A 72,089-nucleotide genomic window follows, 5' to 3' on the forward strand; every position below is an offset into this window, starting at 1 on the left:
AGTGCAAATAGAACTACAAACACATTCTGCTACGTTGTCTTTGACAAAAGAGCCAAATAGGTTCAGTGGAAGAGAGATAGCCTCTTCAATAAATTGTGCTGAAGAAAATGACTTTCCTCATATTAAAGACTTAAACTGTACACGTCTATCATCATGAAATAAATATAAGTCAAAGTAGATGAAAGATCTAAATATTAAAACAGAAACACTAATGAGACTTCGTGAACAAAATACACATTTTAAAGAATCAACCGGCCCCAATGGCTCCATCTTATTAATCACTGATGCCATCTTATTAAAAATATTTGTACATCAAAAGAAATCACTAACAGAGTGAAAACACCATGCACAGAATGGGCAAGGGATATTTTTCTATTTTCTGATAATCTCTTCAATATCCTTTTCCAATGTACTATAAATTTTCATATGTAAGTCCTTTACTTTCTTTGTTAGGTTCTTTCCAAGTATTTCATTTTCTTGGAGGCTATTGCAATGGGTCTGGTTTGTGTAACTTCTCTCCTGGTGAGTTTGCTGACTGTATACAGAAATGCTATTGATTTTTGATTGTCAACTTTGTCTCCAGCTACATTACTGAATTTGGTTATTAATTCTAGGACTGTTTTGGTGGAGTTTTTGGCATCTTCTATTTAGAATATCATATCATCTGTAAATAATGATGATTTAACTAATTTCTATTATATACTTATTCTTATTTCTCTCTTTTGTCTAATTGTTCTGCCTAATGTTTCCAGAGCTATATTGAATAGGAGTGGTCATAGTAGTCATCCATGTGCTTTTCATAACTGTAGAATGAAAGTTTTCAGTTATTCTCCATTTAGTATGATCTGGATTTTCGTTGTCATTGTCTGATTTTTTTTTTCTTTTTTATCGGTACTGGTGATCCTACTCATGACCACACAATTGCAAAGCAGGTGCTTATGCCACTGAGCTAAATACCCAACCCTATCATTTTTTGATTTTATCAGTTTGAGATAAAGATCATTTGTTGTTATTTAGTGTAGGGTTTTTATCACAAATCAGTGCTTGACTTTATCAAAAGCTTATTGTGCATTTATTGAGATGATCACCATGTGACTTTTGTTTTTGCCTGTGTTGATATGACATTTAAATTTGTTGATTTGCATGTACTGAAACATCCCTGCCTTCCTGGGATGAATCCAAGTTGTTCAGGTTTTAAAATCTTCTTGATGATTTGCTACATTCACTTTGCTAGTATCTTGTTAAGGATTTTTGCATCTATGTTCATTAGGAAAACTGTCCTATAAGTTTTCTTTTTCTGGTTGGGTCTTTCTCTGGTGTTAGTATCAGAGTAATACTTGCCTCCAGGAATGTGTTAGGGAGAACAGCTTCTCTTTTAAAATCATTAAACAGCAGTGGCCTTAAATTTTTTTCGACATTTATTGTAGAATTCAGCAGTAAATCCATCAGGAACTAGACTTTTCTTATGTTGCTCATTTGCTTTTCAGTTGACATTGTTTTCCTTTTTTTTAAATGTGCTCATGAGACAGGCTCTCATTATTCAGGTCAGGCTGGCCTTGAGCTCACTTTGTAGCCTTGTTTAGTCTCAAACTCACAACAATCCTTGTACTTCAGCCTCCCAAGTTCAGGGATTATAGGAATGCACCACCATGCCCAGCAGCTGATACATTATTAATTAGATCTTCATTCTCATTAACTGCTACTGTGTTTTCTCAAATTTTTATATCTTCTAGAATCATATTTGGCATTTCATATGTATCAAGGAGTCAGTGCATTTCTATATTTTCTAACCTATGAAAGTATAAGCTTTTCAAGTAGATATTGATGCTCTTCTGAATTTTCACAGGATCTGTAGTTATTTTATTCTTCTGATTCCTCAATTCATGGTTTTCAATCTTTATTTTTTTCTTTTATGATATGGTTGTCCAAGGGTTTATCAATTTTGTTTATTCTTTCAGTGAACCACTTCTTTGATTCATTAATTCTTTGAATTGTTTTCTTTGCATGAATTTCTTGCCTGTTCTTATAATTTCCTCGCTTGTATGGGATATGTACTTGTCTTGCCATTCTTCTGGAAGATTGATGTGCAACATTTCATTATTTGTTTGTGTTCTATTTCCTGATGTGAGATTTGACTACTATAAATTTCCCTACTTGGACTGCTTTCATTGAATCCCATAAGGTACAGGATTTTGCATCTATATTATTGTTAGGTTGTAGGTATTTTTAAGTTTCTTCCTTTATTCCACCTGTCACTCATTGGTTAGGATAGTTTTATTTAATTTCCATATTGTTATGAAATTTTTGCAACTTCTTTTACCATTATTTCCCAATTTAAATACATGCTTAAGAATACTAGCCTTAGGCTGCAAAGTCAATCAAGTAATACAAGGATTAAGTTGTTTTTATACCTCCATTGCTATCAACTCAGCATGTCCTCTAAGCCAGTCTGATGTTTGGTGGTGGGAGGAGGTGATTGTGGTGCTCCTCTCTCAGCCAGTGCAGTGATTAGCTCACAGGAAGTGTAAGTTATTTTCTTGCTTTTCTTCTGAGAACCAGAATAGCTTCCACAGAATCACAACATGGACACATTGGGTAGTTCCCCATACTATTCCCAACATGACTTCCACAAGCTCACAGGAAGGGCAGATTAGATTTCTATTTCTCCTCTCAGGCCTGGAATGGGTCAGGATTGCTAATTTTGTCATCAGCATGACTTAGTGGAGACATATCATAAAACCTGCATATTTATGTGTGTGTCCTACAGAAAATAATTCATATGTAGGTCATTGATTGGAGTAGAAATGTCTTGAGGAAAGTTGTGTCATGTAAGAGGATTTGGCATTGGTAAACCAAAAAAACATGGTGGAATAGAACAGTGTCTGTATACTTAAATTGTCTTAAACAGGTTTGATACTTGGTCTTGTCATCATCCAACAATACCATATTTCAGTGCTGAGTCTTTAAAACAGATACATTTTACGTTTCATGTTGGGGTCTTTTCCGAGAAACCAAGACACCAAAATGGTGTACCAAAAAGGCTCTAAGAAATGAGAAACACAGCATGGTCTTCAGGGTTGCAGGAGGAGAGTGATCCTTGGCAGAGCTCATCACTCTGCTAGCCAGCTGGCCAACTCATGCTGGCAGGAGTTGAGTGGACAATGGAGGATACCTGATCAGGATCTTGAGAGAGGTTCAAGGCCCTCTCAGAGCAACAGATGATCCCAACTGCAGAGAACTGTCCCACAGAAAGTGTCTAAGTGGCCTCAGCTGTGGCCTATCTTGCCCCCTGAGGCATCTCTTCATTCTCAGTTCAGTCATGCCTGTGCCACGTCACAGCCCTGCATGAGTATTCAGCTTCAATGGCTCCAACATATCCCTCCTTTTTGTTTTGTTGATACAAAGATGGGTGACCAACAGAAGATGGAGAGTCTGTGTTAGAGCTCCCACCACTGCACAGTCAATACATTCATAATGGTAGTCAGTTACCAGCATAGCCAGCAATTGACAGAGGATGTGGGTGATCTGAGATTCACCCACAAACAATATTTTACATTGCACTGTACCTCCAGAGGCCAGACTTTTCTGCAGAAGGTTCAAGACCAAGCTAACATAAGGACTGCACTAAGGACAATTGGTTCATTACTTCCTATCAAGGCCAATTAGGTCTACTCAAGAACAATCTTATAACCATGCATAGCTCCTCATATCTCTTCTGTCAGTGTCAGCCACCTGGAAGAGTTAGGGCCATTGCTTAACCACGTTGATTTCTGGGAAAGCTTAGGAGATTTTTCTGGTGACTCATGACTCTCCTTAGGCACACCTTGCATCAAAGTTCACTTTCCTCTGTGGTCTCATCATCTTCCTGATCAGAATACTAGGTACTCACTGAGTATCTTTTGATAGGGCAAGGAGGGCAAGCAGAATTTATTTTACATCTTGGGTCTCCTCCAAGCTTTAAGTGCTGGGGCCTAAATATTGGCTATCCATTTAGCCCATCTGTGTCTCTTATTTTGGTCTCTAAACCTTAACTGTTGGACATCCAGAAGAAAATATCAATAACAATACAGTATATTAGAGGCAGTAAGCTTATTTGAAAATATAATGAGCTTGTTCAATGATTGCTTGTCCTGGGGCATTATAGGGGATACAAGTTACATGAGAAACATTCCATGTGGAACAAAAGGAAGCCAAAGCCCGTGAGGTATACACTGGACCACTGTCAGTTTTAAGGAAGGAAGATACACCCATTGCTGCAAATGTCCTCAGGAGGTGTTGAACTACATGTCAGGCATATTCACCGTGCAGTGGTGAAGCCCAAATAAAACCAGAAATTGTATCAACAGAAACATGAAGAAAGGAAAAAGAAATCAAGGAACAGTGTGTGGCATGTTTACCAAGGGTTATTGGAACAGACAGAAGCCATGAGAGTTGACAGCATCTCAGGGAAAATGGTGAGGCATGGCAGCACAATGGAAACCAGTGGAAATAAAAGCTTTAGCCTCAGAAGTTGAAATTTGAAACAATTTATGCAAGGAACAAGCTTATTGTTGAAAAAAGGCATGGCTTTGCTTAGTGTTATCAAAAAGAGGGTAGACTACAGAATAAGCCCAAGGCCAGACTGAACTGCATAGGGAGAACCCGCCTCAAAAAGGCCAAAAAAAAAGGAGTGAGGGTTGTAGAGTATATGCAATCCTTGATCAGAAATAGCATTATCTTGTAAAAAGCCAGGTAGGTGTAAATGACTACATATATGTAAAGGAAAAAGAGCAGCATTGTGAGGGCAAAGAAGAATCTGTAGATGTAAAAGAAAGATACTAAGTGAGAATCCATTGCCACAGGAGAGATAAAAACAGAAGATATCTTAGATAAAAACAGAAGAAATAAAACAGAAGAAAACTAGCTCACTTCTTACACTCTGTGCTGCCAGTGCTGGAACACCTGTTCACCTCCAGTACTCCATGCCCTCAGGACATTTCCCAGATGTTCTGTGCACCTTGAGCACTCCTGTATGGGCAGTTTTGCTTTCTACTTTAAGATGTATGAACAATCACAAGCTCAGCAACTTTCAGCACCTTCTTACAAGCTGACTGGACAAACAGGCAACTGATATGTGGACAGACTGACAAATATAAAATCAGAGTAAACTTGGGCATATCACTTAATCAAGCCAAATTATAATACCTTCTTACAAATTTAGAATTTACAGCTACAAATAAACCAGTTGGATTTGTTATACACCAACTAGCAAAGATCTGGTATAAAAGGATCCAAGGCTTGATTCAGGGAGAGGTGAAATGGTGGAATTATGTTGAGCAGCCTGTGGTACCAACTCATTCCATGCAGGGAAATCACAAGCAGAAATACACACAAGGCAATAACATAGAAGCATCCCATCTTACCCAGTTCAGTAGGGGCACCTGACCCTGCCTATGTGGCTCTTGGGGTGTTTTATATAATATAAAATGCTTTGTTAGAGGTATACCCTTGTGAAAATGTATTTGCATCAGAGAAGAAGAAAGCCTTGTAGGGAAAGACAAGTAACTGAAAGTAAACAGCACCATGGACAGAATAGTAAAACTTGTGCAGGAAGAGCATTTTTCTCCTTTAATTGTTTCAAGAGAAGAGATTTGAGTGAATAAGGGGCTTGCTCAATGATAGTGTGGCCACTGGGATTAGAGGGGATACAAGTTACATAACGAATTTCCTATGTGGAACAACAGGAAGCAAAAGACTGTGAGGTGTAGGCTGGACCATTGTCACTTTAAAAAAGGAAGATACACCCTTGACAGCTAATGCAGCCAGGAGATGTTGAATTACATGCCGGGCAGATTCACCAAGCAGTGTTGAAGCACAAATAAAAACAGAAAATGTATCAACAAAAACTTGAAGTAATGAAAAAGTTTTAAGGAAGAACACTGTGTGTAGCATGTTACCATGAGTCATTAGAGCAGAGGCCACGAGAGTTGACAGCATCACAGGGAAAAGGGTGAGGCATGGCAGCACAATGGAAACCAGTGGAAATAAAAGCTCTAGCTGCAAAAGGTGGAATGTGAAAAAAATTTGTGCAAGGAACATGCTGATTGGTGAAAAAAGGCAAGGCTCTCTTTAGTGTTATCAAATGAGGGTAGACTACAAATTAATCTCAACAGCAGCCTGAACTGAATATAGAGACACTGTGTCAAAAAGACTTTGCCCAAAAAAAGAGGTAACAGAATATTCAGTACTTGATAATAAGTAATAGCATTATCATATCAAAAAACAGGTAGGGCTTAATGACTACCTATATGTCAAAGAAAAAGAGGGGCATGGGGAAGGCAAAGGGGAGCCTGTAGATGCAAAAATGAGACATTAAGTCTGAGTCTATTGCTACAGGAGAGATAACAAGAGAAGATCAGTGTGGGATAGCATTATGTACACAAAAAGAGGCAGTAACTAAGTTAAGGACTTGGTATGAAAAAAATTTGCAAAGCAAGGATAACACAGAGAGCTCACTGCATTGACAAGAGATTTGTGGTAGTAAACACAGGTGTTTCAAAGTATTATAAAAACATATGTTACAGCTTCATGATGGAGGGTCCTATCAGTGAAGACAGTGAGGGCACTATTTAAAGTGGTGCTAACCAAAAAAGTTTGAAGAGAAAAGGGAAGAAGGGTAAATAGAGACAAAAAGTGATCATGGGTCATATCAATAAAAATGGAACCAACATAGACAGCCAAAGCCACTTGCAGAGGATTTTTTTTTTTTTTTTGGTCCCAGGGATCAAACTCATGACATTGCATTGTAAGGCAGGCACTCATGCCACTGACCTAAATTCCCAGGCCTGCATCTTGCCGAGTAAACAGCAGAGGACAGCAAAATGGAAAATTCAGCTTTGGTAAGTGGTAAGACAGTATTGATTAAATCAATTCCAAGGACTCTAGGCGTCCCAGTATATCCTCAACAGATGAAAGGGAATAGCATTGGCAATGAGAAATAAAGTATTGCTAGGTGAGTGTAGTAAAACAAAACCATCATCTCCAGTGTGTAACAAACCTGAAAAGGAAAGGTTGTCAATAGTTACAGAGAGGCTTCAGCATTCATCTACCAGGGGAATAGCAGTAGCCACCACAGTAGAGCCAAATGCTTGATTTCCATGAATAGCATCACAAGTTTTAGAGGAGACAAGGCAAGACAATTAGTTGGGCTACAGATTCAAAAAAAAATTAGTTGAATGGGTAAGACAGATCACAATTGAAGCAACAATATGCCCATACAACCAGCATCAATGAGGCCAAGTATAACAAAAGTGCCTCTTTTTTGATGCAGGTGAACAGGAAAGAACTGGCCAGCTTTCCCAGGAGGTAAAGGACCAGGAAAAGTAGTAGGAAGCTTCTAAAACATACCAGGGAATTCCAAGCTAGTGTCAGGTATCATAGAAACATCTTTTAAAGCATTTTGTAGCCTTGGTTTGCATTTTTGTATGTTAATTGCTTAAACAAGGTAGAGGCTACTGGGGCTAGGGATTTAGCTCAGCAGCATAAACACCTGCCTTGCAAGCAGGGAGTCATGAGTTCAATCCCTGGTATTGATAAAAAGGCAAAAGACAAAAAAATAAAATAAAATAAAAAGATAGAGGCTACTGTCTTGCTCTCCATCTGGCATTCAATAGCTTTATTTAAACTTCTATAAAGGCAAGGCAAGGTTCAGTGTCCTCCTGTTTGATAGTACTAAAAACCTTGTGTGTCCACTGCTTCAGGGATTCTTTTTCAAGCTTTTAAAGCAATTTGTGGATAATAGCTGAGGGTGGCAATGAACTTGTTGATAAATGTTTGAAAAATCTTTCTCCCCTCATAATTCAGCAGCTCCTATATTAATATTATAGCAATCAAAATTAATTATTTATTAATATTATAGCAATCAAATTATTATAGCAATTAAAATTAATAAGAGCTTGCATGTCATCAGCACCAGTATGTTCTTAAGCCACACCTGATGTTGGGCTGGAGTGATAACAGTACGCACTGAGACTTTCAAATCCAAAGGTGTCATTTCACAACCATGAACAATACCTTCAATAATGTAAATTACAAAAGTACTTTTAAATCCATATTCCATGACAGTCATTTTAAACTCTTGATCTTTCTTGTTTTTTTTTTTTTTTTTTTTTGAAACATGGGATTGAACTCACAAACTTGAGTGTGTCAGGCAGCTACTTAGGCCACTGAGATTACCCCCTGCTCCTTTTAACTCTTTAAAATAGAGTACTGCAAACTTTCAAAGTGGGGCTGTTTTCCTATTGATACAAGACAGGTCAAGCAATTAATTTGCCATGTTGTTTTCCTTCTTGTGCAATCTTTTCCTGGGAGGTCCAAGAGGTGAAGAGTTGCCCAGATGTTTTACAGGGTTTGCATATTTTGGAGGCAGCAGCAAGAGGAAGTGAGAAGCAGCACAAGTGAGGCATCCAGGAAAACTGGGAAGTCAACCGTGTGTTGTTCCATGTGCCTGCCTGCCAAATGTCACCGCATCCCAGCAAAGATACCAACAGTGCAAGACAGAGAACAGAGCTCAAGGTTCCTCAGTGCAGCAGTTTATGTATGTTTCTCCCAATCTGCCACAGTGACCACACCATCCTCAGAATAACAAGGAGAATGTTCATGAATTTCCCACAAGAGGTGCACCAAACTATCCTTGCAAGTAACATGGCCCGCCGTCCTAAGGAAATGCACTTCTGCATTTTGTTTCTGTTGCACTTCATACACAGAATTCTCCATGATTTAATGGGTGAAGTGATTTTTTCAAATAAAAGAATTTTCCAAAGAAAGTGAAATAGACATGCTCTGGGGGCTGTATTCCACTCCCGAAATTCAGCAAAAGTAAGTTACACTCTTCATCAGACTTCTCCACTCTAGAGTCCCTGTTGAGGCACCAAGATTTTGGGTTCCATTCCTGGATCCCCAGCTCCTCAAAAAGGTTCATGGCAAAGGCCCAAAACAATGAAACAAGTGACACAATCTTTAGGGCTGCAGGAGAAGTAAAATTCTTGGCAGAGCTCATAAATCTGCTAGCCACCTGGCTGAATGATGCTGGGTAGCAAGTATTTAATGAGAACCAGAAAGAAGTTTAGTGGACAATGGAGGAAACCTGAGCAGGATCTTGGGAGAGGTTCAAGGATCCCTCAGAGCAACAAATGATGGTAATTTAGGTGAACTATCTTGCCCTTTCTGTCCCCCTGTGATGTCTCCTCACTCTCAGTTCAGTCATGCCCAGGCCATGCCACAGGCTTGCATATGTATTCAGCTTCAATGGCTCCAACATTTTCCATATAATTACATCAATCACAAGTGCAAATCACTCAGGTCTCATTAATTAATCACTGCCACTTTCTCTCACTCACAGATGTGGCCTTTCAGTTTTACTGCATACTGATAGACATTTGCCCTATCTCATCACATTTATGCTTAGTCACCATGCTCAACAGGAGAGAATTTGTCAGTCTGAGCCATGAGATGCTGAGGACAGAGACTTTTTTTGATCAATACTATTTCTCAGCGTGCATAATACTTTTAGACCTAGTGAGTATGAAACTCACAGTGGTGATAATAAGGAAAAATAAAAATGCAAGATGCTGTAAGAAAATGAGAAAAAGCAGTGTGAAACTCACCAGTGCAAATGAAGAGTAAAATTGCATTTTACCTAGAGTTGCTTGAATAACACAAATAGGTTACCCAGACAATGTAAAAATAGCATTGATGGCAGAAACAGTAGTTCGAAGCAGAGGCGAGGGTCTGCTGACCATAGAGACATGGCATTGTTACACACTGTATAAATGTAAACTAAAACGGAGAAGAGAGCCTCTGAGAGACTTATTCCTCTTGTGTTTGTAAAAGTTAGTAACATGTTGCAGAACCACTTAGGTTCAAGGTTGATTCTAGATGGGATAAGGGGAGCCTATAGTTGAATTTCCACGAGTTCAGATAGGTCTATAGAGTTGTAATAATTGATTTTTGGGAACTCAGATTGTGCATCCTACATTGTTTTTTCCACATCAAGAAAACCAGTAAAAGATATGGGAGACTTCAAATTATATTTTTTTCAGAACAGAACAATTTAAGCAACACAGTATTTCACCACAAGACAACCTGATATATCAGTAGCTACCATAATTTCCCTTTCCTTGAAATAGTTGAGTATACCTTCATATACAATAATATCAAACAGAACAAAATGGTATAAAATAATTAAAGAGAATGAAATTATTACAGGACATTCAAACCAAATAACAGAAAATGGAAAATTGTTACCATATTATTTCTATATTTATAAAATACTTGTTTATACTATCACACATAATAAAATCCAATTAGATAAATCATGATGTAACCAATGGAAACAGAAGAACAAAACATGGTAGCACTTCAAAGCAAGATGATATTAAATTAGCATTTGTTATTATAATGTCTTATGTTCTTAAATATAGCTGTTCATACCATCACAAATAATAAAATCCAACAACCCAGGATAAAATCATTACAACTAATCAATGGAACATTATAAGTGTCCAAAGCAATGTAAATGGGAATCATGATTACCATAAACTCTTATGTACTCTTATCGGTTCTTATGCTAGGGAGAGTATACAGTATTTGTTCATGTGAGTTTGATTTATTTCACGTATGAGTAGGGTTTCAAGTTGCATCCACTTATTTATAAATATCTCAATGTGATCATTCTTTATAGCTGAGCAGTACTCCATTGAATTAAAATACCACAGATTTTTATCCATTCCTCAGTTTACAAACACAGACTGTTTCCAAGATCCAGCTGCTATAAAATTTGTACTGCTATAAAAATGGATGTACATATATCACTGAGGTATGATGCTTTCAGTTCTTCTGGGAATATGCCTAGAAGTGGAATAGCTGGATCAAGTATGACTTCCTGTCTCAGTTTTTTGAGAAATCTCCATACTGACCCAAAATGGTTTCACCAGTTTAAACTCCCATGAACAGTGCAGGAGAGTTCCATTTTCCCCACAGCCTCTCCAGCATTTGTTGTTGGTAATTTTCTTGATCCTGGCCATTCTTTCTGGAGTGAGATGGAATCACAGTGTGGTTTTAATTTGCATTTCCCTAATGAGTAATCATGATGAACATTTTTTCATGTATTTTTTTGCCAATTGTATTTCTTCATCTGAGAATTGTGTATTCATCTCAAATGCTATTTTTGGATTAGATCTTTGAATTTTGGGAGTCTTATTTTTTTAAATTCTTTATATGTTTTAGACAGAAATCCTTTGTCTGAGGGATGGTTCGCTAAGATTTTTTCCCAGTTTGTGGTTTCTTTTTTTTTTTTCACTATGCTGGAGATTTCTTTTGACATGCACAAACTTTTTAATAAGATGTGATCCCAGCTGTTGATTCTGGGAAATATTACCCATGTGGTTTGATTACTGTTCATGAATTCTCTACGAACTCCTATATCTTCAAGAATTGTACCCTATTTATCTTCCAACAGATTTAGTGTTTCTGTTATACTATTCATATCTTGGATCCACTTACATTTTAGTGTAGTACATGGTGATAGGCATGGGTCTATTTTTAGTTTTTGGCCTATGGTGAGCCAGTTTTTCAAGCACAATTGATTAAAGAGACTGTGGTTCTTCCAGTGAACATGTTTGGCCCCTTTATCAAATATAAGATGGTTGACTTTGTTTGTAGTTGTGGTCGTACTATCTAATTTTTTCCATTGATCTTCAGAAATGTTTTTATTCCAAAACCATGTTGATTTTATTATAATTGCCTAGCAGCATAAGTTCTACTCAGGGATTGTGATGCCTCTTGCCTTTACTTTGCTGTTTAGAATTATCTTTGCTATTCTAGGTTTCTTGTGGTTCCAGAATAATTTTAAGATTGATTTCTCTAGATCTGTGAGGTATGTTGATGCTATGTTCTTTGGGATTGCAGTGAATCTCTATAACAGTTTTGAGAGAAAGGCCATTTTCAAAATATGTATTCTTAACATGCATTGAACAAGCAATGTCTTTCCATTTTCTGAGATTCTCTTCGATGTATTTTTCAGGATATTAATTTTCCTTATATAGATTTTTTTTACTTCTTTCATGAGATTAATTCCGAGGTATTTCATTTTTTGGAGTGGTAGTGTGAAGGGTGTGGCTTCTCCTATTTCTCTCTCAATAATTTTCTTGTTAGTGTATACGAATGCTATGGATTTTTGAGTATTGAGTTTGTATCCAGCTACTTCGCTGAATTTATTGTATCTAGGAGACTTCCAATGGAATTTTGAGGGTCTTCTATGTAGAGTATCATGTCATCTGCAAACAATAATAATTTATCTTCCTCTTTTCCTGTCTTGACCCTTTAATTTCTGTCTATTATCTCACTGCTCTGGTTCATATTTCCAGTACTATTTTGAATAGGGTCAGTAATGAGGGCCATCCTTGTGTTGTGCCTTATTTTAAGGTAAAGGCCTTCAGCTTTTGACCATTTAATATGATGCTGACTGTTGGTTTGTCATAGATGACCTTTATCATATTGAGGTAAGGATCATCTATTCCAATTTTCTCTAAAGTTCTTTTCATGAATGGACATTGCACCTTATGAAAAGCTTCTTCTGCATCAATAGAAATGCTCATGTGATTCTTACCTTTGGTTTTGTTGATATGGTGGATTACATTGATTGATTACATATGGTGAAACATCCCAGCATGCCGTGATGAATCACACTTGGTTGTGGTATATCATCTTGATGATTTGCGGCATCCTGTTTGCCAATATTTTATTGAGGATTTTTGCCTCTGTGTTCATTAGGGAAGTTGGCATGTAGTTCTCTTTTTTTTGTTGGATCTTTCTCAGGTTTTGCAACTAGAATAATATTTGCTTCCAGGAATGTTTAAGGAAGAATTGCTTTCCTTTCGATTTCATTGAAGTGTTTGAGGAGTGCTGTCATTAAACTTCTTTGTATTTTTTATAGAATTCCAAAGTGAATCCAGCTGGGCCTGGCCTCTTCTTTGTACCTAAGGAGAATTATTATATTTTCAATTTCGTCAACAGAGATTGAGTTATTTACATCTTTTTGATCAAGCTTTGGTACTTCATATGTTTCTAGCAATCTCTCCATTGCTTCTGTATTATTAAACCAATGAAAATAGACATTTTAAAGATAGGTGTTGATGATCTTCTGTATTTCACAAGAGTCTGTTGTGATTTTGTCATTTGCATTCCTTATTTCATGAATTTGAGCTTTTTCTTTCCTTTTTTAAATAGGGTAGGTGAGGTGCTTATCAATTTTATTTATTCTTTCACAGAACCAACTATTTCATTCATTGATTCTTTGGATTGTGGTCTTAGTCTGTATAGCATTAATTTCTGCTCTGATTTTTATAATTTCCTCCCTTCTTTTGACTTTGGGCTTCACTTGCTCTTGTCTTTCTAGATATTTGAGGTGTACCATCAGGTTGTTTATTTGCATTCATTATGTTGTGAGAAGTCAGTGCAATAAATTTTTCTCTGAGGACTGCTTTATTGCATCCCACACATTCCAGTAAGTTGTATCTGTATTTTTGTTTGTTTTTAGGTATTGTTTAATTTGTTCTTTAATTTCCACTGTGACACATGGATTGCTCGAGAGTGTGTTATTCAATTTCCATGTGTTTGTGTGATTTTTGCAGTTTCTTTTATCATTAGTTATTAGATTTATGGCACTATGATCTTATAATATGCATGAGATAATTTCAACATTTTGCATTTTTAAAAAAATGTTCTGTGGCTTAGTATATGATCTGTTTTAGAGAATATCCCATATAATGCTGAGAAGAATATGTATTCTGATATTGTTGTGAGAAACACTCTTGTATATATCCATCAGGTCCATTAGTTTACAGGTGTGATTCAGTTCTGTCATTTCTTTGCTGACTTATGTCTGGTTGATCTGTCTCTTGGTGTCCATGGTGTGTTACATTCTCCTGTTAGAATTGTGTTATTACATATTTGATTTTTCATTTCTATATATACTTGCTTTGGATAACTTTGTGTTCTGGAATTTGGTGCATATATATTTAAGATAGTTATCTCTTCTTCTTGAATTTTTCCCCAAACCAGTATGCAGTGTCTTCTTTATGTCTTAGAATCATTCCTGATTTGAAATTCACATTGTCTGCAAACAAAATAGCTACCCTTGTTTTTTTTTTTCACTTTCTGTTGCATGATGCATTGTTTTCCATCCTTTGATTTTCTGTCTGTGAGTTTCATTTTGGGTTAGATGGGTTTCTTATAGACAGCATGTGATTGGCCATTGTTTCTTGATCCATTGTACCAGTCTGTTTCTTTTAATTGGTGAATTGAGCCCACTCACATTAATGTTTATAACTGTTATATATTGGTTTACTGTTGACATGTTATCTTTCCATACTGGTTAATTGTATGACTTGCTTAGTAGTTTTATTCTATGAGTATCTAAACTGTCTTTCAGCATTATTTGCAGGGTTGGCTTGGTGGTCATAAATTTATTTAGATGTTCTTTGTCATGAAAGTTAAAGATGCATCAGCAGGATGTAACATGTCAATAGACTTGCATGTTAATTGTCAATATAAAATGACTGCATCTGTGAGTGGATCCTTTTTGGCAATTAAGATACACAGAGGCCAGACAGCATGGGCTACAAAGGCTAGGCTCAGGTGACAAGAAGCACCATGTAGGTTCCTAAGCCATGTGCTTCTTGATCATGCAACACAGAATGTAATGGCTTAATATCCATAGAGAATCTCTCAACAGTCTTCAAAACCAAGCTATTGATATAGCTGGGCTTCTCCACATGAGAAAAGTCATATGGGATATTAGCTAACTAAAGAACTTTGTCATGTCTGAAAAATGTCACCTCTTACCCTTTCCCATCTGTTGTAATCAGGGTTTGCAAGGAAAGAAATTTAATATGCAACTTACAATTGATAAGATTATATTAAATATTTATTCCCAAAAAGTCAGATTTATAGAGGTGTGGATCTGTCCATATACTAGATACCTAAAGAATCCAGCTGAGAATCTGAATCCTATTACAATATACTTCTTAAATCCTGCTGAACACCTAGAGCCCATGGCAAGGACCACAACAATTTTACCTGGAGACCTAGAGGAACCGCCAATGTCTCATGCAAGTCTCTATCAAGGTTGTGTTCTAGAAAGAGTCAAAGTTCAGTGTGGAAGCTACAAAGTCTGTGCACTTGGGCACAGCATGTGTGCCATCAGGCTGAATGATCAGTACTGGAGCCAAGACAAAAAGCTCAAGTTGAGGGCCAGAGATCTGCAAAAGAAAACAGTAGCGATGCACAGTATTAATGATGTCCTGAGATCCTACTCCTCCTCCAATGATGATGATGTCTGTGTTCATTTCTGGAAAACTATGATACCAGCTTCTCCACGAGAATCAACAGCCCAGCACATTCCCCTCCATTTCTCCTTTGACGGTGTTTGCAAAACCATTAAATAGATGATCTATGTCTAAAACCATGGTGCCACAGTTCACTGGATGATCCATGTTGACATTACTAAGTGGGCCACATCACCAAAGCAGATCTTTAGGTACTTAAATTTCAAAACAGACCTTATAGGGTGCTGAGGATTGATCTCAGTGTCATAAGCATCTGCTTAGCAAGGTCATGTTCATGAGTCTGATCCTCTCTACAAAAAAAAGGACATTATATAACTCCATATCTTAAAGTAGTCCTCTGGTCTACCTCACATAAACAACAGTGAGAAAACCTGAGAATCACTCAGATGTAATAATCAGGAACAAATACCTCCAGAGAGTTGTCTCCTCATTTGCCTTGAAAAACCTCTCATGGGAACTATGTGGTCTCTTTCCTGTGTGTGTATGTGTGTGTGTGTGTGCTATACTCTGCTTAACTGTGGGCATTTGCATCAAACTGTAGACAAGGTTATTGATTGTATAAGGCAATTTTAAAATCTTTTTGAAGGAAAGTAGAAAAACAAGCAGTTATATACATTTGTATACAGAAGTCTCACTGCAGTACACTGAAAGCACTGAACCCAGGAGAGAATGTCATGAGACTGTTCATATGCACATCACCACCTCAATAAGGTCACAGTGGTTATAGATGCTGGAGGTAAAAAGTGGAAATACTTTAACAACCAAAAGAGTTGAAAAAATCCTGAATATGCATTTAACATACCAAATCTAAACTGGGCCTGATGGCATGTGTGTGTAAGCCACATACTTGAGAGGCTCAGGCAGATGAATTGTTTGAGAACCCTCTGGGTTATAAAGTGATCTTAAAGCCAACCTGAACTTCATAGCAAGATGTTGCCTCCAAAAGAAAAACAGAGACATGACCCTTAATGGGAATGTGGTCTCCTTTGGTGTCACTGACAGACACACATAAGGAACAAACACACTGATGAACAGAGCAAAAATGAATATAGGCAATGGGTCAACAATCAAAACTCATTAATAACAACAACAAAAACCAAGATAAATGACTCAGTGAATTTTTTCAAGTGTATAGTAAAGAATAAATAGTAATCACTTTTGGATTCTTCCTAGAAATTGAAGGGAAAGAACAAACACCAACTTCTTTTAGATGACAAAGTCACCCTGATAATGAAGCCAGACAATAATGTATTGAAAAATAAAATAAAAAACAATTGAAAACACCCTACTGACCAATATTCCAAATAAACATAAGCAAGATTATTCAGCTAAATGCTTGTCAGCTAAATTTGCAAGCACATGCAAAATTTAAGCACCATGATCAACACTCGGCTCAATCTCAGTGATGCAACTACCATCCCACTATAAAAACCATTGAGTATCACTTGCCACTTTCACAGAATGAGACAGAGCTAACCCTTCAATAGATTGGGAAAAATAGCTTTGAGAAATTCCAAAGTTCAACACTTTGTCATGGTAAGAACTACTCACACACCATGTATAGGAAGACTGGACCTCAGCACAGCAAAGATGATACATGAGAAGCCCATCTCTGACATCATGTTCAGAGGCTGACCAGCTGCAAGATTTTCTTCTCAGATCAGGAACCAGACAAAACTTGCAGCAACTTTCAACACAGTACTGAAAGTTTTGGCCCTAAAATTTACTCAAGAATAAGAAATGAAAGGCTTCCAAACCAGAAAGTATTAAGCACTGTTTCTGTTTCCTGAGGACACAACCTTTCATATAAGAAACTTACATATCCACTGAAAACGTTTTAGAACAAATTCAAAAATCACATAAGGTGCAGGGTACAAGATTCACATGTCCTAAACAATTCATATCTATGTGCTTCAAACAAACTGCAGCCTCCAATACAAAGAAATCAATTCATTTCACAATTCACCAAAAAGAACTAATTCTTAGGAAAAATTTAACCAAACTCACATGTTCGTTAAAATTTGTAGAAATTGATGCAAGCAGTACAATAGCACTAACAGAATAAAACACATACCATGATGGTGGATGAGAAGAATTCATGTTGTTATAATGTACATGCTACCCAGATCAACCAGCCCTTTCAAAGCATTCCTGTCAAAATACCACTGATCTTTTCCTAGAAATCGAAAACGCAATATGAAAATTCACAAAGAAGTACAAAGTGTCATCCTCTAGCCATGTAAAGTACATTAAACATAGAAGCACAAAATACCTGGTTTCCAAATATATTATAAAGTGACAGCAGTCAAAAGGGTCTTATACTGAAAGAATAGGACCGCAGATTAAAGTGACTAGCCCAGAGACAAACCAACTCATAGAGTCACCAGGAATTTGGATTTGATTCTTCATTCCATTCCTGTCCTTTCCTATATTTTCCTTTGCTTTTTCTTTTCAGGTTCTGCCTCTGTTGATCTGCCCTGAGCTGAAATCAGAGTGTGTTGCAGGCTTGTTTGGAACTCCTGGTAATCTTGCTGCCTCAGCGGCCTGAATGCTGACATTGCAGGTATTTTCACCATGCCTTGCTTAGCCAGTGAGATTTTAATAACACCATAATGAAACCACGTCTCTTGGTGTGTCTTGTAATCCTATCACTCTGGAAGGCTGAGGCAGGAACATCTTAAATTCAAGGATAGACTCACCAACTTAGCAACTTATTGAGAAACTCCTCAAAAAAGGAAGACTTTTGGGGCTGGGGTTTTAGCTCAGTGGCATAAGCACTTGCCTTGCAAGCAGGCCTTCATGAGTTTGGTCCCTGTTACTGATAAAAACAAAAAAGACCAAAAGGAAGACTTTTAAAAGTGTAATGTAATGGAGCTAAATGCAAAAGCTCTGTATTCAGTCTCTAGAAACTGAATGGAAAACCTAAACCATACCCAAAACAAAACCTTGAAAAGTAGAAGGGAAGGCAACAATTTTTTATCCTGGCCTGGCCTTCTGGAGGGCAGTGAGCCCCACGTAGCTTTAATCTTCGCATCTTTCTTGGGATTTGACACCAATCATCAATTTCCATGAGTGATCAGAGAAAAAGAGAAAGTGCTTCGGGGATACCAAGCCTCAGTCCCCCAGAAGAAGGCATTTGGAGTGATCTTCTAAAGTGCATGGTGACCACAGTTACAGTTAAAAAGCAGTGACCCTAACAATATTGTTAAAAGGATTTTCAGTCCTACTCATTGTAAAAGAAACTACAGATTAGGAAGGTGGTAAATAGCTTAACTAGATGGATTATTTCTACAGAGAGTTTAAAGATCAAATTCAAATATTTTATTCCATGAATACACAAAATTACTGCCAATTGCTGACTCAGGATAATATTTACACCTGTAATCCCAGCTCTCTGAGAGGGTGAAGAAGGATGATGAAGGGTTTATGCCTAGCATGGGAAATGGAGAAAATTGGTGAGACCATGTCATAAAATCTGTAAAAATAAATTCCAAATATAGGAATTTATTGATCATTAAGTAATCCTAGATATCACAGTGCAAGGCACATTAACCACTGTTATTCTACAATTATTTTTATCTTTCCATAGACTTAAGAAGAGTATCTTTTGTATGGTCCTTATAACTATTTTTAAAATAATAGTAATCTCTTGATCAACACTAAATATAAATATAGGAGATGTAAAAAAAAAAGCAATGATCACATTTTTTTCATACTGAAATACCCAAATCCTAAGAAGGTATATTCAGTAGCATATCTGCAGTCATCTCGGTAAAACATTTGAAAAAAATGAAACAATGCAAACCTGGAAGTACATCAATGTCTACATGATGGTAAACCTTAGGCTAGGTGTGCTGACTAAAGTACACTTGCAAGAAAAACTCACATAATTTTTTATTCTGAATTCACAGATGATATTTGACTTTGTATTTTTAATCTTTTTTCTTTTTCTCTTCTTTTCTTTCTCTCTTTCTTTCATTATTTTTTTCTGGAGATTGGGTTCTGCTATGCAGATGAGGCTGGCCTGGATCTTCCCTTGCAGCCCAGGATGACCTCAAACTTACAACGATCCCTTGCCTCAACCTCTGAGTACTGAAATGACAGGTGTGTAGCAACACCACTTACTGTGCTTTTCTTTTTAAATTTTCTCCAAAAAAAAAAAAAAACTTACTCAGAGTTATGTCATATTCTTATATTTTCTCAGGTTGAATATACAAAATCAAATCAGAAACCACAGAAAATACAGTTTCAAAATTCTCACCAACATATATCACAATGTAACATAACACAGCATAGCACAGTATACCATATAAAACAAAACAAAAAGAAACCACCTAACTCTGCTTTAAACAACTGCTTCCATAGATACTTTAAGAATTTCTAAGTCATCCATAAACCAGTAATATGATCCAGTAATTTCACATTTAAGTAGATTTTCTTTAAAATGAAACTCTGCATCCACTCAAGCCCATGTAAAAGAATGGCTGTGGCAGCTTGCTTTCAAGGGTTGACCCAGAAACAGAAGAAATGGCCATCAGCAGATGGGTGAGGGGTGCATGAACAAGTCACAATTGATTTCATTCAGGCCCCAATGGCATGTGGTGGCAGCACACTGGGAGCCCAGCATGGAGACTCTGCTTGAAGGAGACCAACCAAAGAGCATTTTACCTGATCAGCCTCAGGGCCATCAGCTCTAGGAAAGGCAAACTACCCAGCAGGGACACAAAGCCCTGAAGGTCTCTTTGGGATGGGAGGACAGGAAGTAATAGCAATGGCTGTGAGACAATTTCCCCAGGAGTGATGTGTGTCCTTCCTCAGCATGGGGTAATGATGTCCATGGCCTTGGAAAGCCTCCCCTTGCAATCACCATCTGCACTCCCCTCCACAGGTTGTCAGAGTATGGAGTTAGACATCTAAGGATGAATAACTAATCACTCATAGGCCCATGAGCATACAGCTTGTTAGGAATTCTCATTCCCAGGACATGAGGAGGTTATAAAATGAAACATTCACATCCTTCAAGGAAAATTATTATCGGAACATCTCCATACTTCCTAATGGAATTGAAATGAAACTACCATAAGACCAGGAAAGAAACTCATCCTAAGATTTGACACATCTCTAAGTAAAGGCTAATTCTCAATGAAAAGAACTTTTTGAATGGAAATGTGCACTTGACCACCAGCCTGCCACGCCTTAAGCATCTACATGTTGGTTGTATGAAAAATTTCAAAGTGAAGAAAAGTGTAAAATCACACTCCATTTTCTAGTTTTTCACTTGCCATTTCTTTTTGTGTGTGTGTGTGCATGTCTTTTTCATTTTTATCGCTACCAGGGACCGAACTCATGACCACCTGCTTGCAAGGCAGGTGCTTATGCTGCTGAGCTAAATCCCCAGCCCCCCCACTTGACATTTCTTAGGAATACAAATTTGTTCCACAATAAAAAGGGGGCATTGGAGGGGGCAGCCTAGCTATGGACCCCAACACATGACACAACTTCCTTGGCAACAGATCTAAACAGAACTTTGATGAAGGTCACCAGGCACCTTTGTCTGGTAACAGTTGACCTTCACAGGTACTTGGCTCATGGGAGTGAGAGTGAATATGCTGTGCTGCTTTCCGAGGCCTTGAAGCCCCCACCTCAAGATCCTGTATGGGAAAACCATGTGAGAATGATTGAAAGGAATATTCACTGGGTCAAGATGCTTCAGGATGCTCACAAGGAACCACTTAAAGTCAAGGGCAGCACAGGGCAGGGCTCATGAGCCCCAACCCCCAAGAGACCAGACAAGAGGGAGCCCAAGACAGGTGTCCCTATGCTCAGCCACCAGCCACTCAGAGACACCAACTAGAGGATAGTACATTAAGGCCTGGCCACCTCTGTAAGTTCTCCTAAACAAATCCCATCCTAAATCATCAGTGTAAGGGCTCTGAGGACAGGCAGTGAGGACAGATGCTCTGGGCCAGGGGCAGGTGCTGAGAAGGGTGATCCTGTGCTCCTGTCATGTTCCCACCGAGTACAGGGCTGGCAGGAGGAGAAGGGCAGTGCTCATGTGTATCCAAAGCCTCCAGAGTCATCTCCTGTCCTCCTGGGTAGAAGTCTGAGACATAGCTGTTAGTCTTTGAGGAACATAAGGTTATCTGAGTTCACAAAGTGAAACCTGTGGTTTCTCAGAGTCTCAGGCTTCCTGTTGGCTGCTGGGCACTGCCCCAACCATGCTGCACACAAGACATTGGTGTGGAGGTGGATGCTGGGCCCTGTGTACCACATCCCTGCTCCAGGGAATGGACCCACAATAACAATAGGTATTGGCTCTGTTGCAGGGTGTGTCAGCAGAAGGGACTGTATGGAGGCCCACACATGACTGAGAGGAACTTTGGGTCTGATTAACCCTTCCAACACCTCCCTCCCAGGGCTTGTCAGACACTGGGCCCATGGTCTTACTTCAAAGGAATCTGGACTGCAAGTGCTAAACTACCATATTCTCTCTACTAAGCCTCTACCTTGTCATAGGTGAGATCACTATACACATATTGGTGGGAGAAGGGGAAAGGGAACAGACACAAAGTCATTTCTTTTCTTGTCATGATTGAAATCCTCCATTGTACCTCATTGTCAGTACTGGGCCTTGTGTCTAGGACCATTGGCGAGCTATCTTCCCCCGCTGTCCCCAGCTACTACACAACATCACCTCACCAGAGATGTGCTCACCTCAAATGTCAGTCCACTCTGTCCATTTCTCTGGCACTTGTCTCACAGGAGTTTTTCAGGTACTGCAGTTCCTATTGCAGGAGCTTCTGGGGTAGCTGAGCACAAGAAGAGAGCAATGAACACCGTGGCTCAGCCTTCCATGGCTATGGAAGAGGAACTTAATTCCTTCCAAGGACTTTTCATCAGAAGCCTGGGAACATTCTGCGGTGCCTCATTAATGGACCTGGACAGCCAGAATGAGCCCCCTTTTCTCATCTCTAAAATGGGGGGCCATCTTAGGACTAATAGGTTTTGTTCATGAATAGACTTCTATTCAATCTCTCTATTGAGGATATCTGAGTGTGCTAGTATTCCTAAGTGTCCCTTGTGAAATGTAACTTTTAGTATGAGAATTCATTTTCTGCAGGGGGCCTCCTGTGAGCCCATTACCATGTGCCTCTGTGGGCCAATTGGAGTGTGGGCTTTGCTTCAGCCCCAAAACCCTCCTGAGAAGCCATGTGAAGGACACCAATTCCATGTCTACACACAGTCTCAGAAGTCAGGCAGCAGAGAGCCTGGCAGAGGTCTATACAGGAAGCACGGTACAGGCAGATGGACCACACAGCCTGAAAGAGCCTATGGAGCCAGTCTTCTGGATAGCTCCCCCAGGCACACCACTAATCCCTGGACTCCTCCAGGGCTGACATCTCTACTCTATAGGCACCATAGCTGAGAAGGGGAGTTTTACCTTAGCCCAGTGGGACTTGGCCACCTATGTATTCAGGTCCTGGCCATATACAAGGGCCTCACTCAACCCTAGTTTACATTGCTGAATGGGTTGGCACTGAGTGGATTGAGAACTTATGATCACTGAGGATGAAATGGAGGTTCCATGCCAAATGGTTAGCTGTGCCCTTGGCCCCATGAAGACCTACTGTAGAGGCCTGGATGATTCTGATGGATGATCTTCGATCCTGCTCACTGACCAACACTTGGTGAAAGCAGTTCTGTTCATTGTAAAGGAGATGGGAGAGTCACTCTGTGGAATTCAGGGTTTGTTCAACACAGAAAATCTGCAGAATAGCAAATTGTCCATGGCTGTCAGATGTCATGGAAGAGCAGATAGGTGTCATAAACCCACAAACATACATGAAGACACACTGTGTGCAGATACTTTACTGGGTATTGACCATGATCCTGTAAGCAGAGCCAGTGCAACCACTGCCCTTTTGAGTTTCAATATTCTTTGGGGGCAACAGTGTCACCCTTGGCAGAAGAAAAAATATAGCTCACCTCAAGGCCATTGTTGTGGTCCTAATCCCTCCCTAGATGTGGGGACAGACCATGCACAAGGAGTTATGCAGAGGCAAAGAGGACTGTGCAATGCATCATTGCCTGAGCTAGAGACTGCACAGACACAGGACAGACACTGATTGATCCCTCACTTCTCAGATATTCATGGAGTGGCAGCCCTGAGCCCTTGAGTACAAAGACAGGGCAGATTCCAGTCTCTGCCTTCTCCAAGCTGACTTGCACTGGGGAGGGGCAGGGAAACACTGTGTCAGGATTCCCTGAAGAAGGCAGAGGTGTGATACAACTAAGCAAGGTCTCGCTCCCACCGAGACTTCTTTCAGCCTATAAGGGCTCCTTGGGCCCTCATTGCCCAATTGTGGTGGGTGAGGTTGGCCCTGGACATTGTACAGAGTGGGAAGGAGGTCCAGGAACCCCTCTCTACAAGTGAACAGTGAAGGCATTGTGGGAGACCTCACTCTTCTGTCTCCCTTTCTACCCCAGGTCTTCTGTGCTTGGTGCCACATTGGAAATTTATGCCCATGTGGATCCCCAGAATGAGCTTCTCCTGGACCAGCTGGAGCCCCAGAGACTGAGCCCCAGGGTAATTATCCCTGGAGTGTGGGGTGTGGTCTTGTGGGGAGGTGATTGACTTGGTATTCAGCAATGTGCCCAAATGCTGGGTGACCCAGGAGCATGAGACCCCCAGCAGTTAGTGTGGGGATGCACTCTGGGAGGCTTTTCTGGAGCTGTATTGGTGCACATAGCAACCTCTGACAGGCAGTGGGAAGGTTCTGCCCCAGAAGCCCATGGACAGCTGGCGATCTTTTCACTTACTACAACTTCAGGGCCAGGTTAAGCCCATGGAGAAGTTTTACCTGCAGACCTTGTGCCAGCTCCACCTGCAGCTCCATCACCATCTATGATCTCAGAGCAAGAGCCAGCACCTGGAGTCCTTTGTCCAGCAGCTGGAGATCAGAGCCTCCTGGTGTCTCCACCCAGGAGTCCTCTCTTGAGCTCTACCTGCAGGCAGCACTTGACCCACACCTGCCATTCCCCTCTCTTCCAGACTTACTTATTATTGTATTGACTGCTACACTTACTTACCAGAGATATGTTAGTGATAGAACAAATATAGATAAAATTTAAGATTTTAGTGTTGTTTAAAATAATCAGCTTGCTGGCATTCAGTGCATTCTTAATGTAGAGCAAATTTCCCCAAGTTCACTTCAAGAATATATTCCTCACATTTTTACACAACAGTGTTTTCTTTTCTTTCCTCTCTTGCTCCATCCCAGCAACCACTGATTGAATGTTCTCATAAGTAACCTATGTTACATTTTCCACATCAATGTCATAAAGTTTTCTTTGGCCAGAGAACGTTGGTAGTGACTTTTAGGATTAGAGTTAGGTTTAGGGGTTAATGTTATTGTTAGGGTTAGGGTTGGGCTAAGCTCCCAAATATTGCATCATTATCCACTGTATTGGTCATAAAGAAAGGACAATCAGGACAATGCAGCACCTTGTGCTGGCAATGTCTTGGCCCTGATCTGTGTGCTCAATCCAGAAAACTTTGAGAACTGGTTGTTGGAATGCACCATTGTGCATGAGATAGGGCCCAGTTTCCATTCTATGCATCTCATGTGCCATGGACGTATCACCAACGTAATCAGTATACAGCTATTAATAAATAGTAAATAGCTACTAATATAAAACATTCAATAATCTGTCAACCAAACACAAAGAAAGAAAACCTAATTCTAACATGTGGGGAGAGAAAAGGAAATGATTAAAAAACTCACACAGAAAGGACACGCTCTACCTGGCCAGCAATGGGTCCTTCATGCAGACACAAACATTAAGAGCAAAGCATCAGCTGTCTTCAATCTAAGGCCTCTCTAATGGAATTTCTAGGGCCAGTCTTCCTATCAGAGGAACATCACTTTTATACTTTGCTCTACCCAATCCTAACAGAGACACAGGCAAATCTTCTGGAGGTGCCCTCAGTCTGGCTCCCAAGCCTTGCCTTTGTAGTTCTGCTCAGACCCCTGATTTCTAGCAAAGTGATCAAAAGTGCTGTCCCCTGTCTGGCCTCTGGATACAGACTCATAAGTGGGTCTAACAGTGACAGCCGGACATGCTCTTTGCTCCTCTGTAACTGCTGTTTCAAGGAGAAAGCCTTTGTCTTCCTCCACTTTCCTCCCCTGCCTCTCCCACTAAGTTTCAAATGCTGAGCTGCTGTCCCATGATCTCAATGAAGAAGGTCAGCAGGGCCTTCAACATACTTTAGTATGTAATATTCTGACTGCTTTTCAGAAAATGGTCATGAGATGGAAAGATGTAGTAAAATGTGACAACTACGTGGAAGGATCCCTCCTCTATACATCAAGATGCCAACATCAATGTGGTGGGGAAGGAAATTTATGGGATTCGTGCCCCACTCCATAGCCACTCAAAACACTGCTGGCCCATTGCTGATCGCAAGGACTCTTGACTCACCCCATCACATTACGCTAAAGCCTCACTGACACCAGGACCTGAACACTACGTATTTGCCTCTGGAGCCAATCGGCAGGAAAGTGAGAACACAGAGGCACCTGGCCAGACTTAAAAAGGAAATGACAGTGGCCATGATGACCTTACCTGCGGGTTGGTCACTGAGACAGTGGCACATTACGCACAGGTGAGCCTTGGTTCATTTCCTTTCCAGGTGCTTTCCACCCCCGAGGGGCCCAGAGACACGAATAGCAGGGTGATGAAATTTCCAGGCCTTGTAACACAGTCAGTTGGTCTTCGGACAGAGCAGAGGTGCATAGTAATAGTTGGGAAGAATTTGTCCCCAGACACAGTTGGCCTGAGGCACCCTTATTTCCCTTTCTTCCAATGTGTGGTCCAGATCTCAGGGCCCTTCTTCAAAGTCCGGTGCACATAGCCTTTGTTCCCTCACCAGATCCAATTCTGCCCATCCCACAGAAGCCATTTCAAAGTTACTGTTTCTACTTGGATTGTGCCAGAAAGGAGCATCTGAATTTGTCTCCCCACATATCCACATACACATGCATCACTTGGTAACCCACAGCTTAGATCAGCTCCTTTAGATGCTCCACAGATAGGGGTTTCCAGACTGACCTTGAGACCTCACTTTTAAGCACCATGTTCTGAGGGGAACTTCTAGAGCTGGGAGCTAAAATTAGGGGCTCCTAGTAACCTCAATCCCAGTCCCTGGCTTAAGCACAACACAGGTTGGATTAAGTTTTTTCTAGGCGATATCCAATCGGCCATACCTGTGGGAAAGGATTCTCTCTGGGACAAAAAGGGATGGGAGGGGCACAGAGAAGCCCCCAGGCCAGTGAAGGCTAGCACAAGCCCAGCTGTGTGCTCTTAGGAGAACAGAGTATAGCAGGAGGAGGGAGGGATGCCTGAGGAAGGTGGGAATGGAAGATGGAAGAAGAGTACAAAAAGGCCCCAAGTTACTCAATGAAGGACACCTGATTTTGTTACCACCCATACTTTTTGGGTGACACGAGACAACAGTTACACTGGACTTTGGGCAGCTCCACATGCAGTGCCTCCTGCTGTGATTCTTTTCAAAGGTCCAGGGTAGATTGGAGTGGACAAGGGGAGCCCTGGGTAGACAAATCTTGTAGGGGAACGACAAAACAATGACAGTTTGGGGGGATGTCCTGGGCATGTGGCAGTGGTACAAACTCTGTGTTGCCCAACATGGCTGCCAGACACAGCCAGTGTCCACTGACCCAAAACCACCCTGACCAAAAATCACCAGCCAGAGATCACCCTAGCTCAAATTAAGAGGGAAATCTTGATATCTTGACAGGCATGGGGGTACACACTCATCCGAGAAGGCCTGCCCACCTCTGTGGGTTCCATAGCACTTGCTCCTGCCCTTGTTCTGCATTCTTCCTCCTGGCAATCAGTTCCAACATGGTGCCACATGTTAAGAATGATGGCTTGCAAAGTACATGGGAAGCCACCTTCAGGAGGGATTGTGCTGGACATGGGTTCTCCCTACCAAGCATTAATGCTGTGCCTGGTTTAACACACTATGACACACAGGAAAAGTGAGTCCCCATGGTTTCAGGGATCAAGGGAGGCTAAGATATTCTGGTAAGAAGCTCCACTGTGTGAGAGTGGGGCCAACAGACACTATAGTCCTTGGTCTACAGCCAGGGACTGACCCATCCTCAGACCATGGTCTGACCCGTCTGCTTGAGGACTGCACATCTACTGCTTGGGGAGCGATGTTCCAGGCCCAGGTCCGAAAATCTGAGAACTTTAATGCCCTGTGGGGTACAGAGGAGGAATGGGAGTGGGGCAAATATCCATCACAGGGCTTAGGAAGTGATCACCAAAGTACAGGCATAAAACTCAGTCTCCTTTCTAAAGCTGTACCCCAACATAGATTTGGGCTTTAGGATGTGATGCATGGCTTGGAATAGGGCAGAGGGGCTTTTGGGTTTTTTTTTTTGTTTGTTTGTTTTATATCAGTACCAGGGATTGAACTCACGACTGCCTGCTTGCAAGGCAGGCGCTTATGCCGCTGAGCTAAATCCTCAGCCATGAGACTTTAGTTTTGTGGGGCATTAAAGTGCCCTTTGTCTGTGGTATGAGATTTTCTCAGAGTTAGGGAGGTGAGTGGGTATTTTAGTGGATAAGCTCCCAAGTGAGAAGAAATCACACTGAGCCAACATTAGCAACAGTAGTAAGCAAGGGTCTTTATTATCCAACCTGCATATATCAGCCATCATCAGACATTACATTCTTGCATAGTGTCACAAGCCTGAGCACATCCATGGAAGTCCATGTTAACTCATGCTTATATAACTATGTCCATGGTGTGCACAGGCTAATCAGTTGTGTCAGGTCCTACAGGTCCTCATACCCTTTGGTGTTGAAGCAGTGTGCAGTGGTTTCTCACATTCCACCACAACAAATATCAGGGAAAATGTGCTTATTGTAAGTCACCCATAGAGTGGATTCATGCACATAAAGACCACAACAACAATAAATGTAAAGCATACTACCACCAATCCCACCGCAGTGTAGCTTATGGCTACCCAGAGTCAGGTGGATGCCAAGGATTCCCACCACTGCATGAGCAGGTCCTGGTGAAAGGCATTAAGGGCACAAAATTCCACGTCCATTTCTTTTTTAAGTTTTTTATTTAAAGAAAGAAAGCAAAATTAAAAGAAACAAAATACAAAAAAGCAAAAAGGTATAGAATATAGGACGCAAAAAATTAACATCCTAAAATGACTAGTTGATACATTACTATTGTCATCTTAAAAGTAGTTACTAACCTTACAAAAACAAAGCATAAAAATGACTGAACACTGAAACATTGATGTGCAAACCCTTCCGTTCAATGATCTAACAGAAATTTAGTAATATGGCCATCTATCTTACACACTATATATACTTTTGTATCCTTTAGACCACTTTTCTTCCCTTTGTCTTTTACAGTATCTACTATACTTTTTTGGATCCCATTACTTTGTCAGTTTTTATTATTTTTTACACTAGAGAGACATTGTGATATTTACTAATGTGAGTCTTATTTATTTTACTAATGAGGATATTCTCAAGTTATATTCATTTACCTATAAAGGCCTCAAGATCATCCTTTACTATACCTGAGTAGTATTCCATTGTGTAAAAACACAATTTTTTCATCCCCTTGCAGTTGATAGGCAGTTTGGATGTTTCCAAGATTCATCTATCTCAATTGTGCTACACATATGGGTGCACATATATCACTGTAACATGATATTTTCAATTTTTCTTGGAAAATATCCAGGAGGGGAATAGCTGGATTGAATGAATCTTTCAATTCTAGTTTTTTGAGGAATTTCCACACTGAGTTCCACAGTGCTTTCACAGGTCTGCATTCCCACCAACAGTGGACAAGTGTTCCTTTTCCCCTTCATGCTTGTCAACATTTGTTTCAGTTGATTACTTGAACGCAGCTGTTCTTTCAGGAGTAAGATGAAATCTCAGTACTGTCTTAATTTGCATTTATCAAATGTCCAGTGATGGTGAACATTTCTTCATGTATTTATTTGCCATTTGTATATCTTCTCTGAGAACTGTGTGCTCATCTCTGACACCCATTTTTGGAAAGGGTCTTTTGAATTTGGGGGCTAGATGTTTTTCAATTCTTTATATGTTCTGGATATAAGTTTTTTGCCTTACACCCCGATTCTTCCTCACTCTGTATGGTTTTTTTTCCACTTTGATTTCTTTTGAAGTGCAAAAACTTTTAGTAACATGAAACCCCAGTTGTTGATTCTGTGAAGTATTTCACATGTGGTTTGCATTTTATTCATGAATTCTCTGCCAACCCTTATATCTCTAAGATTTCTACCTAACTTGTCCTCCAGTGGATTTTTGTTCCTTTTTCAATATGTAGATCTGTGATCCACTTTGACTTTAGTTTAGTGTACGATGATAGGCATGGGTCTAGTTTCAGTCTTTGGCATGTAAAGTCAACTTTTCCAATACCGTTTATTAAAGAGGCTATCTTTTTACAGTGATCATGTTTAGCCCTTTTAACAAATATAAGGTGGCTATATTTGTAGTAACGTTTGCATCTTCTAATCTGTTCTATTGATCCTTATGTCTATTTCTCTGCCAGTATCATGCTGATTTTATTATTGTGGCTTTGTAGTATAGTTTCAAGTCAGGAACTGAGATGTCTCCTGTCTTGCTTTTGTTGTCCAGAAATACCTTTGTTATTCTAGATTTCTTCTGTTAACAGATGAATTGTAGGAATATTTCCTCTAGATATGAATGTATGTCAATGATACTTTGATTGGAATTGCACTGGATCTGTGCAAAAGTTTTGGGAGTATGGTCATTTCCACAATGTTGGCTCTTCCTAACCAAGAGCAAGAAATGTCTCTCCATTTTCTAATATCCTCTTGAATCTCCATTTTCTGAGTAGTATAATTTTCAGCATATAGGTCTTTTACATTCTTAAGTTGATTCCTAAGTATTTCATTTTTAGATGCTAGTGTGAAAGGCTACATTTCCAAAATTTCCTTCTCAGTGAATTTTTGTTTGTGAACAGGAATGCTATTGATTTTTGAGTGTTGACTTTACATGCAGTTATGCTTCTGAATTTGTTTATTACCACTCCTAGTCTTTTAATGGGGTTTTTGTCATCTTGTATGCAGAGTATCATGTCATCTGCAAATAATCATAATTAAACTTCTTTTCTTATATTTATTTCTTTAATTTCTCCCTCTTATCTGATTGCTCTGGCTAACATTTACAGAACTATATCTAATAGGAATGGTGATAGTGGACATCACTGTCTTGTTCCTAATTTTAGTGTGAAGGTTTTCAGTTTTTGTCCATTTAGTATTTAGTATAACATTGGCTGTAAGTTTGTCATAAATGGTCTTTATGATATTGAGGTGTATAGCTTCTATTCTGAGTTACTGTAGGGTTTTTATCATGAACAGGTTCTGTACATTATCAAAAGCTTTTTTGCATGTATTGAGATGATCAAGTGATTTTTATTTTTGGCTCTGTTGATGTAGTGTATTACATTTATTGATTTGTATATGTTGAACCACCCCTACATTCCTGTAATAAATCCAACTTGGTTATGTTGTATAATCTTCTTGATGATTTGCTACACTCTACTTGCCAATATTTTAATGAGATTCTTTGCATAGTTCTGCTTTTGGTTGGATCTTTTTCTGGTTTTGGTATCAGAGTGACAATTGTTTCTAAGAAAGAAATAAGGAGGACTGCTTCTCTTTCAATTACATTGAAGAGTTTAAGGAGTATTGGAGTCAGATCTTCTCTGAATTTCTTATGGAATTCAGCTCTGAACCCAGCAGGATCTGGCCTTTATTTGTTGGTAAGTTTTGAATCACATTTTTTATTAAAATAGCTGATATTGGGTTATTCAAAATTGGATTATCTTCTTGATTGAGTGTGGATAGTTCATGTGTTTCTAGAAATCTATTTCCTCTGTTTTCCATCCTATGTGAGTAGAGATTTTCAAAGTAGATGCTCATGATGTTTTGAATTTCCATGGGATCTACAGCATTTTCTCTCTTTTCAGTCCTTATTATTTAGGTTTTTTTCTTGATAAGCTAGAGGTTTATCAGTTTATTCTCTCAAAAAGTCAGCTCTTTGATTCATTAATTCTTTCTATTGTATTTATACTTCCAATTGATTTTATTTCTGCTCTAATCTTTAGAATTTCCACTTTTCTAGGAACTTTAGGTTTGACTTACTCTTCCTTTTCTAGAAGCTTGTGATGTACCATTACATCATTTATTTGTGCTCGTTCAATTTTCTTGATGTGACTACTTATTACTATGTATTTCCCACTTAGGACTGCTTTCATTGTGTCCCATAGGTTGTGATATGTTGTTTCTGCATTTTGATTGTATTGTAGGAATTGATTTATTTCTTTTTTAATTTCTTCTGTAACCCACTAGTTGTTCAGAAGATTATTTAATTTCCATGCATTTATGCAAGTTTTGCAGTTTTTTGCCACTGATTTTCAATTCTAGTGCACTATGGTCACATAATATGCATGGAATAATTTTGCTTCATTTGCATTTACTTAAGAATGTTTTATAGGATAATATATGGTCTGTTTTGTAGAATATCCCATGTGCAGCTGGGAAGACTGTATGTTCTGATGTGGTTTGGTGGAATACTATGTAAACATCCACTAAGTCCATTCACTCACAGGTATTATTCAGTTCTGTTATTTTTTGCTGACTTTTTGTCCCAGTTGACATATCTCTTTGTGACAGTGGGGTGTTCAGGTGTCCTATTACAATTGTGTTCATGTCCATTATTATTTGTCTTACACAGTTGGGTGCCCCTGTATTTGGTGCATATATATTTATAATTGTTACTGCTTCCTTTTGTAGTTTTCCATGTATAAGTTTGTAGTGGCCTTCATTATCTCTTTTAATCATTTTAGGTTTGAAGTTCACTTTGTCTGAAAAGAGTAATTCTAGCTCTGCTATTTTCTGGGTTCCTGTTGTGTGGAAACTTTTTTCCATGCTTTGACTTTTAATCTGAATTTCTTTTTGAGTCGGATGTGTTTCTTGTATATGGCATACTGTGGGATCCTATTTCTTGATCCATTCTGTTAACCTGTTTCTTTTGATAGGTGAGTTGAGCACATTTACATTTATGGATATCACTGATATTTACTGGTTTGATTTTGCCATATTGTGTTTCTGTTGTTGGTTTCCTGCTTTGCTCTCTTGTTTAATTTCTTGTGGTTTCTTTCTGTTCTAGAGATTGTGGTCATTTTTATCTGTATCTAGCATGTCTTTCAGTACTTTTTCTATGATTGGTTTGGTGTACATTAATTGCTTCAGTTGTTCTTTGTCATGGAAGTATCTTGTTTCTCCATTAAATTTGAAGTAAAATGTTACTGGTAAACCAGTCTGGGTTGAAAGTTGTTTTCTTTTAGGGCTTGAAATACTTCACTCCAAGCATGTCTCAACCTGAAGATTTGTGCTGAAAATTCTGCCGAGATTCTAATAGACTTCTCTTGATGTGTGAGTTGTGTCTTTTCTCTAAAAGCTTTCAGTATTCTGTTTTTATGCTGTATATCTCAGATCCTAATTATTATTTATCTGGGTGCAGATTTATGTTGGTTGTGATGGTTTGGCATTCTGTATGTCTCACTTATTTGTATATCAGACTTTTCCTGCCTTTGGGAAATTTTCTGCTATTACTTCTTTAATAGTTTACTGATGGCATTAATATTGACTCCTGCATCTTCACGGGTGTCTACAACTCTTATAATATTTCTCTTGGCATCCTCTTGAAGCTACTGAATTGTCATTTTATGTTACTTTGTTATTTTTATAAGTTCTAAACTTTCATAATCACTATGTGTAACTCTATCCTCAAGCTATCCTCAGCTTCACTTAAATGGTTTTGTGAGCTTTCAACAGAATTTTTTTTTTGTTTTGGTTATTTCTTTGAATTTGTTTCATGGATTCTGCTTGTTTTCTACATTGTTCATTCAAAAGTCCAATCAATTCCCTATGCTCTTATGTTTTTTTTAATGTATTTCTTCTCTAGCTATGGTGAGAAACTAGCATAATAAGGTTGGTATTTCTGTCTTTACATGGTGATTCTTTCTAATTTGATTTCTGCTATAGCCTCATGGATTTGTTTCTTTACTTTATTTGCTATCTTTTCAGAGATTCCTGGTGTATGACTTTAAGATCCTCTATTTCAGTGTTGCCTGTACTTGCTCCTGATGGACTAGATGTTTGAGATTTCATTTTGCCAATTTGTTTTGTCATTTTCACTCTTTGGGTAAATATTTGGTCTTTCAGTTCCAACATAGTGTGAATTTTAGGGTCCTACTGTGTGGTTGATATTTGTGCAATTGCTGGATACCAAAATGAAGAGGAGAGCCAGTCATCTGTATTCCTCCAGCAGGGCCTGTTTTGTGAGTCCTATATTCTTTTTGGGCTAACTAGCTTAGAATTATTGATGTAGTTTCACTCTCAGTTCCTGCTGTTCTTATGTCTTCAGGTTGTTGCAGGTCACCAGATCTCCTTGTCCACAGCGTTTGTGTCAGCTGAGGCCCTACTGTGTCATTGGGTGTTTTATGACCTCTTTTAATTTTTGCTAAGTTGGAGGAGGCCTTATTGGCACACTAGTCAATTTGTCTGATATTCTCTATGTGGAATGTTACTCACTCTCTTTCCAGGTTTCCCAAGGGCTTACAGTTGGAGGGAGCATCATTTCTGCTCCTACTACCCACTTCAGGTCTCTATTTTAGGGATAAACTCACCAAACTGACTGGAGCCTGGTGATGGTTTTTGTTTGAATGATGGGTTCCTGAATCTCTCATTGACCCAGCATGGTAATCCCGTATAGTCTAAGGTTTTGGAAGAAAGGGTTGGGCCCAAAGATCAACTGCAATACTGGGTCCAGAAGGTGGGAGAGTTCTGCAAGGAGTGGGCCTGAGTGGTGATCCAGGGTTTCCTAGGTTGGCGGTTCGATGGGTGGGCATATGGTGGCAGTTTGGGCTTCTCAGATGTACATCCATTTGTTGCAAGGCCTCTTGTTTCTATCTCTGCTTGCCAGGGATATAAATGCCACATTCTACATGCAAGAGGATGCAAGGACCTCCTTGTGCTGTGGTTCACAAATACAGGCTCATGTGGTTTTGCAAAACCACCTGTAGCATTTAAGAAGTTTCATCCATGAGCAACATGAAGGCTAGCAAGTGAGGCTCACAGCTTGGGTCCTTCATTGACAATAGTTTCAATCTGGAGGGTTAGGCCCATGATTCCTGCCTTTGGTAGCAACACAACCACCAGACAAAAGCACCCACCTACCTGTACAATATGGTGGCACCTGCTGAGTATTGTGGCACCCATAGAACTATTTCAGAATATTGTAGTGTGTCCATAATGATCGGTTTGATGGTGCCCTGGATATATGGGCATCCCCAGGTCCAGTGTCCTGGTCATTGTGTTGATAGTTATTGTCAGCCCATTCTGACACAGACCTATGAGGCTTCCACAGTAAGCCAATTGGTAGGCACCACCCTGGGGAGCTTGTTTGCCACCCCAAATGTTTGTAACATTTGTCAGTGATACACAGTTACACAAGTCAAGTGGTATCCCCTTCATAATGGGGTTCCTCAATGCTGCATTTACCTGTTGAATACAAAGTGGGGCTGTACCCAGTTATGCTTCTTAGTTTCTTTTTATCCAACTCCAGACACCGTGCATAACAGGGCCCAGTCCCTGTAGTGTGGTCATGTTCTCCAAATCAGCACCTGGCTGCCCTGGCATCTCTGATCCAAGGGTGCTGCTATCAACAAGTTTATCAAATTCTGCCAACTGCTCACAGGCTGTCCCTTGCACATTCTGTAGAACTTGCCACATAGAGGGAGTGCTGGCTGGAATAAATTTGGGACATCTCCTGTGGGCACAACTTTCCCATAGCTATACCACCTATATTGGGACAGTTTCACTCACATTTTAATTCAACTTCTTTGCCAGCTTGCCTATTCCAGGCTAAACAGATTGTATACATGTATTCTGGGTAGAGAGGAGCAGTCCCTCAAGTCCCCATCTTCAGGCTAGGGGCTCCACCTCCTCCACCTTCTGTCAAGTAGCAGGTCTGTCATGCAATGCCAGGGAACTCCCACAGAGACTGTCCCAGTCATGGGACAGAAGGAGGTGGTGCTCCCTGGGTCATGCAGTATGACTTCAGCAGGAACCAGCAGTGATTCCAAGGCCAACATGGGATTCACATTTCTACCACTTTTAAAGCCTTCAACTTGCCCTTGGGAGTCAGATGGACCCTTCCCAGTCTGTACATGTCTCTTATAATTATCAGTAATCAGCTAAGTGAATATTCATTGCACAAGGAGAAACCCTCTTATGTTTTGAAGAGCACTATGAGCAGACTTTGATTTTTAGGTCAAAGTACACTGGTGTTTGTGAGGAAGTGCAGGAAGGAGACTTCTTCTACCTTACTAATCATATATTCACTTAAGAAATCATTTTGGTAGTATGTTTAAGAAATACACATCTGACTACCTTAACATTCTGTGCATCTAATCCTCTCTATGTCATGAAGAGAATTTTAGAAGATAGTCTAATCAACTTTGTTTTCATTAACTAAAAACTACCATGTGACTACCCAATAACACCTGAATGAACAAACAAACCACAGCAAGCTATGCATTGAAAGTTTTCTAAAAAAAAAAAAAAACATAGAAAAACATTATATAATAACCTCAGAATGACTGATTGGTGAAAGATGGCAGAGAGGTCAATTTTGTCCAGTCATTACATATATTTTCAAAATATGACAAGACACATGTATGATAGAAGGCAGGTCAGTCTGTGCTTATCTGATACAAGAGATAATACTCTGTTCTATCAAGAGTTGCTGTGTATCAGGAATCCAGGAGGCTTTGCTGGGGCTGCTACCATAGTAGCTTGGTGCATATGGCTACACACTCAGTGAATATGCTACTAGGGCAGGATATACTCTAAGGCTCAGTCCATTGCCTACAGGCAAGACTCAGGACAAAAGCCTGCTGTCTCCTCTGTCTGTTTCCCCTTTTGTTGCTCAAGGTTCATCAGCCTCTCCTCAGCGAAACTGCAGAGATATCTGTGACTTCTTCAGAGCCAGAGATCCAGAGAAGCATAAAAAAAAAAATAAAAACCAAAAAGACAACCTAGGATACTAAATAGAACACAGGAAAACATCAGGAGAGGTTGGTCAAAGTTATTTGTGTGAACCTTAGTAGACTATCACATAACCTCTGCCATATTCAGTTATTTAAGAGTGAGTCAGGAAGTGGGGAGAGAGCTCAGGATACACTTGCTTACCATGCATCAGGCTCTGGGCTCAATTTCAGCACTGCTAATGCAAAATAATAACACTAAGTAATAATAAGCTAGTAAGTTAGGCCCATAATATAGGGAAAAGGCCTTTCAGGAAATGGGCACCAGAACATGAGCTCTCAGCAATTGAGCAGGAACCTAGGTCATAGGCCTGGTGGCTCACACAGGTGTGAATACAGGAGTTATGGACATTGATTTGGGGGTGTAGCTCCATCCATAATGCTTGCTTAGCCTGTGTGTGAGGTACTGATTTGAGGCCCCAGCACCAATATATAGAAGAAATTGAGATGCTTAGGGAAAATAAGGACGGCTGAAACAAGGCATTTCCACCCACTCATGAAGGCCCCAGGGAAGCATGTGCAGGAGGTAAGTCTCATTTCTACCACCACACAGCAGAAGCCAGGCATTGTGTGCACTGTATTCTCCCTCTATCCTACCCTTTGCTGGATTTCACTTCTAATTCTGTGCTCTACATGTGACACCAGCCCACAGATTTTACAAATGTCATCACACACCACTGATGATATCCCCAGGTAGTAGATGCCAGGATGACCTCCATAGAGCAGAGGAACACATTTGGAAGGTCCTGAGAGGCATGGTGACTTGTCTAGGATTACACAGGAAGTCAGAAGGACAAGTTCAATCTAAACCTCTATCTTTTGCCTCAAAGCGAGGCACTGCCTGCACTGCTATTTTTTCTCAGCTGTCAGAAAGCTTTGCATCCTACCAAGGATCCATCACTTGGTTGAAGAAGCTTTTGTTTATTGTGAAGGACAATGGGGAGTCATTCTATGGGCTTCCATGTTATCCAGAGTAGGAATCTCTGTGAGCTATCATGGAACCAGGTTCATAGAGAAATCATGGAGAGAGCTGGTGGGTGTCTTTAATCATCAATTTACTAGACTCTGACAGATGTAATGAACAGATTAAATATACACACTGCTCTCTTTTGCTTCAATGTTGTGCAGGCCACACAGTCACCCTGGGGAGCAGAACAAGTAATACCCACACTACTGTGAATGTGCCTAACTTTCTGACCTCTGTACATGTGAACACATAACAGGGTAAGAGGAGTTCCTCTAAGGCATACAGAATGAGGTGATGCATCATTATATAAACTGAAGATGGAGGAAAGGCAGGCAGAACCCACACTCTCTGCCCACTCACTTTGCAGATATTTATAGCACAGCACCGCTCTAGAGTGACCATGATTTGGTCCTATCTCAGTCTCTCCAGGGAGGAGTTCTGAATAGAATCCAATCGTCCTTTTGGGGTAAATTCCGCGGCTCAGTATGGCCAAGCTCACTGACAGCGGAGGCCATGTGAAACCTGAAGCCACTGCACCACAGGTCTCAAACCATGCTGGGCTCCCAGGAGCGCCTGTCAGTGGGGACCGGGGATCCCGGGCGACATGTCAGGCCTGGCCATGCTGATCCCCTACGGAGAAGAGAGAGGAAAGGAGAGAGGGGCCCTGCAGACCTCAGGCCAGGTAGTCCCAGAGCCGCGCCCGCTGCCGCCCTGGGCCCCCGACCCGAGACATCCGCCCTGGGCACTTGCGCCGCTAACAGCAGGGCCACCGGGCCGAGCCGCCACTCACCGTGGGCTTTGCACTTCTACCTGCCCCAGACCCCAGCCCTGGCCCCGCCACAGCCTAGGCCGCCTAAGGAAGAGCGCTCCGGTCTCCAGATGGCGTTGCTAGCACAAAATAGCGACTCCAGGCATAAGACCAGCATCTACTGCAAAGCAAGGCCGGGGCGGGGCGGGACTGAGCTGGGATGTGCAGGCGCGTGGCTCAGGGTGGTCCATGGGCGCAGCCCGCCCAGGTTGGGCCTGGTGGAGTGTAATCTTCCTTTGAGGCCAGGGGGTTGGGTCAAGCTGTGTGAGGGGCGGATAAGGGGCGGGGCCAGAAGCTGGGACCCAAAAGCTGGGACCCAACAAGTGCAGAGTCCTCCTGTGAGGCAACAATGATGCAGTGGGCATGGCAGTGGGGTTTAGGGTCCCCCTGAGGCAGGGTTTGGCTGCAGGTGGAAGTCTCTGATGAAGCTTCTGGGAGACCCAGCCCCAGGCCCATTATGAGAGGAAGCAGAGGAGTGGACTGAGGCTTGGAATTTATAGATATCTGGACTCAAATCTTCCCGGGCCTGACACCTTAGGCACACTGCTTCTCTTCTGGGAGCCTCAATTTCCACTGTTGTTACTCTGCTGTTATTTTGCTTTGAAATATTGAGTGTTTTCTGTTAAAAAACAAACCTGAGGAATGGTAATACTCATCTGTGGGCATTGCTGTGAAGATCTGATGAAAACCCTGCAGAGCTCTTCCCATGGTTCCTACCATATAGCAAGTGCTCGGGTATCATTGCTATTCACATTGTTGCCCTTCTTTTATTACAGAGAAATGAGTGCTTTAGGTGTCCGTCGTTGAATGTCTTCATAACTCATAAGTATGTTTACATGTGAATATAACATACTAACAAACATATTTAACACTTATGGATATCAGGCCAGGGCCTCTTTGAGGCACTTTACATATGTTAATTCTTACAAGAGTAGGAGTTAGGAATTATCTTCATTTTCATAGCTGTGTGAGCCTAGACACCAACATAGAATACCTTTTCCAATGACAAAGCAAGGGACAGAATTTTAACCCAATGGGCCTTGCACCAGCATCTCTCTTAACAAACCGATACTTAGCACAGCACCACTGCAGTTCCGCTTTGGATTTTTCAGTTTTGCTGTTGTGGCTGCCTCAATGTCTTGAATCAGTTCAAACTATCTACCTTTCATGGTCATTTTGATTTTGGAGAAGAATCTGAAGTCACAAGGGTTCCGATCTGGTGAATTCGGTGGATGAGGCTGCACCATAATGTATTTATGAGCCTTCCTTTCCATTGAATGGCATTCAGCAACTGCATTCACTATATTTTTTATCTCAATTTATAAAGAGACTCACAAAGGAGGACTTCCAAACGGCTTCAGAAAAGAAAGAACAAATGTAGAAGTATGTTTGAAGCAAGGAGATGTATTTTCTTCAATTTATTTTTAAGGAGATGTTTTTTAAGGAGGATTAATGGGCATGTATCTTTTGTTTTAGTAAATTTTAAAAGTTTGAATATTAGCTGTATATTTTGATCAGCCTTTGTACTTCTTCCTTGAGGTTGTTAATTAAACATCTGCATATTCGCTATCCCTTATACAAAATGATTCGGACCAGAAGTGTTAGGAATTCCTGAATTTTTTTTTTTATTGAAGAACTTGCATAGGACATAATATATTGTCTTGAGGATGGGACCCAAGTTTAAATATGAAATTTATTTATAGTTCATATATAATTCAAACTCATAGCCTGAAGGCAATTTTATATATTTTTAATAATTTTGTGTTTGACATGTGTACTATGCTGTTTCTCTGGTGTGGGAAACTGAAAATGTAGATAAGAGGCAAAATAAAATAAATATTGTGAACATTATCTAATGAGATGGGGAATTAGGGATGGAGGAGGGAGAAAGGAAGGAAGGGAAAAGAAAAAAATGATGAGAAAAGAAGGCAACAAAACTTTCATAAATAAGGAGGGGAAGGGAGTTGAAGCAAAAGTTGGAGAACGGAGAATAAATAATTCATAACATGTATGCTGGAAATTTCCCATGATTAACATGATTGTTAATTACACCTAACATGTACCAATAATCTTAATTAAAAAAACATATTGTATTTGAAACAAAATTTGTTGCTATGAAATTTTCAACTTTTGGCATAAAACATCTGTACTCAAAAGTTTTGGACTTTGTAGCATACAGACTTCAGACTTTGGATTAGGAATGCTTAGCATGTATTTGAATAATGATATGATGAATATCATCCCTACCTCAATAGACTGTAAACTTCATGGTGAGAGAATGAGAGGAGGCTCTTTGCCTCTACTAATGTCATGGTAAACATAAATAAATATAAATATCAGTGCCCCTCCCAAGCCTCATGCAATCATGGATGCGACCAAATCCAGTATTTCTGATTGATTGTCTAGTGCTTAGATTGGTGTTATGTGTGCTCCATGTGCAGTGGAGTGGAGCTAGCCTACATTGTACCTGAGAGAAGAAGGTGTTTCTTTCTTTTTGCTGTTCTTGCTTGCATTTTGTAGACATCACAAACTGCTGCCCCTCAGCCATTTCATTTTGCTTTGGAGCCAACTGAGTGTGGACTCAAATCTCTTACCTGTAAGAAATAAACCTCTCCTTCTTTCATGTTGGGCATCAGGTATTTTGTCTCAATAATCAGTGAAAAGTAAGTAAGACAACTGGGAATAACTGTATCTCAGTACCCAACTCAATGCCTGACACAAGAATGGTGCACTTTTGTTGACAGAAAGAAAACAAGCAGTAGCACACAATTATAGATTTGTATCACATGGAATGTCGCTACTTCCAAGGTTCTGCAGTGAAATGTGGTCTCATCAGTTTTCCTCTCTGAGGGCACTAAGCTTGTCATTTCTTTTGCTTTATTGTAGCAAATAATGCTCCCCTATCCAGTTTTCATTCTCCCTATGGTCTTAGAAATCAATTGTAAGCTGTTATACAATGTTATGCTGGGCATGGAACTAAGGACTTCCTTCATACGAGGCAAGTGCTCTACTTCAAGACATATTCCAGCCCTCCCTTTCTTATTCCTGGAGTTTAGACCATGGGAATATGCTATGGTGGATTTCCAGCCCAAATGACTTACCAGGGAACTGCAGTATTAGCCACAAGCTGACTGAAGTTATAGGACAGTCTACTGTAATCAAGAACTGCCCAACTGAGCCTCGTCAAACCAGAAAATTGATTAATGATTATAAAATTTTGCAATAAGGCACTGAGTTTGGGAATGCTTTGTTATACAACAATGGCTAATGAGCAAGAAAGGAGCAAGAGAGGCACTATTCACAATAACCAAGGCAAGCAATCAGTCTAGGTGTCTGTCTACAGGAGAATGGGCAAAGCAAACATGGCATGCACTTGTGCACACAGACATACACACACCATCACACACACACACACACACACACACACACACACAGACATCCTGTTCAACCATAAAGAAGAATGAAATCTAGTCATATGCAGAAAAGTTCAGGGAAGTGGAGGATATCATGTTTAACAAAATAATTCAGACACAGACCAATAGTGCATGTTTTCTCTCATATGTGGAAAATAGAAAAGAAAAAGTAGAAGAGGGGCTACACAGGACTACACAGGCCTGGGAGGACAGTTAGGAGAGAGGGTGAAGGTAGGAGAGGGGTTGACGAACTTGATCAATGCACAGTATATGCATATATGAAAATATCATAATGAATCTTCTAACTCTGTACAACTAGTATGTGTCAATAATTATATTTTTAATGGAAAGTAAATGGAACAAATTTTAAAGCATGTGTGCAGTTTCAGGCTAATGCAGACTTTGCTTAGTAATCCCTTGCCCCTTTGGGGCAAACACAAGATATCGGAGAGCCTAGATTGCTGGAAAAATATCAATGGCCATATTCAAAGCTCAGACTCTTGCATGTGGAACATGAATCAAGAGGTTAAAGGCTAAGTATCTTTCTATCTTTGATAAAAGTGTTTTTATTTTCCCCCAAGCAATGTATTGTACCAGAGTGGTTCCCTGACTCCAGATGTTGGGAGGGTAGGGGGATGCTGTCTGACTCCAGGAACAGGGTTTGCATGCTGACTCTACTATTGCAGAAATGATCTCAAACAGATCCTCTTACTTTTCCACACTTAGTTTCCACACTTAAAAGTGATCACTTATTTTAGCAGCTATGTAGAGAATGCAGATGAGAAATAGCATTTGCATGGTGTTCATGAGTCAGAGGTGGCCAGAGTGTTTTGCAGCTGTTTTTTCAGCTTTGCATCTCTGGCCATCAAGGATGGACAAGGCTCTTGTGTTTCCCTAAGGATAACAGGAGGACAATGGCTTCTCCTGCAGTGGGAGGCAGCAGAGGCCTAAATCAGGTCACTGTGCAATGGGGCTTTGAATGTTTTGTCATTGAATCCTTTCCCCACCTCTAATTTTTCTTTTTCTGTTGCCCCTAAATCATTGTTTTGGTAATTATGATAATATTTACACATTTCAAAAAGTCCAACAAACAAGGAGGAAAAATTAGAAATATTTGCTCTTTTTGTATGTAGAGAGGGAACTATCATTGGTACATTTTTAGCCTCCGTTTCCCTGTTAAAAATTTATTTCAGACATGGTTCCAGTGTGATTAATTTAGGTTTACAGCATTGTAACAGGAATCAGTGAAATAGGAATTAGGATTCTTTCAGGCATTAAGCACAGAAGCTGCCAAGTGGAGTCATGATGTCTAAAATGGAGCCTGCTGAGTTGTGCCCCTCCAGGGACTTTACAAAAACATCTGCTGAATGTGCCTCAGCTGTTCAGGAACTTTCCAGAACATGACCAGGCAGGCCATTGCCTGAAAGGTACATGGGCTGTGCATGGGCACTGTGTGAGCACTTTTTGGCCTGTTTTGGGGACTCAAGGAAGATTTTCTTGGGTGAGGCCCCAAGGTTAGAGAATGTACATGTTCAAGACATCAGCAACAGTGGCAGGCAGTATGGAGCAGAGCAGAGGACCACTTTTTGTTATATAATTCTTACACAGGTTGTTATCTCATATTTACATTCTTGTGCAGTCCTCTAACCATCCCATGGGAGTTCACATGTGCTAAGTCATGGTTACATAAATATACCCCACTGTGTGCCTGTGCAGACAAGCATGGTCATGTCCTCAGTTGTCTTTAGATGTCCCCGAACTGTGAAGCAGTTGGAGTGGTTCCACACAACACTTCCTAGATTGAACCCTGAAAAGTAGGTAGTCTTCCATAGGGTAGCTCTTTTCTAAACCCATTAAAACTTCTAGACAAAGACTCCCTCATGGGTATCCTACGCAGAATCCCCTCTTTGCTGGTGGGAACTGTACTCCCTTGTCCTTTGTATCTATCAGAGTGGAGGAGCCTAAGGGGTAAATTGCTTGTGATGTCCCCAGAGACAGAAGGGAGGCAGACATGAGAACAATAGCAGCAGCAGACAGCAAGCAGAGAGAACAATTGTGACTTTATTGTCCAGCCTCTGTATATGTTATTATGTTTCTTGCATGCTGGCCTCCAACTGGTGCCGCAGGCTGATGACCATGCCTCTACCACAAGGATCTCTTGGGGACAATTATAATCCAAACCATCACACATACAAGCAAAAAAGCATTTCTCATGTGTTCTTCCTCAGGGGACAAAAGTGGTGTCTGACTCATAGCGCCTGCACTTCGTTCCCCTCAGTGGGACACTGATCTTCTTACAGCAGAGGAAACAAAATGTACTAATTATTCAGTGTTAACTACAAAACAACAGAAGTCAAAAGAAATAGTACATGGGAAACAGTGTTGCAATACAGGTGCACTGCTTCTAGACAGCCCCATAAGGCAGATGTGGTAAAGTTTGTTGTAGGGGATTCCCAGTTATTTTCAGAGACAGTTCCCTGACAGGCAGACACCTGAGTCACACATGCATCTGACTGTTACTTAACAAGGATTTTCCTGGGTGAGAGGTGTTGGAGGAGGAGGTGAAATCTTCAGTTGTTCTCTAAGTCTAGGAACATTCTGCAGTTTAACCTTCAGCAGGTTAGCGTACTCTCCTGCAGGCATTTCCTGACTTACTTCACACAGTCTTAGCTTTCCTGATTTCATCTTATTTTCTTTCACAGCCCTGACTCTTAAGGCTTCTTGTGGGTAGTGGCATGTCTCACTTGCATTTGTGTCTGACAAATATTCTCTCTTTGCCCAAACCCTAGTCAGGATCCTCTGATCACCTGAAAGGGTCTGAGGAGTTTCCACAAAGAGGAGATGGGGACCTCCACTCATCCTCGGCCTGGTGCAGAGGTTCCTGTCTTGTCATGGAGGAGAGTTGCTGTGTATCCCTGTGAAAGGCTCAGGTAAATTTAGTAAGCAGACTCAAAGAGGCAAATGATCCGAAGAGAGTGCAGGTGCTCAGAGAATGAGGTACATTATGGTCCAGGGCTGGGAGCTTCAATGTTCTGGAGGATGGAAATCTGTGAAATTTGTGAATCTATAGAAAGCAGGGGCTCAAGTTACAGGTGACAAGCAATGACCCATTTTCTACATAAAAAGCAAAAGAAGGCCCAGTTTAAGGCCTTATTTTATCTTTAAAATACTGGAATTTTTTTCAGTGAGTTTCTGGGAAGGGAAAAAAATCATTGTAACGTTGGATACATTTGTAATCCTGAAGCTGGGATTTCCCAGGCACCATTTCTGGCTCTACCTGGCCTTCACATTTACCAGTCCTTTGCACACATCTTAGCAAAGGATGGGCTGCTGTGCCAGCAGCATTCCACTGAGACTCCAGGCTCTGCATTCATTATCTTAAACACAATGCATTTGTTAGACTTCCTCCAGAACAAACACTCATATGGCCTAGTATAGCACAAAGTGCCTGGGGTGACCAGAAGTTAATCTAATTTAAGATAATCTGTTATCCATCTCTGGGTCAAATGGGACCAGCAATCCTAGTTTTTTGAGGAATCTCCACACTGATTTCCACAGTGGATGCACCAGTCTATGCTCCCACCAGTAGTAGAGAAGGTTCCTTTTTCCCCACAGGCCCTCTAGTACTTATGGTTCATTTCTTGATATAGATATTCTTTTCAGGGTGAGGTGGAATCTCAGTGTTGTTTTAATTTTTCAACTATATTTATTTCATCTTCCTCACTCTGAGTTCGTTTTTGGCTTCTGTATTCATATCTGCATTGTTCAATTTTAGCAAGTGTCCTGCTAAGGCAGTTGGCCACAAGCCTCCATCCCTGACATCTGATCACCCTTACCATCTGATTGGCTCCTCATCCTCCACCATCATGCAGCTCATGCCTGTCCAGCCAGGCATGCCTTCTGTAAGCATCCTGTTAGGCTGGGTCAGGAAACAGCTCCCTTCCATCTGCTGCTTACTCGTAGTGTGGTCAGATCCCTGATCTGACCCAGCCCTGCAGCTGTTCATCCCTAATTTTAGTACATGCATGTGGAGTTCTCTGTTCTCCACTGTTGAACCCCTTACAGTGGCACCTGCCTCTCTCAGGATAGTCCCCATATTGTGAGAAAATTCTTGACAACACAAACAAGGCCCAAAATGGTGGCAAAGAAGACTGTGGAAACTTCCTGAATGAACTCAGTCAAGAAAAGTCCTGGGTGCAGCTGCCTACTGCTTCAGTGGTTGGTTGTTCTGTCCCCATCGCAGGACAATTTTTGTTGAGATCAGGAGAATCTCAGGCACAGAGTTAAGACTACGTATGTTTAGAGCATACAAAAATAACAAGTGCTCTCTGTCACACAGTGTACATCTAAAGGTTAAACCAAGCAGTAAAATATTTTGACATCTCTTTACAGTTGGTTATGGTATTTAAAGCTTGATCTACATCTGCTGGAATTAATTAAATAAGCAATTAGTTATTATATAAATAAGATAAACTTGTATTGATTAATAACTGTATATGGTCATTAACATTGTATCCTAAATTTATTAAATTTCTAGAAGTGTCTGTTAAAAAATCGAAATTTTGCCTTAAGTGTCAAATCTAAGTAAATGCATGCAAAGTTTTTATATGGCATTGAAATTAATTATTGCTAACCTCCTGGTATATTAAATACATTTCTTTTCACAAGGGTGTAGGGTTTTATGAGATATAGTATGTGAAAAAGACACCTTATCATATTGATGACTCTAAATTACAGCCTTAGTTGAGATCTGGGGTGTCTAGGAGAGATGGAGACCAGAGGGAGGTGACTAGATTGATGACTTTGTCCCACTACATTTGTGTGCATATACAGGTTTGGGTCTGAGAGATGTTGTGTGCAGAAGGCTCCTAAAGTGGTGTTTGCACACTGAAAGGGCTTGGCTGGTTGGCTGGCTTTGTCTTCTGTCCAATGTATTAACCAGCATCCCTCTCACTCAGCCTAGCTGCATCAGGAGCCCTCTCTAGTCCAGCATTGTAGTTCACACAATTGCCGGGAGATGGAGAAGGAGCAGCGAGTCAACTTTGACATGTTTTCTAGGAAGGCAGCAAGGAAAGTGAAGCTTTGGTAACAAGGAAAAATAAAGGAAAATGTTGAATTCAACGAATTTTCATAAATCAAATGAACATTCACGGGGCTGGGGATTTGGCTCAGCGGCATAAGCGCATGCATTGCAAGCAGACAGTCGTGGGTTCGATCCCCGGTATCGATCAAAAGGAAAAAGACAAAAAAAAATGAACATTCACCTTTTATGCTCTTTTCTGGCTGCTTCTCCTCTCCTCCCCCAAGATAAATCCTATCCAGACATTAATTTGTCCTGCTTTTATCAGTTATACATCTGCATGTGCATTTATATCCAAGTATGTGCTCTTACAGTTTGTGTTTTTTGAGGGTATGACTTTTTCATTTGTCTTATGCTTACAAGTTTTACAGATTCATTCAAAAGCCATTGCATTTATGACCTATTTCATGTAGTTGTAGGTGTATTTCTTCTCATGGCTTCATGTTTCTTACCTTCATTTGTTTCTTTTCCTGGCTGGTCTCTTCTACTCACAGGTTGATTGCCATCTTGAACTGTATAGTGAGAATCTGTCTCAAAAAGACAAAAACTCAATGAATGCACTGGGGATTGCTTTTGTTACCATGGATCATCTTATGCTTGTAGGCTGCTGTATTCAGCTTTGAATTTTATTAAATCTGATTCATGAAACAGATCAACAGATGGCTTGAGTATTGCATGTGTTGCTCTGAAACGAATGCAGTATGAGTCAACCTTCGACAAATTATCCGTGCACATGCAACAGCAAATATAACATTAATTGTGTGAAAGCATACCAAATGCTAACCTTCACTTTTCAATAAAAGGTTGTATCATTGAAAGCTTTGTGATTGTGTTTTTCTCTCAAGACAAAATATGTCAATGGATGAGTAGTTTTTTTCTAAACTAAAACTTCAGTTCAGTATTCAGATCTATTTGCAGTGTTGGCAGTGCAATAAATAAGTGGGTTTTGGGTTGCAGTTTGGGCCCTTGGTCTCTGAAAGTTTTCCCATAACAGACCCAGGAGGCCTTTGCGGTGGAGATTCCATCCCCAGCTTTCCTGTCTGACCTCTGGCACTCACTGGGGTCCCACGCATGGACAGGGCATTCAACCATGGTTTGGTTCCTCCAGCTCACCCAAGGCAGAGCCCAGCCCGAACATCAGTTTCCTGGGAAATGTGAGAGTCAACTAATTTTGGGAAAAAGCCAATCAGAGCTCCACTCCCCTTGTAGTGGCAACAGCTGATTCATCTAGCTCTTTCTGCTAAAATACAGAAAGTGGAGTGTGCACACATTCACCCTGCAAAGGCCAGCTTTGTGGGGCATCTGGGCTTCACTGAGGAGCGGGTAGCTGCAAGGTGTGGGTCACCAGGCTACTGGTTTCCATGGTGCAGAAAGGGACAGCCCCTAAAGAGTTTGCATCACTGCAGAACTAACCTTAACTTGGGTGTGGGTCCAGTCCCTCTTTGTTCCTACTGCCAATGTGCCACACAAATCCATCAGGTGTAGTGTAGTCTGAGGCTCCCCAGACCAAGAATCAGTGTCAGCAGTTTGATTCTATGACCACTCCCTGGCCCAGAGGCTCACAGTGAGAAACCCAAACCTTGCGTGCTGTTGGTGGGGTTGTAAAATGGACTGGCTGCTGTAGGGAACAACATAGCTGCCCTCTCTAAATTCTATAGAATTATCCTATGATTCAACAATTCTAAATATGCTTATACAGCTTAACATAAATCAGGAGCTCAAGCAGATATTTGCATTCCCACTACCCCTATGAGCCAAAACATGGAAACAACCCCCAAAGGGTGGATGAACAAAAGGTGGTATGTATGTATCCTGCAATTCTATATTAAGTGAAATAAAACAGAGAGAAAAGGAAATGTTATATGATTCCAAATATGTGATGGCCCAGAAGAGTCCAATTCTTGGAGACAGACAGTAGAATGGTGTTTCCAGGAGTTGAAGGAAGGGAAATGATGCTATTGTTGGGAGAGTGAACAGTTTCAGTTCGGAAGTAGAGTTTTGGAGCAGGATGGTGCTTGTAACTGCACAAGGTAAATGTTCTTAACTCACTGAACTGGTCACTGACAAAATTAGTTGATTTTGTGTTGTGCATATTTTAACATATTTTAGATAGTAGATAGTACCTGATAAATTGGACAGAAGAGATGAGTAGATTCAGGGACAATTTTGTGACACCCTGTTCACTTTTTGAGGAGTAATACTCTCCTGGGTCTGATCACAACACACATCCCATATATCATTCAAAAGACAGAACCTACAGTTAAAACTTCTTGTCTCCTGATCATGCACATCTGATTCTTCACCTACACTCAGTAACATGTCTCTGATTGCTTCATTCTAAGCAGAGGGAGGAGAAGAAGCATTTGGGAAAGGTCTCCATGATGAGTGCTATCCTCAGTGGGCTCCCATTCTACAGGTCTGTGGTGAGGGTAGGGAGACTCCTCATCTGCTCTTCTTTCTTTATTAAGGCAAAATTCAATCTAAAATTCAGCATCCATCCTGGAACACAGAGACCAGTGGCATTTCATATGCTAAGGGCTGTGAGACCCTCACCATGCCTGGTAAAGAATACCTTCACCATCCCCAGTGGTAACCCAGGTTCATTAAACTGTCATTCTCCATTAACCACACTCAGCCATGGACTACTATTGTGCTTTCTAAGGATTTGCCTTTTCTGGATATTTATATAAATGGAAGCATAAAAAGAAATACATTTTCACATTTTAGAATAATTTCATATTATTAGACACAAAGTTCTAAATCATGAAAGAATACACTTAACAGTATGTTTGTACACATCTCATTTAAAAGGCTAAAACAAAGATGAAAACAATTCCCACATCTTACCTGAAAGTAAGGGTGAAATTATGGTAAATTCTACAAAAGCTGTGTAGGTTGAAGCACACATGTAAACATAAAAACAATTGTCTTGGTCAAGCTTTCCCACTAGTAGGACCCAGAATCCAAGAGCCACACAGGGAAGAGGAGATGTTTAATCTGGTTTATAGTTTCAGGGGACTCAGTCCTACTTGGTTGCAAGGAAGGGGCACCACAGCAGGATGGTGTGATGGAGCAAAGCTGCTCAGTCCATGGTGTCCAGTATGCAGAGTGGAGGGACAGTGCCAGGGAGGAAGGGGCCAGATACCAAATAGAGTACCTATGGTCACTCCTCTATGACATGTACAGATGAGCCTAGAAGTACACTTTACTAATCCCTTGCAGAGCTCTCAAGCCCATCAAGTTGGCAATGAAGTTAATCATCACATAGCAGAAGTTTTGTGATGTTAAAATTATAGGTGATTTACATATGTGCATATATACCTTACTTTGGTTTTTTTGCAGCTTTAAAATTCTATCCAAAGTCAAAAAATGCTGAATTTTATGTAATATAAATAACCTTTCCTTAGGTAAATTTTATAAAATCACCTCAAAAAGACTGATAAACATAAAAACAGGGTTTAAAAATACTCACAGGAAGAGCCAGAAGTCTTAATTTTGCTTTGAACAACAAGTATCTTCTCCAGGGAAATGAGTGGTGTATCCATACAAACACAAAAATGACTGCAGCACCACTGTTTTTAAGATCAAAACTGGAAACAATACACAGGGCCACAGCTGATGGACACATGAGGGTCAGTGTTTCATCCACACAGTGGGATATGATGGCTCAGCCACTGAGAAGGAGCAGCACACGGGAAACCTAACATAGTTATGAGGGTTGAGAAACCTCTACCAGCTCCCCACAAACAAAAACAAAAACACTCTGTATAGTGGGTGGTACAGACCTGTCACCTCTAGAAAATACAAAGTGATTCCCAGAGACAACAAGCAGATGCATTGCTTAGGATAGAAGGAAGCGTTTGAAAAGAGCCATAAGAAAAAGTTGAACATTACATAGGCCTCACCATTGGGTAATCATTTGCAAGGGGCTCACGTATGTGAAGATTCCTAGGGGATCTTTGTTTGTTTTTCAATTTTAGTTTCGTTTTGTTTTTGGTATTTAGGAACCAAATTCCGGAATCTGTGCTTGCAAGGGAGCACTTTGCCACTGAGCTATATCCCTGGCCCATATCAAGATTCATCTAATTTTGTACTTTAAGCCTGAAAGTTCATTGTATGTCAATTATAATGAAAGAAAATTGCTTTTAAAACACTTCTTATGTGAGCTACCCATCACAGATTTTGTTTAGTGATAGATTTACTTACAAGCAATTTTATTTATTTATAAATTTATTTCTAAGCAGTTTTATTTACCTATAGATTTATTTATAAGAAGTTTTGTTTATAGATGTATTTATTTTTGGCAGTGCTGGAGATTGAATCCAGTGCCTTGGTCCTTTTATCATAATTTATTTCCAGACAGGGCCTTGCTAAGTTGCTAAGTTGTTTAGGTTGTTCTTGAATTTCATCGCATTTATTAGGATTTTTGTACAATGAAGTATAACAAGGATAAATAAATTGAGTATTCTCAAGTAAATCAATAAATACAACTTAACAAACAATAGCTGGATGTGATGGTACATCCTGTAATCCCAGCACTTAGGAGGAGACAGGAGGATCATTGCAGGTTCTAGGCCAACCAAGTTTACATAGTGGATTGAAGGCCAGTCTGAACTACACAATGAGAGTCTCAAAAAATAAATTAGTAAGGCAAGTTATTATCTTCTACTCCAGAGCATGGGCATCTTCAGAGGATTTACTTTAGAAGGTGTTATGGTTTCCATCTGGGTGTCCCACCCATAGCCTCATGAAGTCACAGAGGCAGCTAAACCTAGCATCTGCGATTGGTTCATTGTTTAGTACTGTGATTGGTGATGAAAGTGCTTCACCTTTCCAGGGCTTGCATTACTGGAGTCTCACCAGTCCATTTTGTGAGAGAAGTGAGAAAGTCTTGTATTTGAAAGGAAATCACCACCTGTAGCCAACAGGTGCAGAAAACATTCAGCCTCTCAAAGTTGATTCACACAGGCACAAATCACTGAGATGTGCTGTGTCCCCATCCAATGGCACATTTTAAGGCAGGAGCTGAACAGCATTGGAGAGAACATGGGGGACAGAGCAGAGTCCTGTCCTGCATCTCCCATCACAGCTATATAGAGCTGTCCCTAGACCTCACAGCACTAAGAAGAGAGATTTCTCAAACATAGAATGCTGCAAAAAATTTCAAGATTTCTTTTCAAGAGTTTGATTCACAGTACTGTTTGAAGCAGGAACGAACTGGGACCCTCCCTAGCCTCCATGTACAGCATGCACAGGAGAGCTACTTGGAGGATGCTGTGCATAGCTGTTGGAGGGAGCTGTGCCCTAAGTCATAGAGGTGCAGATCTAGGTGTGTGAAGCTCATGGCACAGCAAGGTTTTCTAAGGTTCAGCCAGTGTGAGTCTATACTGCAAACGAGTGCTTCCCAAAACCAGGGCCAGCACTGGGCAAGGGCATTTGGATGCCAGAGTGGCCAGTCAGGTGAGAGTCAGCCCTGCCAGACACAGTTGAGCAAAGAGTGTCACTCTAGAGCTGAACCTCCAGCAGGTCCACCTCACTTCCTGCTTCAGGTCTTTCAGCAAGAACTTCACACAGAAGCAAAGCAACACAACTGAACTTTGCTAGGACGAAATTGTTTAGCTTCCTTTGAAGAAATTATTGAAAATGCACAAGTCTAAGTAAAACTAAAAGGCTGAGAACAGCATTCTGCATGTTGTATAAATAAACTGACCCTTTACAAGTCATGAAAATTATGCCCATGGGTGGGTCTGCTATGGCAGAGGTGTGAACTCACATGCATGCAGGTTTCATAACTGCCAAAGAAAAACTCCAAATAAATTCTACATGTACATGACTTCCTTTTGGCACTGCACTACAGGAAGGAATATCCCAGCAGCAACCTAGATTTACCACCTCAGTAAACCCAGCGCAAAACCCACCAGATGATTCCATCATGCAACTGTGAAGGCTCAGCAGCTCTGCTCCCTGCTTGATGCTGCCGCTGGTTGAAAATTTTGAGGTGTTTCTATCTGCATAAGCCATCTCCACCTCTCTCAGCTCATGGCTGCCCGGATGTGGTTCAGACTGTATTTACATAAAATCCCATCATGATTTCAGGAGGAGTGGCAGCCTCTTTTTTACTGGAAATTATTTTTCAAGTTTAGGCATAATAAACCGTACACAATGTGCTTAGCCAGCCTAGGGCAAATGAGATTGTTTGAGGTAAATGCAGGAAACTCATTTGTCATTGACAGGTTCAGTTAGTACGGAAGCCCATATTTTGTGGGTAAACAGGCATGAGTCAAGGTTTGCTGTACAAAATGCTGGAAGGCACAGAAATGTCCCCAAATTCAGTTTCTGCTTTGCTTCCCTCATTCTACCAAGCTGGAGAGTGGATTCTCAGCATTTAAGCACATCGAGTTTGAACTACAGTAGAAACCTGTAAAATTTTCTGTTAAGTGATGAGTGAAAAGACAAGGAAATGTGTTTTTTTTTTTTTTGCAAAATGCAGTTCTAAATACATGCTTAAATAAACAGAGAAACTGGGAAAAAAAAGAGAAGAAAAAGAAATGTAATGACAATCCTGTGTTTTGTTAAAATGCCACAGCCTCAGTCAGAAAGGAGAGAAGCAAAATTTGAAAGCTGGAAGGGTCACTGTGTGAGTGGTCTTCCTCTCCTAAGGGGCAGAGTGTGTGCCCAGCCCACTAAGCCAGATGAATGCAGGGTAGCACCTGAATCCTGGTGGAGCCTGAGACCAGCACCCCATAACTGAGGCCCCTGGGCTTGAGGTGGCAGAGTCTTTGATGCATCCTGGCTGCTCTGCCTTCCCATGCCTGCAGGGATGCAGCATGGATGTGGTGAGGTTAAGGGGTGTAAGGCAGGTAGTGCTGGGCTCCTTTGCATGCTGCACACTCCCTGCTCTGCCCGAAGGCAGGAAGGTTCAGGAATTCCTTGCTGGAAAAATACACTCTGAAGAAAAAGTCCTTCTGTCCTCTGCAGTAGCAAGCACAGGTGAGCACGATGGCTTCTAAGGCAGGGAGGGCAGCAACACACACCACAGAGGAATGCTCATGGATTTATGTGCTGGAGTTTTAAAAAGTTAGTCATGAAAGGTGTGTTGGCTTGCTGAATGTCAAGCCTCCTTATTTTATATATACAGTTGTATTCAAAGTGTCTGTATTGTGCATAACTTTCATTATATATAATGAAATTAAATCATCCATTTTCACAAACCTATTCAAGAAATTAGGCACTATTAAAGACAAACTGAATTGAATAAAAGTAATATTGAATAGAACACTATAAATAATGCAATGGAATGGAAAATGGAAAAAACTCCACAAAGGCATCCCTCCCAGGATCAGTGGGCTGCCCTCCAGGAGGTCCTCTTTCTTGTCCTCATCTGTGATTTGGGTTTCTGTCTCTTCACTGCTGGGTGGAGAGAGGCCAGGCCATGAGCTCTTCTATCATCTCAGGTAGGAATGGGGACATGGCCCAGGAATAGGATTTCTTTCCACATTTTCAGTGGCCTAGGACAAGACCTTCTTTCAGCATTTTCTGTGACTGTAATTTTATAATTGACTCAGCAGCTCTGCTCTGACACATTCATGGCTTGTAATTATCCACACTCATAACTGAGGAAGAAGAGATTACAGGTGTCTGTCAATCTCATTTTATTATAATGAGGCATTAGAAGGGGAATTTCCAGGTTAAACGTATGTAAATTGAAATTTCTGGTCTTAGAATTCACACTAGACCTAACCCTAACCCTAGAAGGGGAAGCCCAGGGATGCTCAGGTCTCTGTGGAAATCTGATGTCCAGGGAAGATGGATCAGGCAGAGTTGGAGGACACCAGAGTACCTAGTAGAGAATCATGGGCAAGAAATGCCCAGGTCCAGGCCTTCTGATCCATCAGTCAGCTTCTCAGCAAAGCAGCACACACTGCTTGCTGGATAAGAGAGGACTGGGAATGGCCCTGCTGCCAGAGCTCCTCCCTGCAGGTCTGAGACACCCTTTCTCACTCACTGGAGCTCGTATGAGTTCAGCCTGTTACACAGCAAAACTTGACTGAATGTCTTCCACCCAGTTGAGATCTCACCTGCTGCATGTGAACTCACCACAGCTGTGAAGCAGGACAGGTGTTTACAGGGAGCAAGTGAGGAGGTGGGGACACTCCTCAGGCAGTTAAGGTAAAAAGCTTGAAATAAGAGACCTGAACCTAGCCTGACCCAGTGTCCTCTAGGAGTAACTGCACCCTGCAACAATGAGCATTAAAAGACTAAATAACTTAACAGATTACTCACAAATATATATCTTTTAGGGGAAGTTTGAAGATACAAAAGTAAATGGTTATGTCCTTAAGTAAAATGAGACATGACCCCTAATAGGTACATGATCTCCTTTGGTGTTCCTGACCCACACCCTCAGGAGAAAACACACCATTTCACAGAGCTATAACAAACGCAGGCAATGGGCCAACAATCATAACTGCTTAATAAAAACAACAAATGCCAGCATACGATGAAAGCCCAGCTGAGTTCAATCAAGTGTATAATAAAGAATAAATAATGGAACTAACCATGTTGGGACTTAGGCAGCTGAAAAAAATTCTGAGGCCTTCCTCAAAAGCACCCCTGGTGGGATCCAGGAGGAGAACCAGCCACCATTTCCAGTGAGCCTACTGGGGCATGGACTGAGAAACATACATCCCTGTTGCTCATCCCTGTTTAGCAACAGGAGGCTGAGTTCTGAGCCTCTCTTGGAAATATGACTGTGTCCAATATAGAAAATATGGGGGATTTCCTTCTATCTTCTGTGTGAAAACAAATGTTGTCTTTAATTTGTTGCTTTGTTATGATTAATTGTTTTACTCTGTTCAATATTCTCTTTTGACTGGTTTTTAAATTTTTTGTTTGATTGTGCTATAACTTATTGATTGGAAAATCATTGTGAAGATAACGAGATATACTATGGTACCTCTTACTTGTTATGGTGCCCTGTTGGGAAGTTCTGTACCAATTTCACTGCATTGTTTCCACTTGTTTGTTCTCTCTTGCTCTGTTGTATTTTACTACCATCAAAATAAAATTTTGAAAAAGTATAAATACTAATCATCTTTCACATCTTTCAAGGGAAGGGAAACACCCCCAACTCCTTGTAGATGGTGAAGTCACCTGATAACAAAGCCAGACCATAATGCATTAAAAAAGTGGTAAAGGCCAATATTCTTAACATACACAAAAATATTCAACTAAATGCTCATCAATTTAATTCACCAGCACATGCAAATTCAAACACCACAATGAACACTGGGTTCACCCTTAGTGGTGCTAGAATGGTTCCACTTGCACAAATCATTCAGTGTCACTTGCCACATTCCCAGCATGAGGCACAATGAACCCCTCAAGAGATTTGCAAAAATCCTTTTGAGAAATTCCAAAGTTCACCATCCTTTCATGATAGGAACCATTCATAAACCATGTGTAGTAGGAATGAATCTCAGCACAGTAAAGAACACAAATGACAAGCCCATCACAGACATCCTGCTCAGAGGCTAACAAGCTGCAAGCTTTGTTTCTTGGTTGCTCTCCTCTCCTCTCCTCTCCTCTCCTCTCCTCTCCTCTCCTCTCCTCTCCTCTCCTCTCCTCTCCTCTCCTCTCTTCTCCTCTCCTCTCCTCTTCTCTCCTCCCTTCCCTTCCTGCATTCCTTCCACTTTAGTTTGATTCCATTTTGTTTAGTTTTCTTTCTTTCTTTTTTTTTTTTTTTGGTCAAGGTTTTCCTGTGTAGCTCTGGCCTGAGATAAACTCAGAGTGTGTTGAAGGCTTGTCTGGAACTCCCAGGAATCCTGCTGCCTCAGCCTCCTGAGTGCAGGCATTACAGGTATTTTCACCATTCCTTGCTCAGCCAATAAGTTTTTAACAGCACTATGATGAAACAAGGTCTGGTGGTGTGCTTGTAATGCCAGCAGTCTGGAAGGCTGAGGCAGCAACATCACAAATTTAAGCACAGCCTCAGCAATGTAGCCACTTATCCAGAACCTGGATGAAAATAAAAAGAATTTTAAATGTGGAGGGTCATGGAGCTAAGTGCAAACCTCAGTATTCAATCTGTAGAAATTGAATGCAAAACAAAAAAAACTTGGAAAGGCTGATGGTAGAGAAATAATATTTTACACTGTCCTGGCCTTTTGGAGGGCAGTGTTACCCAAGTAGCTTTAACTTTCACAGCTTTCCTGGGGTTTGACTTCAAACAATATCAAAATCCATGAAGGATAAAAAATACTGAATGTGCTTCAAGGACACCAAGCCTCAGTCCCAGTGCAGAAGGCATTTGCAGTGATATTCTGAAGTGCATGTTGACCACAGTTACAAACCAGAGAATCTACTAACAGTGTTAATGGGATTTTCAGTCTTCCCCATGGTGAGAGAAACTGCCAGTCAGGAAGGTGGTGGAGAGCTTAACTAGATCCACACTTTATGCAAAGTGTCTAAAGATCAAACAAATTATTTCATTCTATGAATGCACAAAATTATTGCTGATTGCCAACTCAAGATAATGTACACCTGCAATCTTAGCACTCTGGGAGGGGGAAGGAGATTGAATAAGGAAAGATTTAAGCCTGGCCAGGGAAACTCACAATCTTATTGAGATCGTGCTTTGAAATTTGTAAAAACATTAACAATTTTTAAAATGTATAAAAAAATAGATCATTAAGAAATCCAATAAATCATTGTGCACAATACATTAGCTAATGTTATTCTCTCATTATTATGCTGTATAATTTTTTATCCTTTTATAGACTAAAAATAGCATCTTTTATGTGGTCCTTAGTTATATGTACATGAGTTACATTAAAATAAGACAAGGAAGTCTTTCAAAAAAATAGTAATGTAACACTTTGCTCAAATACTACTTCCATATAAAAATTTAGTTCAAAAATAAAAAGAACCATCAATTTCTCTTCACACTAAGCTCTCCAAATCCTGAGAGGGTATATTTAGTAGCATATCTACATTCATCTCAGTTAAAAGGTCAAAGAAATCAAAACAGTTCAACTTCTTGACAGTAGATCAATGTCTACCAGGTGGTAAACCGTATGCTTGGTGTGCTGACTAAAGTACAAATGTAAGAAAAATTCACAGAGATTTGATGTGTCTATTGAGAGACGATTTTTGTCTCTTTTTTAACCTTTTTTAAATGTATTTTGATTTTCATTTTTTTTATTTTTGAGACAGCGTTTTGCTATGAAGTTCAGACTGCCTTGAACTCACGTTGTTGCCCAAGCCGACCTCAAGTCACAGCAATCTTGCTGCCTCAGCCTTGTAACTTCTGGTATTACAGACATTTACTACCAAACCTGGCTCTCATTTCCTTTTTAAATTAGCTCCTAAATAAAATTACCCAGGATAATGTGATATTCTCATAGTTTATCAGGTGAGTTTTACAAAATGAAATCAGAAAGCACTGAAAATACACTGAAGGAAATTCAAAATCCTCACCAACAGAAAACACAGTGTAACATAACATAACATAACATAACATAACACAATAAAGCATAAAAAACACAACAAAACAAAGCAAAACAAAATAAGAAAACAGGGATAGAGGTTTAATTCATCAGTGTAAGTGCCCACTCAGTAAACCTGAGTTCATAAATTCAATCCCCATCACCAAACTGAAAATAACCACCTAACTCGGATTTTAAAAAATGCTCCCAAGGGTACCATAACATTTTGTAAGTTAACCATACACAAGAGATATAATCTCGCAATTTCACATCTAAGTATTTTTCTTTGAAATAAAAGTCTGTGTCAACTCAAGACCATGCATAAGAAGGCTGTGGCAGGTGCCTTTCCAGGGCCAACCTGGAAACAAAACAAATGGGTTCAGCAGATGGGTGACAGATGCATGAAAAAGCCACACTTGGTTGGTTCAGCCACATGAAAGTGTGTGGTGGAGCTACAACCAATAAGAAGTAGCACAGAGGGAGCCCAGCACAGAGACACTGCTTGAAGGAGACCAACCAAGAGCATCGACACTGAACAGGCACAGCACCATCACCACTAGTAAAGACAAACTACCCAGCATGGTATGTTTGGGATGGGAGAAGAGGAAGTGAAAGCAGTGGCTAGGAGACAAGTTCCCCAGTAGTGATGCTCATGTGTCCTTCATCAGCATGGGGTGATGATGTCCACAACCTTGCAAAGCCTCCCCTTGCACTCACCACCTGCTGTCATTCCTCACACAATTTCAGAGTACAGAGCACTATAGTGTGTGGCTGAGGGAAACATCTAAGGATGAATAAGTGATCACTCATAGGCATGTGAGTGTAAAACTTGCTATGAATCCTCCTCCCCTGGACACATGGGTGTTATAACATGAAACATTTCATATCCTTCAAGGAAAATTATAGTTGGCATTCTGGGAAACATCTCCATGCTCCTTAATGAAATTGACATAAAAAAGATAAGCCCAGAAAACACAGTCAAAACAAAATTTGTGAAATCTCTAAGTGAAGACACTGTGCACCTCATCCTCAAGGGAAAGGATCTTTTGGATGGAAAAGTGTGTTTGGCACCCTGCCTGCCACATCTGAAACATCTACATGGTTGTTGCATTAAAATCTTCAAAGTGCAGAAAAGTCTAAAAACACACATATTTTTCTAGTCTTTTAACTTGCTGTTTCTAAGGAGGACAAAGATGAGCTCACAATAAAAACAAAGGAGGCATCAGAGGGAGAGGATCAACAGTGACCTAACTTCCTTGGCAGCAGGTCCAAACAGAACTCTGAAGGTTCTGTTCACCAGATACCTTATTCTGGTGACAGTTGGCCATCACAGACCATTGGTTTGAGAGAGTGAATAGGGAACATGCTGTGCTGCTTTCCCAGGTCTGGCAGCTCCAGCATCAGGACCGTGTGTCACTGAACCACATGGGAATGTATGAGAGAATGGTTCACTTGGCCCAGATACTTCAGGAAGCTCACCTGAAAACACCCAACCATCATGGGCAGCTCAGGCCAGAACTCACCAGCCCCACACCAGAGGCTCTGAGAGACAAGAGGAAGCCCAGGACAGTTATCCCTAAGCTCACTCACCAGCCACTCAGAGACACTGAGTCCAGGACAAGTTCAGATATGGGGAAGGTAAGTTCTTACCTGAGCAGCCCTGTGAAACTTGGCTACCTGTGCATTCAAGTCATGGCCATGAGCAAGCACCTCAGACTCAGTTTACAACACTGAACAATGGGGTGCTGAGTGGATGCAGAGTGCAGTGTCCTTGACTCCTAACTGGAGCTGAACTCCAAAGTGGATCCCCAAGCCAAGCTTCTCATGGACCATCTGGAGCTTCCTAAGGCCCTGAAGCCTAAGTCACAGGGTAAGGAGCCCTGGGATGTGGGCTGTGGCTCTGAGGGCAGGGAATGTGCTAGGGAACTCAGCAATGTGTCCAAATGATGGGAGACCCAGGAACATGAGCCCCTCAGCAGTAATTTTGGGGATGCAGTCTGGGAGGTTTTACTGGGGCTGTATTCATGCACACAGCATGAGGGTCAGTGTGAAGGTTTGGTCCTGAGAGGTCCCTGGAATGTCAGTGATGTTTTCTCCTCCTGCAACTGCAGAGGCAATTCCAGTGCATGCTGAAGTTGCAACTGCAGAACTCGTGCCAGCTCCACCTGCAGCTCGCTCCCCAGCTCTGGCCCCAGAGCAAGAGCTGTCACCTGGATTCAGTTTTCCACCAGCTGCAGAGCTGGACCTCCTGGTGGCTCCCCAGCAGGAGTCATCTCTTGAGTTCTACCTGCAGGGAACCCTTGACCCACACCTACCATCCCCCTCTCTTACAGATTTACTTATCAGTGTATTCATTGCTACCCTTATTTCCCAGAGGTATGGCAGTGATGGAACTAATATAAATAAAGTTTAAGATTTTAGTCATGTTTAAAATAATCAGCCTGGTAGCATTCTGTGCATTCTCAAGGTATTGCAAATTTCAACACTGTCCACTTCCAGAACATTTTCCTCCTCAATTTCATACAGAAAAGTGTTTTGTTTTTTTCACCATCATATTCCATCCTAGCCACCACTCATCTTATGTCCTCATAATTTATGTCTTCTACATTTTCCACATCAATGCCATCAAGATTCTCTTCAGCCAGAGGGTGGTGGATGTGACTTTTTCATGTTGCTTTTTTTGTGAGAAGGCAGAATCTTAAGCTAATGTCATTGGTTAGTCAATCACAGATTCCGTAAATTATCCAGTATTCTTTTCTGGGGCAAGAAATACATATTATGCTTAAATACACAATGCAATATGAGTGACTAATATAGGACATAGTGGCTGTTGTTCCATCCAGGAACAGTGGCCTCCCTCCTAGGTGCTACTCTTTCAGTCTCATTTTAGGGTCAGCCTGAGTGTTTTAACTGTTGTGTGGGGAGTGTGTCTCAGGCAACAGCTCCTCGTAGATTGCATCTAGGATGTGAAGACACAGTCTTGTCAGGCTCTATCCCATATGAAGCAGCCACCTTTGTAAATCTCATTTTGTGTGTTAGTTTCTTAGCAGTGGAATTTTCTGTCACTGTCATAGAAGCTCAGATAGGATCAGTTACTGTCCATGGGTCTGCATGTACAGTGTCCAGGCACAGAGCTTCATGGTGACCTCTGGCAAATCCAGCTCTACAAGCTGTGGTGTTCCCATGGGGACACTGCATCCCCATGACATCTCAGCAGACAGCACAACAGCATGACATGGCCTCACCTCTGCTTCTTGAAGATGGATGAACATTGCCTACAACTTGACTCACATTCTCTTACAAATTACTGAATCTCAGACCATTTTGGACAATCGGGGCTTAAGGTTCCTAGGGGAATTTCCTTTCATATTGCCCCAAGGAAGTTGTAGAATCCTCTTGATTCAGCTTATTCACAAGGTAATAAGTTTTGTATTTATATAGCAGGGTTGAACTGAGGGCCTCCACACAGAGCGACCTTTTAGTTTTTGATATTTAAATTTGACACTGAGTCTCACTGTGCAGCTAAGTTGTTCAGTCTGGGCTCAAATATGTGACCCTCTTGCCCTTTTCCAGTAGAGCCTGAGGATGACAGAGACTCAAACCTCAACTGGGTTCTCTAGGAGTTTTTTTAAAAACCAACTCCAAATCTACTGCTATAGTCTGGCTGACCACCTTTAGAACATGGTTGATTGCTATCTCTCTCCAGGCTATACCCAGGGGTCATTCTATGAGATGTCAATAACTTTCTGCACTTGAGGCTACAATACCAATACATAGAAGCAATTGCATTGCTTAGGGAACATAAGGATGGCCAAACCGATGAACTTCTGTCTCCTCATGATGCCACCAGGGAAACATGTCCAGAGGTGAGTGTCATTTCCACCAGGAAGGAGGAACCAGCCCGGAGTGCACTGTATTCACCTCTATCCCAACCCTTCCTGGATTTCTCCTCTATTTCTATACACTATATACCTGGGATACCAGCTGCTAATTTTCACAAATGTCATCTCACACCTCTGATGATGTCCCTAGGAAGCAGATGACAGTACGACCTCCAGAGTGCATGATGTCTTACCTAGGTTTACACAGGAAGTCAGAAGGAGGAGTTAGGTCTAAAGACAGGTCTTTCTCCTAAGTGGAACCCTGGCTACACTGCTGTTTTTTCTTTCCTATGCAGAAGCTTTGCCTCCTACCAAGCAGCCCTTGCTTTGGTGAAGCTGTTCTCTTCACTGTGAAGGGCACCAGAGGGTCATTCCATGGGTTTCTGTGATATGCAGAGCAGTAATCTCTGGGGGATATCAGAGGACTGAGGTCCACACAGACATCATGGAAGGAGCTGGAGGGTGCCTTAAATCATGAGTGTGCCACGCCCTGACCATGATGTAATGACAAGAGCAGATGCAACTACTGCTCTCCTGTGCTTCCCATTTTGTCCGGGCACACAATCAACTTGGACCAAATGCTACCAATATTATAGACTACGTTCCTGGCCTCTGTACATGGGGACACAAAATAGAGGAGGGATGTCATGGAAAGGCACACAGAATGGGGTGATGATGCATCAGTATATGAACTGAAGATGAATGAAAGGCAGGCAGGACACATCCGTTTGATCACTTCTCAGATAGTTAGAGAGCAGCACCCTGTGGAGTATCCATGAGTAGAGTAACACTGAAGACACCACTCTCTTTCTCACAGAGGCAACATGCCATGAGGTCGGGAAAGGGAGATGCATTTCAGGGTTCCTAAAAAATGGAGAACAGGTGGTCACAGCACTGTCCAGGGACTTCCGTTAGCACTTGAGGGCTGCCTGGGTCAACACTGCTCCATTCAGGGCACAGTGATGGCTGGGGCTGGGCTCTCTGTAGCTGGAGCAGGTGGCTGGTACCACTCCACAGCATGCCTTGGGAGGGCAGTTTGGGAGGGAGGCCAGACCTGTACTGCTGCTTACAATTGTCCTCTCTAGGACCAGTGCTTCCTTTACTGACTTCTGGCAGGTGCTGCTTGCCAAGTTGGGACACCCAGTCCAAAATAACCTGGGTTTTTGGAACAACCTGAGCTCACTGAAGCTGAGAACTATGAACTAGTGAGAAAGGTTTGGCCTCATTCTATCATTCTCTGGGGAGGGCATGTGTCACTTTACATGGAGAAAGACTCTCAAACTTGAGTTCTTCTGCAACGGAGGCATGCACAAGTGAATGGGGTGAGGCAGAACATGAAGCTTGCCTGGGGTGGATTTGTGCACAGAGTTGTCTCTGAGAGGCCCTGGGAGGCTTTGGCGCCTGCAAGGATCAAGGACAGTTGGTGATTTTTCTCCCTCCTCTGAGACAGGGCTAGTATCTGATTGAGTTCAAGTCCTATTTGCTGAGCTTGGGCCAGCTCCACCTCCAGTGACTTCACCAGCTCTGGGATCAATGTGAAAGCTATGCCCAGTTTAGTACCAGGTCTTCATGAATTTCAGAGCTGGGGTTTTTGCTGGCTCCACGGTAGATGTCCTTAGCTCTGCATGGGGCCAAGTCCTGCAAAGTACTTGCCTTTTCCTTCCCTCCCCTTGTACCCCTTGTACTTCTTTCAGATTTCATATCTACTCTTATGTCTGTAATTCTTCTCAACATTACATTCTAAGTTAATTTAAATTAACAGTTAAGATTTCATTAGTTTCAACACATTCAATTCAGTAGCCCATAAGCACATCGCCAATTTGTACAATCTTCACATCTGTCAAGTTTCAGCTTTCTGCTCAGTTTTGGACCCATCCATAGGCCTGTACTCTCCTGCTAGTCCCTATGTGCTTCTAACATTTCGCTTGATGTTATTTGCCACTCTGAATCTTTCATATCAGTGCATCAGTTTCTGTTTGGCCAAACATTACTGGAAGAGACTGGCTATTATTGCTCTTTGATAGAAGAGAAAATACCAGATAGACAAAGTCTAGAGGGAAAATGTAAAGACCATTTTGTATATACTTATCTTTTCATGTTGGAAAAGCTTTCCATTGATTTCAGTGACAGAAGTGAGACTGAAAGTTCTGATACATTGCTTTTGAAAAACAGAAACAAGACTAATGTACAGACCACAGCAGGAAACCTTTCCATACAACCAATATTCAGATAGATGATTGTTATTACAGGTGTGAAAGATTTCTCAAGAGTCCACTTTGTGAGAGAATTGACAAATTCTTGTCACTCAAAGGCAATCAACACAGATGGCAACAAGTACAGAAAATGCTGAGCCCATCCCTGACATGGTGCTCAGAGGCTGACAAGCTGCAAGCTTTTCTTCTCAGGTCAGGAAAGAGACAAAGCTTGCAACTCTTTTCAACACAGTACTTGAAGTCCTAGACATAGAATTCAGACAAGAATAAGAAATCAAATACTTACAAAACAGAAAGGAATTGTTGACTTTTGTCCCTATTTCCTGAGGCTGCATCTTTTCATATAAAAAACTTAAAACTCCAGTGAAAACCATTTAGAACAAACTCACCAATCCTTTAAGTTTCAGGGTACAAGATCCACATGTCCTAATCAATTCATTTCTATGCACTTCAAACAAATGGCAGTCCCAATTACAAGGAATATATTTCATTTCATGATTCATCAAAACTGGGTAATGCTTAGATAAAATTTAATCAAACTCTTTGAAAATTGTAGAAATTGATAAAATGAGTGAAGCAGTACTAACAGGAGAAATGACAGAGAGTGATGAGGGAGGGAAGGATTAATGTTGTTATAATGTACATGCTACACAGAGCAACCAGGTGTTTCAATGCCATTGCTGTCAAAATATCAATGCTATTTTCCTAGAAATGAAAAACAATATGAAAATTCACAAGAAAGTACAAGGAGTCTTCCTACAGCCATGTAAAGAACATTATAGGTAGAGATACCAAAGTACATGGTTTTCTGGTCTATTATAAAGTGACAACACTCAAAAGGGTCTTATAATGCAAGAACAGGGCTGCAGATTAAAGCATCTGGCACAGAGACAAACCAAGTCATTCAGTCACCAGGAGTTTTGTTTTGTTTCTTCTTTCCTTTCCTATATTTTTTCATTTGTTTTTCTGTACAGGATCTCCCTGTGTGGTTAAGGCCTGGGCTGAATTCAGAGTGTGTTGCAGGCTTGTCTGGAACTCCCAGGAATCCTGCTGCCTCAGCGGGCTGAGTGCAGGCATTGCAGGCATTTTCACTATTCCTTGCTCAGCCAATGAGTTTCTTACATCACTATGATGAAACCAGGTCTGCTGGAGTCATCAGCCTAGCAGTCTGAAATGCTAACATGGAAACATCACAAATTTAAGGAGAGCCTCAGCTATTCAGCCACTTACTCAGATCCTGGCTTAAAGTAAGAAAAGTTTTAAAGGGAGAAGGTAAAGGAACCAAGTGCAAACCTCTGTATTCAAATCCCTAGAAACTGAACAAAAGTAGAAATAAAAATCAATATCCAAAAACCAAACAACCAAAACAAACTCTTGGAAAGTAGGACTAAAGGAAAAATAATGTTTTACACTGGCCCGGCCTTCGGGAGGGCAGTATGCCCCAAGTAGCTTTAACTTTCACACTTTTCTGGGGTCTGAATTCAAATAATTATCAAATTCCATGAGTGATCAAAGAAAAAGAAAATGTGCTTCAAGGACGCCAAGCCTCATTCCCAGTGCAGAAGGCATTTGGAGTGATGCTCTGAAGCACGTGCTGACCACAGTTAAAAAGCACAGAATCTACAACAGTGTTAATGGGGTTTTCAGTCTTACTCTCTGTGAAAGAAACTGCAGGCTAGGAAGGGAACAGATAGTTTAACTAGATGGACTCTTCCTGCAAAGTGTCTAAAGACCAAAGCTGAACATTTTAGTCCATGAATACACAACATTGCTATCAATTGCCAATGTAGGATAATGTACACCTGTAATCCCAGCACTCTGGGAGGGTGAGGAAGAATGAGGAATGATTTAAGCCTAGCCTGGGAAACTTAGAAAATTAGTGAGACCATGTGTTAAAATTTGTAAATAATTTTTCAAATCTATGAAAATATCAATCTTTCAGAAATCCCAGTGCAAGGTACATTAACCGCTATTAATCTGTAATTATTTTTACAGTTTTGTACACTCAAAAAGCATATCTTTTATGATTATTATTACTATTTCAAAAAAGATAGTAATCCCTTGATCAAATTCTGGTTTGAAACATAAATTTAGGACAGAGAATATAGGAATGATCAAATTCTCTTCATACTGAGCTACTCATATACTAAGAGGGCATATTCAGTAGCATAACTCCAGTCATTTTAGTGAAAACTTAAAATATTAAAACAATGCAAACACCAGGCAGAGCATCAATGCGTACATGATGCTAAATCTTATGCTATTTGTGTTGACTAAAGTACATATTCAAGAGAACCTCACAAAATTTGATTTCTGAATTGACAGGTGACTGGACTTTTCATTTTTATATTATTTCTTTTGTCTTTCATTCATTCTTTATTTCTTTATTCTGTTTTTAGAAAGAGTTTTGCTATGTAGTTCAGGCTGGTCTTCATCTTATCTTGTAGCCTAGGATGACCTCAAACTCACTACAATCCCCCTGCCTCAACCTTCTGAGTACTGGAATGACAGGTGTGCTCCAACATCCCTGACTGGGTTCTCCTTTTTAAATTTTCTCCAAAACAAAACTAAGTTATATTCTAATATTTTCTCAGGTTGATTATTCAAAATCAAATCAGAAAGCACTGGAAACCTGCTGAAGGAGTTTCAAACTCCTAACCAACACATAACAAGTGGAACATAACATGGCATAGTATAGCATAATAAAACAAAACAAAACTAAAAGCAACTAACTCTGCTTTAATCAACTGCTTCCAAAGATACTTTTAGAATTTCTAAGGTAGCCATACAATGGAAATATGATCCAGTAATTTCACATTCAAGCACATTTCTTTGAAATAAAACTCTATATACACACAAGAACATGTATAAAAATGTCTGTGGCACCCCACTTTCAATAACCAAGCCATAAACAGAAAAAACCACCATCAGCACATAGGCGACACATGCATGAACAAGTCACACTTGGTTGGTTCAGCATCATAATAGCAGGTGGTGACAGCACAGAGGGAGCCCAACACAGAAACACTGCTTGAAGGAGACCAACCAAAGAGCATTGCCACTGAACAGGCTCAGCACCATCACCTCTAGTAAAGGCAAACTACCCAGCAGGGACACAAAGCTCATGGTCTGTTTGGGACAGGAGGACAGGAAGTGATAGCACTGGCTAGGAGACAAGTTCCCCAGGATTGACGCGCATGTGTCCTTCATCCACATGGGGCAATGATGTTCATGGCCTTGCAAAGCCTTCCCTTGCTCTCACCACCTACTGCCCCCCCGCACAGGCTTTCAGTGTACAGAACACTACAGTGTGTAGCTGAGGTAAACATCCAAAGACTAATAAGTAATCATTCATAGGCAAGTGAGAGGAAGACTTGCTAGGAATCCTCCTCCCTCGACATGTCAGGGTTTTAACATGAAACATTCACATCCATCAAGGAAAAATATTATGGGCATTCTGGGAACATCTCCATGCTCCCTAATGGAATTGAAATGAAACTAACATATGCCCAAGAAATCAAGTCACCTGAAAATGTTACAGATCTCTAAGTGAAGACACTGCTAACACCTCATCATCAGAGACAATGGACCCTTTGGATGGAATTGTGTGCTTGGCATTGTGCCAGCCACATCTGAAGCATCTACATGTTTGCTGCATTTAAATTTTCAAAGTGTAGCAAAGTGTAAAACCACACTCAGTTTTCCAGTTTTTCACCTGCTGTTTCTAAGGAGAACAGATTTATTCCACAATAAAAATAAATTGGGCATTAGAGGGGGCAGCCCAGCTATGGACCCTAACATGTGACCTCATTTGCTTGGCAACAGATCTAAACAGAACTCTGAAGGCTCTGGTCACCAAGCACCTTGGTCTAGTGACAGTTGGCCTTCACATGCACTTGGTTAGAGAGAGTGATCAGTCAATATGTTATGCTGCTTTCCCATACCTCAAAATTCCAGCTTCAGGACATGCCATGGGAAAACTACCTGTGAACAAGTGAGAAGATGGTTCTTTCAGCCAAGATACTTCAGGATGCTCATCACGAACTGCCCAACCATCAAAGGCAGCACAGGACAGGATTCACCAGGCCCAGTCCCCAGGCACTCAGACAGAAGAGAGAGCCTAGGCCAGATGTCCCTAGTCTCTACCACTAGCTACTTAGAGACACAGACTCCAGGACAAGACTATTTAGGCCTGGCCAAGAATGTAAGTCTGCATAATCACTTCACTCCCTAGGTCATCAGTGTGAGGGGGTCTGAGGACAGGCACTGAGGGCAGATGCTCCTGGGAAGGGACAGGGAAACTGAGCCTGGGCCACTGTCACATTCACATTCCCATCTAGGACAGGGCTGTCAGGAGGAGAAGAGCAGTGGCCATGTTTAAGCTCCAACCCTTCTGAGAAGTCATGTGCACAACACCATTCCATTTCTCCCCACTGTCTCATCACAGATTGGAAGTCAGCCAGCAGGGAGCCTGGCACAGGTCTGTACAGCAAGCCAGGTGCAGGCAGATGGACCTCACAGCCTGAAGGTGACTCTGGACTTAGCCTTCCTGGACAGCTGCCCCAGCTCTGGCCATTCCTCTCTGGCTTCCTCCATGGCTGACATCTCAACCCCACAGGCACCAAAGCTGAAAAGGTGACTTCTTAACTTAGCAGCCCAGTGAGACTTGGCCACCTGCAGATTCAGGTCCTGGTCATGTGCAAGTTGATCACTCAACCCGAGTTTACAATGCTGAATGATGAGGCACTGAGTGAATTGAGAACTCAGGATCACGAGATGAAATGGGGGCCCCAGGCAAAGTGGTTAGCTGTGGCCTTGGCCCCATGAAGACATACAGTAGAGGCTGTGCTGATTCCCATGAATGATATTCCATTCTCTTTACTGACCAACACTTGGGGGAAGCTGTTCTATTCTTTGGAAAGGAGATTGCAGAGTCATTATGTGGGCCTCAGGGTTTGTTCAATGCAGGAAACCCTGAGGACATCAAAGAATCCATGACTGTCACATATCATGGAAGAGGAAATAGGTGTCATCATGCTACAAATACACATGAAGACACACTGCGTGCAGACACATTTCTGGGTATTGGCCATGACCTTGTAAGCAGAGCAGATGCAACTCCTGCCCTTTTGAGTTACAATGTTCTTTGGAGGCCACAGAGTCACCATTTGCAGCAGAACAGATATTGCTCACCTAAAAGCCATTTTTCTGGACCCCAGGTCTCCCTCATGTGTGGGTACAGACCATGCATAAGTGGGTACATCAAGGGATCACTGCCTAAGCTAGAGACTGCAGAGAGGCAAGACCGATACCGACTGACCTTTCACTTCTCAGATATTTATGGAGCAGCAGCCCTGATCCATTGAGTGCAAAGACATGGCAGATACCAGTCACTGCCTTCATCAAGCTGACTGCACTGCAGAGGGGCAGGGAGACAATGTGTCAGAAAGTACAAGTGTGATACAACTATGCAAGTTCTGCCTCTCACAGACACTTCTTTCAGACACTAAGGGCTTCTTGGGCCCAAAGTGCCCCACTGTGGGTGGGAGAGGCTGTGGCTGGATGCTGTACAGACTGGGCAGAAGGCCTACCAGGTATATCAGGTTTCTCACTCACCTGGCTCCCTTCGGCCCCAGGTCCACATCTTCTGTGCTTGACTCTTCATTGGAACTATACTTCCATGTATATCCCCAGGCTAAGCTTCTTCAGGAAAAGCTAGAGCATCCTGAACCTCCCAGGCCTGAGCTCCAGAGTTTGTGGGCTTGTGGGGAGGGGATGTGCCTTGGAACTCAGCAAAGTGCCCAGATGCTCTGTGAACCAGGAGCATGAGATCCTCAGCAGTCAGTGTGGGGATGTAGTCTGGGCGGCTTTGCTGGGGCTGAGCTGGTGCACACAGCTGCCTCTGACAGGCAGTGGGAAGGTTTTGCCCCAAGAAATCCATGGACAGTTGGTGATATTTTCTCTTCCTGAAATTACAGGGCCAGTTTCAGTCCATGCAAAAGTTTCACTTCCTGACCTTGTGGAGGTGACGCTCCACCTGCAGCTCCCTAAACAGCTTTGGCCCCACAGCAAGAGCCAGTACCTGGATCCCCTTGTCCATCAGCTGCAGAACTGGACCTCCTGGGTACTCCACAGCAGGAGTCATCTCTTGAATTCTACCTGTGGGCAGCTCTTGACCCACACCTGCCATTCCCCTCTCTTCCTGTTTTATTTATCATTGTATTCACCACTACTCTTATTTCTCAGAGATTTTTTTTAGTGACAGAACAAAATAAATAAAATTTAACATTTTAATGAAGTTTAAAGTAATCAGCTTGCTGACATTCAGTGTATTCTCAATGTTGTGCAGATATCCCCACTGTCCAATTGGAGAATGTTCTTCAAATTTTTACACAATGCTTTTGTTTACTTTCCCCTCCTGCTCCACCCCAGCCACCAGTGATCTTACATCCTCATAATTAACTTATGTTACATTTCCCACATCAATGCCATCAAGTTTTCTTTGCCCAGAGAATGGTGGTAATGGCTTTTTATTGTTAGTTAGATATAGGGTTCAGGTTAGAGTTAGGGTTAGGGCTGGACTAAGCTTCCAAATATTACATTATAGCCACTTCATTGATCATAAAGAAAGGACAATCCAGACAAAGCAGTGCTTTGTGCTGGTGATGTCTTGGTCCTGAGCTAGGTTTTCAATGCCCGCAACATTGAGAACAGTCACAAGTTGATGGGCCGTAATGTGGTGCACAAGGTAGGGCATAATTTCCATTCTATGCATCACATGTGCCATGGACCTATCAGAAACATAATTAGTACACACTGTAAATGGGTACTAATAAAAAGTATGATAATTTATAAGCAAAACACACAGCAAGAAAATCCACTTCTGATATGTGGGAATAAAAGCACAACTGATGAAAAAACTCACACCAGAGGAACACACTCTACCTAGTCAGCACTGAGTCCCTCATGCACATGCAAACCTGAAGATCGAAGCATCAGCTGTCCTCAAACTAAGACCTCACTAATGCAACTTTGGGGCCAACCTTACTATCATGGGAACTGCACTTTTATACTTTGCTCTGTGCAAAACCTAACAGAGACACAGAGATCTCATTGTGTGCTGACTACCCAAGATCCCCAGAAGCAGATCAATTGGGAAGACAAGTGAACCCACACTGCCAACAGCTGGTGATGACCAAGTCATGGAACAGAAAGTGAAAACAAAATGCAGACAAATCTTCTGGAGGAGCCCTCAGTTGGGCTCCCAAGTCCAGCCTTTGTAGCTCTGCTCAGACTCCTGATTTCTAGCAAAGTGATCAAAATAGCTGTCTTCTCTCTGGCCTCAGGATATAGGCTCAGAAGTGGGTGTAACACTGACAGCTGGAAGTGCCCCTTGTCCTTCTATATTTTCTGTCTTGGCAGAAAAAGCCCCTTGTCTTCCTCTACTTTCCTCCACTCTGCCCAATGGAGGTTCGAAGGCTAAGCTGCTGCCAAGCAGGCTGGGTGGAGATGACTAGCAGGGCATTCAACCTACATTTATCAACACACTTTTATATGTGACATGATAAGAACAGGTGCCTTGCAGAGTACATGAGGAGCTGATTTCAGTAGGGGTTGTGATTTCAGTAGGGG

Source organism: Cavia porcellus, unplaced genomic scaffold (genome assembly GCF_034190915.1).
Source record: "Cavia porcellus strain 051 isolate PalLab524CR breed Dunkin Hartley unplaced genomic scaffold, mCavPor4.1 scaffold_46, whole genome shotgun sequence".
NCBI lineage: Eukaryota > Metazoa > Chordata > Mammalia > Rodentia > Caviidae > Cavia > Cavia porcellus.